Below are 72089 nucleotides of genomic sequence, written 5' to 3' on the forward strand. Positions count from 1 at the left end.
CCGAAGGTCCCCAAACTTCTGCTGGCCGCCACAGCAGTGGAGGCCATTGTGAGTTTGGGCGACATATGTGAAGTAATTTAGCAAATTCAAGTATTGAAATAGTGTTGGAAGCAGAATCCTTAGTGAGGTGCTCCAGGTTGAAGTTTGAACCCACATGATAATTTGTGGCAGCATGCCGCTGACCCATGCGAGCTGAAACAGAGGCAAAGCTCATGGAGGAGATCGGCCAGTAATATCCACGCGAGAGAGAAGCACCAAAATCAGCTGTAAAAAGAGAGGAGAGTCGAGGGGCCTAGTCGTTGTGCTGTAGTTCCTTGGAGCTCAGAGCCTTTAGAGCCAGGGGCCGCCACCATAGATGGAGGCAAGGAAAAGCTTCCCAGAAGCTAGCTAGATTGGTAGCGGTGCGACGAATCATCCCCTGATGAGTCGTCCCCTGGAGCGGCTCAGAAGGCCGAAGCATTTTTATCCAGGTCAATGGATATCAGTGAGGGAATTTCTCATGATTGCTAGACCAGAATTCCATGAGCCTCTCAATCCTAGACAAATTTTTGATGCGATCTCAGCCTCTCAGGACTGGAACTGCCGATGTGCCGGTCCTAAGCTTTCAGGGGATTTCAATCTGTTGCATAGCCGAGGCATATACAGGTGCCAGTCACATGGAGCTTATTTATTTTGCTCAGAGAAAAAAAAGTCGTACATAATGAAATCTTTTAGAGAAAAATTTCTTATTTGGCTCTACTAAACTTACCTCTTCCTTCTTTGGCCTTTTTTTTCCATAACTTCCCTATTTGATATAATAACATCATTTCTTTCCTAAACTGGCCCTTCTATGACCCTCCATTAGGTTCTTCCCTAAACTTGTCACATTGATTATTTAGGGATAGACCAAAATACCCCTGGCTAAAGTATAGGGTTGAAACCTTCATGCTCTGTTCTCCTCTCGCCCCACTCGATTCCTCCCATCCCACAGTGGTGGCAGCGGCGGCATGGATCCGCCAGAGGAACCAGGCGGCAGCGCAGGCCCCCACGTGCGCACACGTCCAGATAGAGGCGCAGTCCCCGACGGAGGATGTCCCGCACGTGGGGGCACCGTGTATGGCCGTAGGAGCGGCGCTCTGGCGTGCGCTGGAGCGGGAGGCCCGACGCGCGGCCTGTGCCAGGGGGCGGTCGCATGGGCCTGCGGCAGGGGGTGGGTGCATCGAGCCCAGCGAGGCTGGCGCGGCCTGTGGCGCCTCTGGCGCAGTGGGATCTGCTCCCCTGCCGCGGTGGCTGCCGGCACACCTCTTGCCTGGCTTGCTGCAGGGGCAGCGGCAAGGCTGGCGTTATAAAAATATAAATAGGGGTAAAATGGTCTTTTTCATGTGGCTGTTAACACCGTTAGTGCTCAAAACTGACGGAAGGGCTAGTTTAGGGAAGAAACTAAATTATGGTGTCAAATAGGAAACTTTGGAGAAAAAAAAAGCCAAGAAAGGAAGAGGTAAGTTTTGTAGGGCCAAATAGGGAATTTTCTCAATCTTTTACTTATCGCATTCATTTGAATCCAATCTGTACTTATGATCAATTTTATAACATATTTTCTAAGCTGTTTCTTCCACATATTTAACCGAATTCAAAGATCCTTTGGTACCCTACCTATAGTACTTTTGACCGAACTAACTTTTTAGATAAATGAGTATTTTAATATTCTGACCTCTACACCGTAGTGTGAAATAGCCAGCCATTATTAAAAAAGAACCATGTATAGTTGAAAAAGTGATGAATTTAGTAAACAGCTTATAAACAAAGCCTATTACTAAACCACCATCCATTTTTGCGAAACTGAAATCCTAGTTTAACTAACTGTTGTTAAAACTAGAAGAATAAATATAATATGTGTTTCTTATTCATGTGGTTGATCTTCACATAGTTTTTTATATTAGGTTACAGAATTATGTTTGGAGAAAAGTATGATTTGTACATGTAGGACAGAATCAGTTGTTACTTGTGAAGCTATGTGTGATTTGTACATGTAGGATATAACACTTGTGAAGCTATGTCTGACTACAAAGTCAACAGAAGGTTCCCAAACTTCTGCTTGCCAGCAGCCAACTCAGACCAAGAATTATTGATTGACATCCCAAATAATTTGGCTTAGGTAGAATAATTTTCCAATCTTACATTGCACCCGTGTTTGTTCCTTGTCTAACCCTTGAAATTAATTTGCTAATCTTACGCATGGCACCCGTGTTTGTCCCTTACAAATCTAATAATGAAAATCTTAAAAGAAATGTAGTTTCCAACAGGGGGTTGTTCTTAGTTTTGGGTACAAGCCAAAGAAAAGAAAACGGAATGATGAGTAAGGCAAGAAGAAGAACAAAAGAATCGGCTCTCCTTGCATTCATGAGCAAGTCTGAAATTGCAGTCAAGTACTTTTGGTTTACTCCCTAACAGTGGGGGCAGAATAAACATGTTAGCCTTATATTGTCGTTCAATCCAAACACTGGAATGAAGTATCTTTAATTATTTCTTTCGTGCTATGCATTCCCCAAGACTTGATGGAATGGTTGTCCCTCGGACACTGCTGTTGTCCATTTTGCACCTTGCGTGTTCTTTCTTGAGAAAATTCCATAAGATAAATATGGTAAAGTTCCACATGCTCCCAGTCCATGGGTACATACCCGAGCTTGACTAGTGTAGGACATTTCAAAACTAAAATATGGATAATCCTTTTTAATTCTCTGAACTAAGGCAGAGGTGGATGTTAGAGTGGCTGTATTTATATGCTCCAAAATGCAAAACCTATGCATTCGGCAATATTGAGAAGTCTGAAGTACACAATAAACTATTTTTTGACGAATAATGAATGCGTGGAGTAAGTTAGCACGTGCAAGTATCGAAACAGTGTTGTAAGCGGAATCAAAGCTGAAGTGCTCCTAGCTAACTCATGGGAAATAATCCAGTTATACACATATCGTGTATATATATCTATATCTATCAACATACATAATAAGCTAGTAGACTGCCAGAAGTTCTAAACATCGCAATGGAAATAAGAACGGAGACAGCAAAGAAGTTCATTTGTATTTCATCTCTCTAGTTCCGAACTGCAGCATCGTCGATGCATACTTCATCTAAGAAGTAAATCATCGAGTTTCCGTGATGGAATTTGTTGTGATCACTGGAGCAGAGTTCCATGCACCTCCCAGTCCTAGACAAATTGTTGATTGGATTTCAGGACTGGAACTGGGTGTGTGCCGGCGCCGGTCCTAAGCTTTCACAGCATTCCTTTTGTCACACGCCTGATTGCCGAGGGATAGGTGTGGAAGTCAGAACAAGCCTGTTTATTCATGCACGGTGAAGAACAAGTTCATTAATAAAGAAATCTTTGGATTACTATGAGGTAAAAATCTGCATTTATTAGACAGTTATGATCACGCAGAGTAATTAAATTTGTGCCAGATTTTACACTATGTATAAACCTACAAATTGCTTCAAGTACTACTCTACTAATGTCGTCCCATACTCACGGAACGTCCTAAATGGATGGCTTGGCAGGGTTTGTTTCATGCTGCAAACCAAACAGATCAATTAGGGTTCAAATTGGGTTTGGATGATCAGTCAGGCTATTGAATTCTCAGTGTTTCACTTTCTCTTAATGCTCAATGTTTATGGCCGTTGGATCTAAAATAGATGATTTGGATCAAATCTTTAGACTGACGACGGTCAGACTGACGGAACCGGCTGCGGCTGGTCCTTTCCAGCTTTAATCCGTTGGGCACTGGCCACTAGTAGTGTTGGATGCTGTCGGTTCGCAGCGTCATGTTGGTCTTGCACTTTGCCTTATGGATGGATGTCCGGAAGCGATCGATTCCCCAGCAGCGAGCACTGCGTCTCACGCGAAGACAAAGCGACACAAGCAACAACCGATTGACACAAGCACTGCCTTATGTTGAAGGTCCATATGAATTGCTGTTCTGTGGAAGGAGCTGAAGTTGGCTTTGGTGTGACTAAATCACACGGAATACTAAGTAATCTTTCATGCACCTCCTAATTCTAATAGAGCAAAAGCTGTGCACCCTGCAGGTCGGGAGTTCTGACTCCACGTTCTCGCGGAGTAAAAAAGGCCCACTCGTTGTGCTATTAATTAGGAAATACATTGCAGCGTGATACGTGTCCACACTCGCGTCCTCGCCGTCAGTGGCACGTCCTGGATAGCCAGGGTTCGTGACCTTTTTCTCGACCCTGCGGAAGAGAAGACTTCTATCTTTCGTGTCAAACCTCGTGGGAGGTCACCCCCAGGGGTCAAATTTTTTTCAATAAATTGGGAAAAATTTGTGGGGAATGGTCTAAGCAGCTTCCACAATCAATGTGTAGGATTCCATGCTCCTTTATTTTCACCTGCATTAAGCAATGCAGCGTGCTTGAGAACCATATAACTTTATGAGCAAACTAGAAACTCTGGCGCGGTAAAGGTAGGCCAATGTTTGGCCATCTTCTCATGGAACATACAAATGAATTGTGCACTGGTTATGATTATTTAGTTCCCATCTTCCAGTGGATATGCAGTTGCCAGTGCATAATGTTTTTGATACAAAGAGGTTTTCTTTTTTCTCTTGCACGTTTTTTAAGTTTGTTTTTCCAGCATCCACAAGAGTATTCAAACACTTGAAACAAATTGCAAGGCGAAACTGAGTGGCCAATTTTGGATGAGAAAATGTGTGGTCGTTGTTTCTTTTGTCAGAAAGCGTGATTTCCATTCTGGTGATCAAGGATAAAAAATACAACCAGCAGCAAAACAGATGAGATGCAAACTAATGAGATGAGCATAGTCACTCGTCTGAGGATGAAAGTTTAAGGAAAATATGCAATCGAGAATCCACATTGCCTCAGATTTTAGGTTGAAGGTGGAAATTGATCCCCTAGGGACTATTCACAGCAAAAGATCCCTTTTTTCACATTGCGGATATTAGTTTCACAAGAGATAGGATTGACAAGATGTAATATATACAGCAAAAAGCATTTAGGCGCGGCAGTACTTCCATTGGTGATTATGGCAGTTCTGATGTTCTCCTCTGACCATTCTTTGTAGGAACTGCTATATACAACAAAAGGTACTTCCTCCGTTATAAAAAGAATGCAACTCTCGCTTCCCAAGAAGTCAAACAATTTCAAATTTATCCAAAAAATACTAACATAGCTTTTTTTATATAAATTTGATCAAATCTGAAATTATTTGACTCTTTTGAAAGTTAGAGTTGCATTCTTTTTGGTACGAAGGGAACAGTTCCTATTTGTTCATATGTAGACGTAGACGTAGCTGGCAGTTTCTGTGCAAAAGCAAACCACTACATTGTAGTTTTTACATGCTGAAGCATCGTATATCCTGAAAAGCATATGATTAGGAAATAAATGAAATAGTCAATCTAATGTTTTGAATTTAGAATAGAAGTATGCAAATTCAGCTTTCAAATAGGATAATATGTTGTCAAACACTTGTGAGGAATCCTGAAGCATAATTGTTTACTAAAATGGTCATATCTCTCATATACTAGTGATAATATCTAGGTTAGCCGGTGCCTGGTGGACTGGCTTCTGATCGGATGAGGACTGTTAGGCCTCGCTTGGGTGATGGAAAGAGAAAGAAGGGTGGGCGACGCTCATATGGCATGGGCTGTGCTGCTGGTTGCGGCTTCATTTGTAGCCCCGTCGGCACGGGAGACGAAGACATTCCCTGTGCAGGAGAAATATCAGCACATGAGACGAAGACACTGGAAGGCGGTCGAGACATATGGAAGACATATTATCTACTAGTTGTAGCAGCGTATCCGATTCATTCGCTGGAGATCCGATGGACCAAAACAAGGGGTGACGTCGCCAAACAAGGGGTGACGTCGCCCAATGTTTGCTCGAAAATTTCACCGGTTTTAGGTCTTTTGAGATTACCTTTCATTTCCTATGTGATGTGTAACTACCAGCGGTCCTGTTCGTGGAGCCTGGAACTTTGAAAAACAATTTTGTGTGTGTCGTTTTGTTGGTCACCTGAACTCCTTAACTGAGCACAATACAGCCATGTATGATGCCTGTTTTTTACAGAAAGAGAATTCACACCGAGGAAGAAGACATTGGTAACTCTTTTGTCTTTTGGGTGATTTTGAAAACCCAAGAATTCCTATTGGACAGAACAAGCAACTGCTGTTCCAGGAAAGGATATGATTTGCCTCTTTATTTCGTTGTTTGATGGTGTCTTCAACAATTGAAGGAAATCATACTCTCGTTGCCCGACACTTCTGGTTCTGCTGGTAGCAAAGTTTTAATTATGACTCTTGTGCTTTATTTGGGTGGAGTTTGAACCTCCTGGTGCTGTATTTATAGTATATGTGTTTCCGTCTTTATGGACTAATAAGTGTTCTGGTACACATCGGCACTACGCACTAGGACTAGATAGTCAGATCAATGCATGCTCTCCAAATAAGGACTCACAAAATCAGCCATCTCACAGTATCAAATACCTCACAAATGTCGCTAGGGAACTTAAATACCTCTCCACATTTGGGAGGTTGGGGTGTTGCAGATACTTTATATACAATCACCTTGCGAAAGAAGGAGCTTGTGAGAACCGCCCAATTTAATATCATTTTAAGCGAAACCGTCGGTCCTTATCATGAAGATGAGAGTTAACTCGCGCTCGCTCCAATAGCGCGCCACGGGTTAACCCACATCTAAATTCCCAAGAACCAACTTAACTTTTCATCGAAAATAATATTAAATCCAGTAGTCCCGGTATGTGCTCCAACATATGCCCAAGATCACGCATATGCACATACCGTCACAAGCTCATACATCGCCATTGATCCACAAAGAGCAAATTTTAATACAAAGTTAAGCCATTAACCATTACAACAATGACATAAGGGAAGGTTCCAAATCTGAATTTTTAAGGTTCAATAAAGGATACAAGCCTCGGGCTCACAATAACATAGAAGACATAAGAACCATAAAGTTTAATGTTTATCATGATAATCCCAAGTACGATACGCAGCGGAAAACATAACGATAGATAATATTAATGGCGTCTTGCTCAAGGACACCATTGACCATATTGGCCTATTCCTCGCCCGCGCCGGGTTCGGCGGGGTAGAAATGGCCAAACACCACTTCCGGCTCACCTGCAACATAGTATAACAAAGCAACATGAGTACAAAGGTACTCGCAAGACTTACGCGAATAAATAGATCAAGGAAAGTGCATATGAAGGCTCACAAAAAGGCTTTAGGGTTAAGTAAATTAAGTAAGCATGAGCTTCCTAACTCCACCATCTAGCCTCATAGCATTTTAGTTAGCTTGCCCAATCCACCTCAAATTTTAGTTAATTAGGTAACCCAAATCCTAAGTATCAACAAGAGGGAACGTAACATGCAACCAACCAATTGACCAAAACTTCTACGAAGATTTCGTAGGATAAAGAGCTTGCTCATAACCGAGAGCGCGGCAATTCGAATTGATTCATTAACCTTGCAAGGGTGTACATCTTTACCCACACGACACAAGGACCATGCGACTCACCCAACCGATCACGTGGGGTGAGGGGGTACTCGCATCAACCTTTCCCGACAAGTTGTAACCGTTCAACATCACGCCTAACTTGCGCGGAGAGTTATCTACGTCCACCGGGGACACCCCTAAGCCTCTCTACAAAGCCCTACGGCCACGCATCTAGGACCGTGCATCAACGATTAGAACTAGAGGGTATTCGGTTTATCCACCCCATGAATGGATATGTGGTAGTACGATAAGTGCTCAATTTCCAAGATCATCCACGGACAGTCCTTAATCGGTTCAAGCGGACTAAACCTCCGAGACTCCTTTCTCTAGACCCTACCTTCCGCTCAAACCTCAAAACCACACTTCCAACTCGACCGATCCAAACCAACAACCCGACACGGGACATCATGATTAAGATAATAAAAAGTGGGTGAAACAAGTGATCCTATTCCAATTTTTCCTACAAGATATCTACCAACTCTAGGCATGGCTAAGCATTTAGTTAATTAGGTTGCAACTAGCTACGTGTGCCAAGGGCATGGATATACAAAATCAAGAGAGGACATTGCATGAAAATAGGACCAACGATGCAATAGATAAATATTTAACATAAACACAGATACCCCAAGTGAAATAACTAAATTTAAGCAAGTTAAGTAGGTCAAGGAATCATGCTTAGCTGCTTGCCTTGGTTCTCTTCTTGCTCAACAACACACTCGGCTCCCGGCTCGGTCTCAACGAACTCGGTGGGCTCAACGGGTGCGTCCTCCGGCGTCTCGGTCACTAAAATGCACGAATGAGGCGTGTGCATTAGGATGATGCTAATGATATGAAAGGAGTTGGTATGATATGAAATGGAAATGAAGTACCACAAGGAGGCACGCAAGCAAAAAAATACACGAAGCTCGATCAATAAATCAAAATCTAAGCCCGAAGGCGAACTTGCTCACACAACATATAGCAAGAATAAATCATGGTTTTATTTCTGCACACAGGGGATCTCAAGAGGAAATCATGAGAGTTGAAATTGCATCAAGAGCATATTTGTGGAATTACTTATGTTATTTATGAATTTCAGCAGCTAAACTCAAGTTAAATCTGAAAAGATACTCAAAGCATCTCTATAAATTCTCAAACAATTACTGGAGACAAAGTACATGATAACAAAAGTAATAGAAGTGGTTTTATCATTTTATCAATTTTCTATCAAAAGTTACACCCTTTACAAGCTTGCAGGCAGCAAAACAATAAGTGCATTAAAACCCTATCAAACAGTACAGGAACAAATACTTAAGCCGGACCATGAGATAGAGCATTTCACAAGGAACACAACAATATTTAGTTTGACATTTTTAGAGCACCACAAAATAAGTTAAGCATTTAACTAGGTCTAGAAAGAATAATTTATAACTAAGTTTACAGAGCTATAACATGAATAAAAAAGAATAATTTATAACTAAGTTTACAGAGCTATAACATGAATAAAATTAATTTCTATAAGCAGATCTATTGTAGAGGAGTCAGATAAAAAAATTTCACAATTTTTGGAGACCTACAACAATTTCTATGCAAATTATAAGAATCAGCATGAAATCAAGGGGGGGAAGGCAGAAAACGCTAGATCCACCCGGATCTAGCGCTCCTGGGCACCGACGGGTGGGCCCAGGCTGCCAGCCCCGGGCCGGGCGGAGTCAAAGCCGGGGCGCGCCCACGGCGCAGCCCGCCCGCGAGCGCACGCGTGCGCGGCGCGGCGTCGCGGCGGCCGACCGGCGGCAACGCGGCGGGGGCACGAACAGACGGGGGCGGTGCGCGCACGAGCGACACGGCGCGACGGCGGTGCTCGCCCGTGGCACGGGCGAGCGGGGCAAGGCGGGGAGCGGCGGCGCGATGGAGCTCGGCGGTGGCGGAGGAATGAGCGCGTCGGGGAGGGGCTGCAAGCGGAGGGAGAGGCGGCGGGCGGCCGGAATCAAACACGGAGGAGGAGAAGGAGGGGTGGGCGCCGGCAATCGGGGCGGGGCTCACCGACGGCGGCGGGCGGCGACGAGCGGCTCGGTCCGGGAGAGGAAAAGGCAGCGGGGGAAGAGGAAGAGGCGGGAGCGTGCGGGTTTGGCCGGGGGAGGGGAGAGGATGCGCTTTGAAGAGGAGAGGGGAAGAGAGAGCGGCGCGCGAGCGGGGGAAACGAAGCGGCGGCGGCGGCCACGCTGGACGAGCCAGCGGCCGCCGGCGTGCCGCGCCGTGCGGGTGCCCAACGGGCGGGCGCAGAGGCACGGGAGGCGCGGAGGGGGAGGCTGACGCGCGGGCCCGGGCGCGCGGGAGAGGGAGAGGAGGCAGACAGGTGGGGCCGGGAGAAGGGAAAAAGAAGGAAGGGCAACGGTTCAACTTGCAAAATCAAAAACATGCATTTTCCAGGCTCCAAAATTCACCAAATTTTAACTGAAGCAAGATTAAACCATCAAGAACAAAATGCAACCACTAGGGCTCAAAAATCTATTATGGATTGTTCACAAAAATTCAAACAACATTGCAGTTTTCAAACTTTCCAAGAATTTTATGGCTCGGCAGAGACATCCAAAAATTGAGGAAAAATATCTACAAATCACCATTTGATATCTAGTATTTGAATAAAATTATTGGGGGCACAGTCACATAGCAGAATTTGAACTTGCTTCACAACTTGCACATAAATCGCACAAGAAAATGGATGCTCATGATGAAATTAAGTGCACATGATGCTCCTTGATGCTTGGATGATGCTCATGATGATGTTTTAAATTTTTATCTTGTGCTTTTACATTTTGGGTCATGACAATTCTCCCCCCCTTAAGAAAATCTCGTCCCGAGATTTAGTAGATAGAAACGATAAGGCTTCGAGTGTAGGGAGGCCATATTCACCTAGACAAGATAACATCGAAGAAAGGATGTACAAGGCATAGGTGGTGTGGAATGGTAGGACATCCCTAATTTCTCTTTGATGGTGATTGTGTACACATATAAGATATCTAGAAGGATGAACTTCTTAAAGAAAGTCGGGTGCGGTGGGAGAAGCTTGGGGACTCACTCATGGAAGAAGAAGTCGGGGTAGTCTTGACGCAAACGATCCTCGCGTTCGCATGTGGCTTCATCTTCGGAATGGTTGCTCCATTGAACTTTCACAAACTTCACCATACTTTGTTTTACTTTCCTTTCAACATGATCTAGGATGGCAATAGGATGCTCTTCGTAGGTAAGACCCGCTTGAAGATTGAGTGATTCAAGGTCGATGGCGTCGGTAGGAACACGAAGGCATTTCTTCAATTGCGAGATATGAAACACATTGTGAACGGTGGAAAGTGATTGGGGAAGATCCAATTGATAAGCCACCATCCCAATTCTTTTAGTGACTTGGAAAGGTCCGACGAAACGAGGTGCCAATTTACCCTTAACCCGGAAGCAACGAGTACCCTTGAAAGGAGAGACCTTAAGATAAACATAATCACCGACCTTGAAATGGAGTTCACGGCGGCAACGATCGGCATATAGCTTTTGACGGGATTGAGCAATGCGAAGATTTTCGCGAATGATCTTAACTTGGTCTTCGGCATCCTTCCCCAAATCCGGGCCAAAGAAAGGCCTTTCCCCGGATTCGGATCAATTGATAGGCGTTCTACAACGCCGTCCATAAAGAGCTTCAAAAGGAGACGTCTTGATACTTGCTTGATAGCTATTATTATAAGAAAATTCCGCAAACGGCAAACAAGTGGCCCACTTCTTCTCATACACTAGAACACAAGCCCGTAACATATCTTCAAGGATTTGATTCACTCTCTCGGTTTGGCCATCGGTTTGAGGGTGGTAAGCGGTACTATAGGTGAGGTCGATTCCCATGGCTTCATGAAGACTTCCCCAAAAGTGGGCAACAAATTGAGGACCATGATCGGAGACAATTGTTTTAGGAACACCATGAAGGCATACTATGCGAGTAAGATACAACTCCGCATATTGCTTGGCTCGATAGGTAGTCTTGACCGGAAGAAAATGAGCCGATTTGGTTAAACGGTCAACAATTACCCAAATGGAATCATACCCATGAATAGTCTTCGGCAACCCGGTGATAAAGTCCATCCCAATATTTTCCCACTTCCATAATGGAATAGGCAAAGGTTGAAGAGTACCGGCCGGTTTGAGATGTACGGCCTTAACCCTTTGGCAAACATCGCACTCGGCGACATATCGAGCGATTTCCCGCTTCATGCGAGTCCACCAAAATCTTTGCTTAAGATCTTGAAATATTTTAGTGCTACCCGGATGAATAGAGAATTGAGAGTTATGGGCTTCATCAAGAATTAGACTCCTCAAGTTGTGATCCTTAGGCACGACAATACGTTTCCCAAAGAATAGGACCCCTTGATCATCACAAGAAAAGCATTGAGCTTTACCCTCCTTCATTAGTGTACGAATTGGGGCCATACCTTTGTTATTCTTTTGAGCTTCCTTAATTTGATCATAGAGATTGGACTTGATTATAAGAGCACCAAGATGACCTTCCATGACCATTCCCATTTCAAGTTTCTGGAATTCATCACAAAGAGTATGAAGGGGAGGTCCCATGGTCAAACAATTGCATTGGACCTTGCGGCTTAGTGCATCGGCAACAACATTCACCTTACCGGGATGATAGTGAACTTCAAGGTCATAATCTTTGATTAATTCAAGCCATCGACATTGCCTCATGTTGAGATCGGATTGGGTGAAGATATATTTAAGGCTCTTATGATCGGTGTAGATATTGCAATGATTACCAAGAAGATAGTGACGTCAAATCTTTAGAGCATGGACCACGGCCGCAAGCTCCAAATCATGGGTGGGATAATTTTCTTCATGTCACTTGAGTTGACGAGAGGCATAGGCCACCACTTGGCCTCCTTGCATAAGAACACAACCAAGACCGACGTGAGAGGCATCACAATAGACATCGAAGTTCTTGTGAATATTTGGTTGAGCTAGAACAGGAGCGGTAGTAAGACGATCTTTAAGAGTTTGAAAGGCTTCTTCACAAGCTTGAGACCATTCGAACTTGACCCCATTTTTCAACAATTCGGTCATAGGCTTGGCGATTTTTGAGAAATTTTCTATGAACCGGCGATAATATCCCGCAAGCCCAAGAAAACTCCGGATATCGGTGATGCTTCGAGGTTGCTTCCAATCAAGAACATCTTGCACCTTGCTAGGATCGACGGCGACGCCATCCTTGGAGAGAATGTGACCAAGAAAGGATACTTTCTCGAGCCAAAACTCGCACTTGCTAAACTTGGCATAAAGACGATGCTTCCGAAGTTTTTGTAACACAATATGGATATGGTGAGCATGATCATCCCGAGTCTTCGAATAGATAAGAATGTCATCAATAAAGATAACCACAAAGGTATCGAGTTCCTCCATGAAGATACTACTCATCAAGTACATGAAGTACGCCGGGGCGTTGGTGAGGCCAAAAGACATGACGGTGTACTCATAGAGACCATATCTAGTAGAGAAAGCCGTTTTTGGAATATCTTCTTGACGAATTTTAATTTGATGATAACCCAACCTTAGATCAATCTTGGAGAAATAGCAAGCTCCCGATAATTGGTCAAACAAGATATCGATTCGAGGAAGGGGGTACTTATTTTTGACGGTGACCTCATTCAACGGACGGTAGTCGACGCACATCCGTAGACTATCATCCTTCTTCTTTACAAAGAGAGCCGGGCATCCCCAAGGAGAGGAGCTCGGACAAATAAAACCCTTATCCAAAAGGACCTTGAGTTGCTCTTTCAATTCTTTTAATTCATTAGGAGGCATACGGTAGGAACGCTTGGAAATGGGAGCCATCCCGGGCATTAATTCAATAATGAACTCCACCTCACGATCGGGAGGCATGCCCGGTAATTCTTCCGGAAAGACATCCGGATACTCTCAAACCACGGGAATATCTTCCAACGCCGTGATTTCGGTACCCGTCAAGGAATAGAGTCAAGCTTTCTTTGTGGCGAGAGAGAGAAGAACCCTATCCCCGGAGGGGTGCAAGAGATCGATGGTGCGTGGCCCACATTTGATAACCCCATCATGCTTTCCCAACCAATTCATCCCAAGAATTACATCTAAGCCTAGCTTATTGAGGATGAGAAGATTTGCTCGAAAGGTGGCTCCCTCAATAAGACTTGGGACTTTATCTACAAAGTGCTTAGAGATGATTTCCCCACCCGGTGATTCTATGTGGTAAGGTTGTGGTAGGGTTTGCATTTGGAGTTTGCTATGCATCATGAACTTCTTGTTAATGAAAGAAAGGGTAGCTCCGGAATCGAAAAGAACAAGGGCGGGATGGGAGTTTATGAGAAGCGTACCCATGAGCACTTCGGCATCATCCGGAACCTCTTTCGCGGTGGTGTAGTTGAGACGGCCACGCTTAGGAGCTTGCGATGGCTTGGCTCCTTGGCGTGGGGCTTGCGGTGGAGGGTTGTTAGGTCTTGGTGCATTGGAGGTGCCGCCTTGCCTTGGAGAAGGACAATATTTGGAGATGTGGCCCGTGCCACCACAATTGTAGCACGGACCCCTTGTAGCGCCGCTTGGGTTGTTCCAAAAGGCATTGGCCGGCCTTGGGGGTTGTCCTTGAGGTGGTTGAGGATGACGTACAACCCACATCGGGCGCGGCGGTTGCGCACCCGGCGCACGAGGTGGGGGAGGTTGAGGCCCCACACGTGGGCGAGATGAGCTACCACCCGCCAAGGTAGGAGCGGGACGCTTATGCTTGGCCTCGAGTCTCTTCATCTTGTGCTCGGCACGGATAGCAATGTTCACCAAGTCATTGAAATCATCAAACTTTGTGGTGGATAGCTTGTCTTGAAGCTCTTCCGAGAGGCCATCATAGAACCTCTCCCGCTTCTTGGCATCGGAGGACACTTCATCGGGTGCATATTGAGATAGAGTATTGAAGGCATTGACATAAGCCATTACATCCCGATGGCCTTGGGTGATATTGAGAAATTCCTTCTTCTTGATGTCGATGATACCCTTGGGAATATGGAAAGAGCGAAACGCCGTCCGGAATTCTTCCCATGTGAAACGGTGATTGGCGGGTTGAGAAGCCTTCCAATTCCGCCACCAAGCCCCCGGGGCATCATGGAGTTGGTGAGCGGCGAATAAGACCTTATCATGCTCATCACATTGGATGAGATTGAGCTTCTCTTCAATGACATGAAGCCAAAAATCCGCGTCAAGAGGATCCTTGGAGCCACGGAAGATAGGTGGGTTGGTGCGGAAGAAATCCCCAAACTTGTTCACTTGCGGCTCCTCCCTAGGAGCTTGAATTCCAATGTTGCCCAAGTTGCCAATATGATTGACCAATTGCCCAAGTAGTTGAGTTTGTTGGGCAAGCACATCCGCGAAAGTGGGGTGGACGGGAGGTTCGGGAAGGTGGTTGTTGTTGTTGTTGTTGTTGTTGTTGTTGTTGTTGTTGTTCCCACCCAAACCGTTCCCGCGGTTCGCGCCGGTTCCCAAACGCAAATTCATCCTAGCAAGAGTTTAAGATAAGTTAGCGACCAAGGAGATAAGTAATAATCTTAAGGAGAACGATGGAATGATAAGGCGTAGATAATGATTTGACTCAAGATCGGAACTCAAACGATAACTTATCAAGAAAAAATATACATGTGATGAGTGCCAAAGATTTGAACGTCACCATTCAAGGTCGCTAGGGCAGATTTAGATAGCAAGATAGACGGAAAACGGTCACCCACATGCTTTATAATCGTTATATGCGTATGCGTGCATGCATGCAACATATGAGTGCAATATGTCGTTACCTCACATCGTTTCCACATGATAATATAGGGCTCATAATTAACTCTTAAGGAAGCACGCATGAAAAGTACACAAATAACTCGCATAAATAATCTACTAATAACACATCGAGGCATAACCATAATCATGAGACCAACTTGACTTTAGTTCACAAGCATCCAATAGAGTTTAACCAACACAAAATGAGCGCGTCTTAACGTCCTAGCGCCTAATTCCGCCTTACAACCGCATTACCCCAAGTGCCACGTCCCTCCTACTAGCACTTGGACTAATGGGCGACTTTCCCTCTCACTAGACGATAAGCAAATCATGGGTCAAAAGGCTCCGGGAACCCCAAAAGATTTACGCGGGTGGCGGGCACCATGTGGAACCGACGTACGGGCAACCCCATTGAAATGGGATTGTATGTTCCCCGCGTCTCGGCCCAAGTACCCACCACATACGGAAAGCGGTGCGACGGAGGCGCTTTCTCATGCGGCGTGTTCCGCGTCCAATCATCCATGATCTTCCTTGGCAACTTCTTCGACCGAAGAGAAGGCTCCACTTGGTATTGGAGGCGGACGAGATGACTCCTTGTCTCCTCCAACTCCCATACCAAACTCTGGTGCGCCATCTCGTAGGCGGAAATGGTGTCCGCCATGCACGTCTCCAAGGTGTACGGCCCCATCGGAGGCGAGACAACATGGGCAATGGGATCCTCAGGTCCCCGCACCGGAAGGTAGGTGAACGGAGTCTCCCAAAGCTCATGGTGCTCGTAGCGAAGACGGGCGATGGCTTCACGTGCCACCTCTTGAATGGCCATCTGCACAGAGGTACCACAGGCGCGGAAGTTGTACTTCACAGCTCCCACCACCCACCTTGGCTCAAGGTGGAGGCTCGCCATGTAGTCCACCAAACCAACACCATAGCCGCGAGCATAAACCTCGTACTCGGGCTGGAAAAAGTAGTGCGAGCTCCTCAACATCTCGTTGAGGATCGCCGGGAACCCAATCGTCTCCCGAGCGCGAGTCGCCATGATCATCGTGGCCATCTATCCAATAAGACATGAGAGATTAAGCATATTTAATTGACAGGTGAAGCATTAGAGAGAATAATAGCTCTAAGACAAAGGGAGGAAGTTAGCAATCAATCCTTAAGTTCAAATTTTACAAGAAATAAATATTAATGCAAATACGCAATTTTATTTCGCTCTCAACCCCCTTTAAGCAAACTTTGAAGTTCACTTCGTGGAACCTTGGCTCTGATACCCGCTGTGAGAACCTCCCAATTTAATATCATTTTAAGCGAAACCATCGGTCCTTATCATGAAGATGAGAGTTAACTCGCGCTCGCTCCAATGGCGCGCCACGGGTTAACCCACATCTAAATTCCCAAGAACCAACTTAACTTTTCGTCGAAAATAATATTAAACCCGGTAGTCCCGGTATGTGCTCCAACATATGCCCAAGATCACGCATATGCACATACCGTCACAAGCTCATACATCGCCATTGATCCACAAAGAGCAAATTTTAATACAAAGTTAAGCCATTAACCATTACAACAATGACATAAGGGAAGGTTCCAAATCTGAACTTTTAAGGTTCAATAAAGGATACAAGCCTCGGGCTCACAATAACATAGAAGAGATAAGAACCATAAAGTTTAATGTTTATCATGATAATCCCAAGTACGATACGCAGCGGAAAACATAACGATAGATAATATTAATGGCGTCTTGCTCAAGGACACCATTGACCATATTGGCCTATTCCTCGCCCGCGCCGGGTTCGGCGGGGTAGAAATGGCCAAACACCACTTCCGGCTCACCTGCAACATAGTATAACAAAGCAACATGAGTACAAAGGTACTCGCAAGACTTACGCGAATAAATAGATCAAGGAAAGTGCATATGAAGGCTCACAAAAAGGCTTTAGGGTTAAGTAAATTAAGTAAGCATGAGCTTCCTAACTCCACCATCTAGCCTCATAGCATTTTAGTTAGCTTGCCCAATCCACCTCAAATTTTAGTTAATTAGGTAACTCAAATCCTAAGCATCAACAAGAGGGAACGTAACATGCAACCAACCAATTGACCAAAACTTCTACGAAGATTTCGTAGGATAAAGAGCTTGCTCATAACCGAGAGCGCGGCAATTCGAATTGATTCATTAACCTTGCAAGGGTGTACATCTTTACCCACACGACACAAGGACCATGCGACTCACCCAACCGATCACGTGGGGTGAGGGGGTACTCGCATCAACCTTTCCCGACAAGTTGTAACCGTTGAACATCATGCCTAACTTGCACGGAGAGTTACCTAGGTCCACCGGGGACACCCCTAAGCCTCTCTACAAAGCCCTATGGCCACGCATCTAGGACCGTGCATCAACGATTAGAACTAGAGGGTATTCGGTTTATCCACCCCATGAATGGATATGTGGTAATACGATAAGTGCTCAATTTCCAAGATCATCCACGGACAGTCCTTAATCGGTTCAAGCGGACTAAACCTCCGAGACTCCTTTCTCTAGGCCCTACCTTCCGCTCAAACCTCAAAACCACACTTCCAACTCGACCGATCCAAACCAACAACCCGACACCGGACATCATGATTAAGATAATAAAAAGTGGGTGAAACAAGTGATCCTATTCCAATTTTTCCTACAAGATATCTACCAACTCTAGGCACGGCTAGGCATTTAGTTAATTAGGTTGCAACTAGCTACGTGTGCCAAGGGCATGGATATAAAAAATCAAGAGAGGACATTGCATGAAAATAGGACCAACGATACAATAGATAAATATTTAACATAAACACAGATACCCCAAGTGAAATAACTAAATTTAAGCAAGTTAAGTAGGTCAAGGAATCATGCTTAGCTGCTTGCCTTGGTTCTCTTCTTGCTCAACAACACACTCGGCTCCCGGCTCGGTCTCAACGAACTCGGTGGGCTCAACGGGTGCGTCCTCCGGCGTCTCGGTCACTAAAATGCATGAATGAGGCGTGTGCATTAGGATGATGCTAATGATATGAAAAGAGTTGGTATGATATGAAATGGAAATGAAGTACCACAAGGAGGCACGCAAGCAAAAAAATACACGAAGCTCGATCAATAAATCAAAATCTAAGCCCGAAGGCGAACTTGCTCACACAACATATAGCAAGAATAAATCATGGTTTTATTTCTGCACACAGGGGATCTCAAGAGGAAATCATGAGAGTTGAAATTGCATCAAGAGCATATTTGTGGAATTACTTATGTTATTTATGAATTTCAGCAGCTAAACTCAAGTTAAATCTGAAAAGATACTCAAAGCATCTCTATAAATTCTCAAACAATTACTGGAGACAAAGTACATGATAACAAAAGTAATAGAAGTGGTTTTATCATTTTATCAATTTTCTATCAAAAGTTACACCCTTTACAAGCTTGCAGGCAGCAAAACAATAAGTGCATTAAAACCCTATCAAACAGTACAGGAACAAATACTTAAGCCGGACCATGAGATAGAGCATTTCACAAGGAACACAACAATATTTAGTTTGACATTTTTAGAGCACCACAAAATAAGTTAAGCATTTAAATAGGTCTAGAAAGAATAATTTATAACTAAGTTTACAGAGCTATAACATGAATAAAATTAATTTCTATAAGCAGATCTATTGCAGAGGAGTCAAACAAAACAAATTTCACAATTTTAGGAGACCTACAACAATTTCTATAAAAATTATAAGAATCAGCATGAAATAAGGGGGGGAGGCAGAAAACGCTAGATCCACCCGGATCTAGCGCTCCTGGGCACCGACGGGTGGGACCAGGCTGCCAGCCCCGGGCCGGGCGGAGTCAAAGCCGGGGCACCCCCACGGCGCAGCCCGCCCGCGAACGCACGCGCGCGCGGCGCGGCGTTGCGGCGGCCGACCGGCGGCAACGCGGCGGGGGTACGAACGGACGGGGGCGGCGCGCGCACGAGCGACACGGCGCGACGGCGGTGCTCGCCCGCGGCACGGGCGAGCGGGGCAAGGCGGGGAGCGGCGGCGCGACGGAGCTCGACGGCGGCGGAGGAATGGGCGCGTCGGGGAGGGGCTGCAAGCGGAGGGAGAGGCGGCGGGCGGCCGGAATCAAACAAGGAGGAGGAGAAGGAGGGGTGGGCGCCGGCAATCGGGGCGGGGCTCACCGACGGCGGCGGGCGGCGACGAGCGGCTCGGTCCGGGAGAGAAAAAGGCAGTGGGGGAAGAAGAAGAGGCGGGAGCGTGCGGGTTTGGCCGAGGGAGGGTAGAGGATGCGCTTTGAAGAGGGGAGGGGAAGAGAGAGCGGCGCGCGAGCGGGGGAAACGAAGCGGCGGCGGCGGCCACGCTGGACGAGCCAGCGGCCGCCGGCGTGCCGCGCCGCGCGGGTGCCCAACGGGCGGGCGCAGAGGCGCGGGAGGCGCGGAGGGGGAGGCTGACGCGCGGGCCCGGGCGCGCGGGAGAGGGAGAGGAGGCAGACAGGTGGGGCCGGGAGAAGGAAAAAGAAGGAAGGGCAACGGTTCAACTTGCAAAATCAAAAACATGCATTTTCCACGCTCCAAAATTCACCAAATTTTAACTGAAGCAAGATGAAACCATCAAGAACACAATGCAACCACTAGGGCTCAAAAATCTATTATGGATTCTTCACAAAAATTCAAACAACATTGCAGTTTTCAAACTTTCCAAGAATTTTATGGCTCGGCAGAGACATCCAAAAATTGAGGAAAAATATCTAAAAATCACCATTTGAAATCTAGTATTTGAATAAAGTCTTTGGGGGCACTGTCACATAGCATAATTTGAACTTGCTTCACAACTTGCACATAAATCACACAAGAAAATGGATGCTCATGATGAAATTAATTGCACATGATGCTCTTTGATGCTTGGATGATGCTCATGATGATGTTTTAAATTTTTATCTTGTGCTTTTACATTTTGGGTCGTGACAGAGCTAACAAAAATTACTCCGTAGCCGAGATATTCAGAACCTTTGAAATAATTCCTGTCTCCTTGGACTGCTGAACTTTTGAAATCAAACTAAGATTTTCTTCTTGAAGCTGGCTGTTGTTGTATCTTTTGAAAGTGTTATTCTTGTGTCACCGTATATCTTTCTGAACTGGTTCAGCTACTGCTATTATTTCTAACAACTACAAATTTGTCCGTATATCTTTTTTCTATCATTGTTCCAGTGGATGCGCACGATTCGTGACTTCAACTAGTTTGTCTCGTTACAAAGAAGTGTGTGACTGAATCTGCGATCTTCAGATTCTCTTGGCACTATGTTTTTTGTAGTATCCTTATGACATCTGCATCGTCTAAGTACGAACACAGCTGCTAGGAGCCGAACGATCTCCTCGCCTATGGCCTTCCATTTATCGTCGTCAAAACGGCGCATGCGCTGCTTGTTGACTGGTCCTGCGTCGGGCAAGATGTCGAGGTGGTGCACGCGCGGGACCGTAGGTGGCGCACGGGAGAGGTCTTCTCGGGGGTACCTTTGATACATACACCCGTCATGCAATGTTATGCTTGGTGGATTTGATCCCTAATAATACCACAATGTATGTGCATGAAGAAGTTTGTCCTAATGTGGAAGGACCTCAAGTTGGGTTTTGGTGTGACAAAGCCTACGGGACACTCTCGTTCTAAATAATCTTTCATGCAGCTCCTCCTAATCTTAAGATAGCAAGAGATGACTTGATGGAAATAGACTAGAACTGCAATTAGTCCTTGATCTTTTGCTGAGGCTGGGGTGCAGGCAAGAATGGATTTTTTTTAATAGAATGTTTTTATCTATGCTTGGAATAGCAAATCCAAACATTAGTGTTGTAATCTCTGTAGTACACTATATGACATCTATGTAATTATTTGTCACATCCATACTTTACTATGGGCCATGATCTTTCTTCGGGTTTTTTGATAATCTATGTTAACTCAGCAGTATGGCAGTATTGGGACAAATCTTCTGTTGTAGAAAGAACATATTTTCAGCAGAAAACATGTTGATATTTTTAGGCGGTTTTGGCATTCACCTTCACTCCTCTAAGAGCACCCCCAGTAGTCCCCCAATAAACATACTTTACAATCGCCTTACGAAAGAAGGAGCTAACAAAAATTTACTCTGTAGCCGACATATTCAGAACCTTTGAAATAATTCCTGTCTCCTAGGACTGCTGAACTTTTGAAATCAAACTAAGATTTGGTTCTTGAAGCTGGCTGTTGTTGTATCTTCTGAAAGTCTTATTCTTGTGTCACCGTATATCTTTCCGAACTGACTCCGCTACTGCTATTATTTCTAACAACTATAAATGTGTCCATACATCTTTTTTCTATCATTGGTCCAGTGTCACTGTCCAGATGATGCGCACGATTCGTGACTTCAACTAGTTTGTCTCGTTACAAAGACGTATGACCAAACCTGCGATCTTTAGATTCTCTTGGCACTATGTTTTTGGTAGCATCCTTATGATATCTGCAACGTTTAAGTTTTACTGGCAAGTACAAAAGGCCGAGCTGATTTTCCTGGTATTTATTCGATGCTCTTAGATAGCTTGCTGATAGAGATGCACGCCGATTTGTTCCGTTGGTACAAGATTTTTTTTTTCCCTTCTGAATGTCTTATCTCATCCTTGGTTTTGATTGGTGGCTGTCATTATACTCGGAGGGAAGAAGAGACGTGTCCAAACTCACCGTGGGGAAAATGGGTCTAGTGTCTAACTTTCTCATTAGGCCATTATTATTGTTGGCTGCTAGCTTTATATATCATCGTTGGCTCTGTTCCACAGAATGCTTTCCATCCTGTATCGTCCAAAACGGTGACTTCCTCCTGGATACTTGGATTGGGTAAAAATCATACATCCATCTCCTTGCGATAGTCTCATTTGTTTTATCTTCAGATGCTAGTTAGACGCATTAGACGCACGAACATCCTACTCATGCTCACATACACGTGTATGGGTGAATTCTTCAGATTAAATTTGAGAGCTAACCATTCTTTCAATGTCCTTATCAGAAAAGAAAAGAAGGCGGCACAAGCAGAAAGAAGTTGATCAAGACGGCACTGCTTGGATGTGTTGGGCTATTTGACCTACCGATCGGCCAATATCTAGCCACAAGTACCCCCACCGTCTGAAAAACACGCCATTCTAGATTTATCCCAAGCTAAATTTATATAAAAAAGTGTTACTAACTCCATCCTAAAATAGAGCAACTTTAGACTTGGTCAAAATCAAATATTTTTATCTTTGACCAATAATATCTCCAAAATAATTACTTTTAAATAAAAAGTTATATGTTATGATAGTTGGTTTTATTATTAATAAACTAATATCATTTTTATGTTATGAATCTTTATGATTTCTTTACTATCTATAGTCAAAGTTTAAAAAGTTTGATTTGAAAAAAAATCTGAAAATCACTATCTTCTAGAATAGAGGGAGTAGTATTTTACACCTTAGGTTAAATAATGGCAGCGCTATTCTACATGTTAGGTGTAGCAGTTATTCTACACCCAGCATTCAAATTACCGACCAAACTAATCAGAAATTACTAAACCAAATTGCCATATTACTAAATCATATTTATAAAAGACTGTTAGTAGTTATTACTGAAAATTCATTTAGTAATTAGTTAAGTGTAGTTGCATATAGGGTGTAGAAAAGCACATGAGTATTCAATAATTATAATTATAATTATAATTATAATTATAATTAGATTCATCCAGAAATATATTTTCATAATATATCTATTTTATATCATAAATGGTGATTTTTGTCGCAATAGAATTGATTAAACCTAATAATTTTCATTTAAGATAAAAAATAAAATGATTTATTTTTGGGAGGAGGAAGTAGACCACAAATAGGAAGCCTCCCATGCCCACCTAGATCGATGGAGAATGGAACACACACACACACTACGCTCTCATGCAAGCTTGTCGGTTTCCAATAGGCAATAGGCTCTCCTGCAAGATGGATTGCTTTTCACTTCACTACGAGGAAGAGTGCAATAAATAGGTCACCTTCCATGGAACGACTAACCACGCAGCAATTCACTTGCAGCCTGCACTAGTAGCAGTAGAACTGGCTAGCTCAGGCGAGCATGGGTTCAGTTACGCCTGAGAAGAGGCAGCCGCACGCCGTATGCCTGCCGTTCCCGGCGCAGGGCCATGTCACGCCGATGCTGCAGCTGGCCAAGCTCCTCCACGCGCAGGGGTTCCACATCACTTTCGTCAACACCGAATTCAACCACCGCCGCCTTCTCCGCTCGCGCGGTCCCGACGCGCTCGACGGCGTGCCCAGCTTCCACTTCGCCACCATCCCCGACGGCCTCCCGCCGTCGGACGCCGACGCCACCCAGGATCCCCCGTCACTCTGCTACTCCACCATGACCACCTGCCTCCCACACCTCCTGGCCCTCCTCGCCGACCTCAACGCCCCGATCTCTGGGACGCCCCCCGTCAGCTGCCTTGTGGTGGACGGCATCATGTCGTTCGGATACGACGCCGCCAGCGAGATCGGCGTGCCGGTCGCCGCGCTCTGGACCGCGAGCGCCTGCGGCTTTATGGGCTACCGCAACTATCGCCAGCTCATCGACCGGGGTCTCGTGCCGTTCATGGACGAGGAGGACCTTGCGGACGTCGCCGGTGGGCACCTCGCCACCGTGGTGGCCGACGCGCGCGGCATGTGCGACGGCGTGCAGCTGCGCGACTTCCCCAGCTTCATCCGCACGACGGACCGCGGCGACATCTTGCTCAACTTCCTCTTGCGCGAGGCCGAGCGGCTGTCGCTACCGGACGCCGTCATGATCAACACCTTTGACGACCTCGAGGCCACGACGCTGGACGCCATGCGCGCCATCCTACCGCCGGTGCATGCCGTCGGCCCCCTCCTCCTCCGCGAGCGCCAGGTCATCCCGGCAGAAAGCTCCCTGGCCGGCCTCGGCTCCAACCTATGGAAGGAGCAGGCGGGCCTTATGGAGTGGCTCGCTGGCCGCGCGCCGCGGTCCGTGGTGTACGTGAACTACGGCAGTGTCACGGTGATGACCAATTCGCAGCTGCTGGAGTTCGCGTGGGGGCTGGCCAGCAGCGGCTACGCGTTCGTGTGGAACATCCGACCGGACCTGGTGAAGGGTGCTTCCGCCGTGCTGCCGCCCGAGTTCGCGGCCGCCGTCGAGGGCCGCGCGATGTTGACGACGTGGTGCCCGCAGGAGGCGGTGTTGCGGCACGAGGCGGTGGGGTTGTTCCTGACGCACTCCGGGTGGAACTCGACGCTGGAGAGCCTCTGCGCGGGGGTGCCCATGCTGAGCTGGCCGTTCTTCGCGGAGCAGCAGACCAACTGCCGGTACAAGCGCACCGAGTGGGGCATCGGGATGGAGATCGGCGGCGAGGTGCGGCGCGATGAGCTGACGGACATCATACGGGAGGCCATGGACGGGGAGAAGGGTCTGGAGATGCGCCGGCACGCGGTGGAGTGGAAGCAGAAGGCCGTGAAGGTGACGCTGCCAGGTGGGTCCGCAGAGGCCAACCTGAACAAGGTTATCAACGAGGTGCTGCTCGCCAAGAAGGGTAAAGCAGTCAGTGCTTGATTCTGATGATCAGATCTTTATCGAGGAGTATGACATGATGATCAGATCTAATATGTGAGCAACTACATCACTACTTTCAAGGAATAATGTCGTCTATACAATCAGCCCTGAGTCAATGTGTAGAATCGACCAAACATGTCACTAGAAGATTTGTTGTGTAGTTGAGATAGCATCTTTTATATTTTTGGTGTGCACCGTGCAGAAAATAACTCAACTCACGAATTCTCCAATTTAGCAGCATTGATTTACATCCTATGAATGTGTGATGCATTTCTGGGGCCTGCGGGCTCAGTGGCGATGCTATGTTAGTTGGTCATGTGCAGTAGAGGCAGAGGACTAGAGGTGGCCCTTTCCTTTTCCCCATAGTGTTGCGACATGGGTGTATTCGCTGGCCGGATACCATCCGTTGGTGGTTGGTGCTTGGGTATACTGGGAATGGCTGATGGTTTATGGTGGTAGGTATAGTTATCTCTGCAACCGGCTTCACAAGTGACGGTTGGATTGTTTGGTACGGTGGCGGTGACCCTTAGGTAAGTCTTTCCTCTCTTACTCAGAGATTCTGGTTGAAAAATCAAGCTGATTCAAGGACATCATATCCTTCCTTTATGAACCGCGTGGAGAATCCATTGTCCTGGCGGATGCTATTGCAGCATGTAGGGTAGCTCGTGGTTGCTGATGTGTGGTGGAAATATTGGCGATTCTTTGTTTCCTGATCCTCGCGCGGTTGGGTGATAAAGTTGTTGTTGTGTGTGTGTTTTTGCTTTCACAATTTTTATTAATACATAAACAGATAATTAATCAACATGCTTTTCCTAAAAAAAGTAGGAATTGGCGGTATTTTAACAACACAGATTTTTTTTGGAGAGAATTAGTACAACAGGATGTATGTAGTTTCATTACCACCGTTGTGGTGTTAGATTTGTACTTTAAAAATCTCACTTGTTTGATGTTATAATATCAAAAAAAATTAAGGGGTGCAGGGTGCCTCATAAAAAACAAGAGAGAGGTTACTAGTTGTGCTAGGCTGCTTGTACTGGGATATTGTGACACTCTAGGTGTCAATCTGTACCACATTAGGTATGAAATGTAATGCATGTGTTGAAATGTATAAGGATGGATGTATTTGTAGAAATAAGACCCTATGTGTAATTTTATAAGAATATGAGTCCTTTTGTGCAAAATGCATGAGTTACAAAAGTAATTTTCAAAAGTTACTAGGGGCCAAATTATAAGAATGCAAGTAATCATGACAGTTCTGAAAACTTGCATTTAGGCCCAAGTTGTGTGTAAAATATGTAACAAGGACAAATCTTTATAAAATTTAAAGTTAGTCCAAAGTTTCAAAATAAAGTTGCATACTTTGAGTTTTTGATTTCAAACCCTAAAACAAAGTTGTAGAACTTGAAAAGTTACACATTTTCTATTTTGGTCATTTCTTCATTTGGACCCTGTATCAGTGGGAAATTTAGCTTTACTTTCAGGCCCTTGAAGATTTTGCAATTTGCAAACAGGTCCTTGGCGCCTTCAACCTTTCTTCCTCCTCTGGCAGGCTCTCTGTTTCTCCCGGTTTAATTACTGCTCACCGCCGCCGCCGCCGTTCCTCGAAATCAGGCCGCGGCAGTGCAGCCCCCCTTGCTCTTTCACCCTCATGCGCCTCCCCTAGCCCTGCCCGCCGCTTTAGCCTGCCTCCGTGGCTCCTTCCTGCTCTGCCACGCGCGCGCCGCCGGCCGCTTGAACACTGTCAGTACTGCCCCTCCACGCCGCCGTGGACCTCGGCCTAGCGCCCTTCCCGTGCTCTCTCCTCCCTATATAGCTACCCCGAGACCTCCTGAAGCTAATCCCCCTTTCCCTCGCGCCGTTCCCCTCGCCGGAGTATTGCTCCCAGTGCTGTTCCGCCGCCGCCCTACTGTCTCCCGCCGGCGACCATCTTCCCGGCCTCCCCAAGCCCGGCCAAGCCCTCAATCGGGTGCGTCGTAGTTCCCTCTCGCTCCCCACCCCCTTCCCTCTTGCCATCCGAGCTTCTTCCTCCCCGGATTTGAGCTCAATCGAGCTTGTACCGGCCGGCCATGGCAGGAGGACTTGTCTGCGAGAATTCATTTCCTTCCGAGGGTCTAAATGAAAGATCTTGGTTTCTTTCCCTTTCCAATGTGCTGAACTTTGAAAATTCCTAGAAAATCGTATAAAATTCAAAAAAATGTGAAACCAGTTGGACTTGAATCTTTATTTCAAATTCTATCACTTTTGTTTTATGACCATGTTATGAAAATAGATGGTTTGTGCTGTGTTTAGAATAGAAGTAAATGGATGTTTATTATTTCATGTGAGTGGTATTTATGGCTTGTAAATTCAATAGAAAATTATAGAAAATTCCAAAAATTGCAAAACCAGTTTTGTTTGAAATTAGATTTCGAACTCTACAACTTCTATTAAGTAAGTTTGATATGAAACAAAATATTTTTGAATCTATGTTAAATCTAAGACATGGAAGTATAATATCCTATCCATAGTTCCAATTTTGTTTCAACATGTTAACTTTGTGACCATGATTTTTAATATACAATAACAATCTCCATAAATTAAGTATGAAGTAATGTGGACTTTTCAAACCTAATCTTAATTTATAATTTAATTCATATAAGTTGATCAATTCAATTCGTTTTATATGAAAATTAGCTAAGTCTATTTAGTACAACCTATCTAATTAGATCTTTTAGTCAAAATCTTTTAAGTATGCAATAAAACTGTGTTTAAGTTTTCAAAACTTTATAACCCTAATTATCTAGGGTTTACATTCAATTTTAAATTTAAATTTAAATATTTTAATTCTTGTTTCCAATTAAATTAATGTAGTAGTCATGAGTTGAATATGTATGATTCAAAGTTAAGTTTCTTTTGCACCATGAGTTCTTGGGTGTTAATCTTTTGGATTGCAACTTATTGTGAAATAAAATAAAAAGACTATGCATTCCTTAATTCTACATTCTTGCATATCATATAGACCGACTATTCTCGCTGGAGGAGATTACAAGCTGATCGTGGACCAAGCCGTGGAAGTTCTTACAGATCCCGAAATCAGAATGAGATTGTTCTAAAGACCCTAAGAACTTCATCAGGGGATTCTCTGAAGGCCCGAACCAAAGTTCGGACGTTATTAACTTGACTAACCCAGCCTCACCAGTAAAGGCAAGCCCCGGACATAACCCACTATTTTATTTACACTACACTTTATATCTATTTACGTATTCTATGCATTAAGTTCTCAGGAATTGCTTGAAACCCTAGTTGCATTCTCCTAGGAACCAATGTGATGGATACTAGTACTTGAGTCTGACTAGCTGCTATGCTAATAGGGCCGGTAGAAGTCGGGTGATTTCCTGTCACTCGCGCGATATAGGAGTTGTAATGTTTACATTCTTTTTATCACTATAAGGATGCCGGACGGGAGTTTTGTGCGGTATCATGGTTGAGGTGATACCCCGTCTGTGTTGTTGAATTTGATAAGGTCGCGGTGTGTGCCGATCGGGGTTAAGCATTTGAAAGTACTAACCACATGCCGCGAAATATGGTAAGCGGTAAGCCTAGTAACCAATCGGCCCGAGGAGTGGACATACCTCCCACCACTCGATTTGCTTCTTCTGGTTACTTATGTTCGACTGAGGAAATACGTGTTGCAAGGGCAACCAGGAATACGGGTTTTGTAGTCGCGCTACAGACGTATGTCCTGCACGAGTGATGTGCGTATGTTCCTGCAGTCGCTTGTGGTGGATCTGATCCACGAGTCGGAATGAAAGGTAAACGGTTGCTTCGGAACTATCGTTGGATGTTCCAAGCGTGTGAGTTAGGTTTACCTTGCAAGGTTAAATTCGATTCAGAATCGTCCGCCTCTCACGATGATTGAGACTACTTAATCCCTTTATCACACAGAGTAACAAGAGCAACTATATGATGAGTAATACTGATGGTTGAGATAAAGATCTTACCATGCTTGAGTAGTTATAGGTGCTCACCTAGAATGGATAATCAATTAGAACCTGAAGGGTAAAAGTTGAAATTAAGGATCTACTCTTTGTTGCTTTTCAGCTGAAACTAAACCCAGAACCATTATAAGCTTTCATAAGTCTAGTTATGGGCTAAGTATACCCAATCCCGGGTAAGCCTTGCTGAGTATTAGTATACTCAGCCTTGCTAGTTATATGTTTTGCAGGTAATGTCTTGAAGACCCTACTCTTCCCTTGCCCTGGCCCTGTGCTCTTTCAGAAGGTTGGTCCGTGGAATGGGATCCGTCCCCGGCCAGCACTGGTGATACCGAGTGATGTCGTGCCCGGGCTTAGCATGACATCCGTCTTAACGACGTGTTGTAATCATCGCATATGTTTTCCGCTGCTAAAAACTATAGTTTTAACAGTTTGTAATCTTTTCTCTGAATTTGAAACTTTGTACCTCTTTTAGAAATCCTTGTAATGTAATTCTCTGTAATGTAAAATGTGATGGTAAATGTATCTCTGGACTCACCTTCGTGTGAGGTAACCTTATTTGATCCTGTGTATCGGTGGTTTATCGGGACGTTACCCGACAGGCCAAGGGATTATACCGTTTGAAGCACGTTGGAGCCCTCTGGTGTGGACTCGCGTACTTGAGCCGGTATAATTCAGGTTGGTTCTGCCACAGATATCTGCCTAGGGATGTAAATGATACAGATACTTCCCGACCGACCGTCCGACCGAGAGGGACGGATATCAATTCGGATAGTTTTTCTGATATCCCAGGTACTGTTCCGGATATCGGATCGGATATCGGATATCGGATTTGGATATAATATGACCAATATCCGGCGGATATCGGATATCCGGTCGGATAATCCTGGTAGTCAATTCGGATACTAGATTCAGATAGTTGTATTATTCCATATATACATTAATAAAAATCTGATTTAATCTCTAAAAATTTATGACTAATTCATTTCTAATTAGAAAAATATAAAATTAGCATTAAAATTTTCTAAAAATATAATTTATCTATTGGTACTATATTGGAGTTGAATCTTGTTTATTCCTAGTTCGAGATTTAAACTCAAACTCTGGTAATAATTCTACAATAAAATATACACTTATTCCATCTTTTTTAAAAAAACTCAACATTGTATAATAGTTCGAACTTGTCGGGGCGAATATCACGGATCCCCCAAAGTATTTTCTCTAGGAAGCTAACTACAGATTAGCTCTCCCGAAATATGCGGCTCGGCCTGACCAGGCTGTCATGTGGCCACGGACGGCCCACTAGGAGGAGGGGCACCGACGGCCTAATACCAAGCCCAGACGAAGGGCACGAGCCGCCTAGGCCGACCACCAGAGATCAGGCTCCACCTTGCCCGACCACCTGAGGTTAGGCTCCGCCTCGCCCGACCCCTAGGATGCGAGCACGGTCTTGCCCGACCCCTTTGAGAGAAGCTCCGCCTCGCCCAACCCCGAGGGCACGGGCTTGGCCTCACTGGACCCTGTAGGGGAGCTCCGCTTCGCCCGACCCTAAGGGTGCGGATTCGGCCGTACCTGCCCTAGAGATGTGGGGCTCTCAGGGTCTCACGGAATGACAGGTCGTGCTGTGGGTCAAGCCTCTAGCGCGAGGGCAGCTAAGGGCATGCCTCGATGTAATCTTCGGAGAGGACAAGCCATTACAGCAAGCCCCAATCGTCCGCCGCGCCGGGGGTCAAGCCGTAGAATGCGCCGGGGGCTTACGCCACCCATCTTGTCAGGGCACACGTCACCCACCAAACACGCCGACGGCTCGCGCCGCCATTCTATTGAGATGCATGTCGCATGTCGCACGTCGCGCTAGGGATCGGCGAATGGACACCCCTGTCGTCATCTACAGGGCCAGTGGGGCCCACAAGCAGGGAGGAGGAGGAGCAGGATCCCAGCGACCTACTCTCTTTCTCTCGTGTATCCGACCCCTGCCCCTTGGCATATAAAAGGGAAGGGGAGGACCCCCGTAAAGGGGGAGACCGAATTCTCAGACACTCGCACGCTCATGCGACACTTCGCCACCAGAGACTTGGGACCCCTCTCCCTCTCTCACCCGTTTGTAACCTCTACTGCGAACCAGTGCAAGAATTCTAGCAGTTCGGACTGGACGTAGGGACATTCCGCCCGAACCAGTATAGCCCTCTGTGTCTTCCTTGCACACCATCCGGGCTAGACGCGCAAACACAAATTCACTAGTCGGCGGTTTGAAACACCGATAGTTGGCGCACCAGGTAGGGGCCTTTGCGCGTCTCGATGACTTCACCAAGCTATGGATGGCCAACCAGCCGGAGAATGGGCCCCGGGCGCGGTCATGCATTTTGGGAGCCTGGACTTCATCGTCACCACAGGTGAGGGGCTCGAGTAGATTCACGTTCAGGTCCGCCCCACCCGCACCGCCAACCTTGACCCTATTGCCGAGGCTTTTGAGGGGCTGCGGCTGCACACCCCGGGGATCGCGCCTCCGGGGGTGACTGGCTCCTCGATTTCGATTGCGAGAGGTTGAGGCGCCAGCTCTGTGCCTTCCTGGGTCCCCAACCGACCCAGGAGGATTTGCGCCAGGTTCTCTTTTCGCTTGCCAACGTCACGGCACAGCTCTCTGGAGGAGGATTGCTCTCCCCAAAAATCATGGCCGGGAACGCTCCGACGGTGTTTTCGTATGGCTTACAAACGCAGCGGAGGATGTGCATCGCCTCATGGCGTTACGCCTTGGTTCATCCCCACGGACTATGTTTCGGAGTCCTTCCACGACCACCTCGCGGGGGAGTCAGAGACGATCTTTGACTCTCATTCCAGCAGGGGAAGCCATCACCCCTCCTGGAATGCTTCATGGTGGACTCTCCTGAGGGGCGCGTCGAAAGCGCCCACGAGGGGAACACTCCCCCGGATGTCTCCGATGACGGAGCCAAGGAGAGGAACCAAGCCCCACTGCGCGTGTGGCTGGAGCAGCTGTGGAAGCGGCAAAATGAGGAACACGTCACAAGCTAGAGCAGGAACACGCCAAACTCGAGTGCGAGATCGGATGTCATAGAGGCGGTGGGCGTGCACGTGCCAACGCCCACGATGTAAACCGGAGGATCCTCAAAGACGATGAGGGACTCTTTGTCCGGGAGAGTTAGAATGTCGCGGCCGCAGCGGCTCTGCTCAAGGGACTCCCGGAACCCGTGGCACCCGAGGCGCGTCGCGCCCACCACAAGCTGCGCACGCTCCTTGAGCGTGCGGCACGACAACAGCAGAGAGCTCGATGTCTCGGCGACGCGGGCCCAACGCTAGCCAACACCCCCCTGCGAAGCAGGGTGTCAAGGATGTGTCCGTCCACCAAGCCCCACGCGAGGGAGAAGGTCCCGCGAATGCCCCCGTTTGAGGACGCCTCGGTGCCGACCGTTACGCGCCTTACCCTCAACGCCCACAAGCGCGGGCACGAGGATGACAAGCAGCAGTGAGCCGAGGGTATCACCCTCATTGCGGCGGACGCCACGATAGCTCTAAGGACCGAAGCCCAAGCTTGGGGAAGAAGAAGAACAAGAGGAACAACAGGGGTTCCCTCGTAGTCGCCGCCGATAGAAAGGGAGGTAAAGCAGCCGCCGGGGAGACCCCCGATCATTTCGAGAGGATGCTGGAGAAGTCGTGCCCGGACCACGCCTTCCACGTCAAGCACATGTATAAGGACTACGCCCTAATGAAGAAGTACCTATCGAGAGGTTCCAAGAAGGGGGAGCAAAAGAAGAAGCCCGAGCCGACGGAGGGCAACGCTGAGGGGAAGGATGACGGCTTCCCTGACAGCAACGGCTGCCTCATGATATTTGGCAGGCCGAAGGCTTTCGAGTCCAAGCGCTGTCAGAAGCTTACACGCCAGGAGGTCTACTTGGCTGAACCGGCTATGCCTTCTTTTCTCTGGTGGTCATTGCCTCTGAAGAACTCGTGGTCATCCGGCAGGAAACCGTGGAGGAGGCACCCGACTCCAAGTGGAACTCCGGATCCTTTGAGCCCGCGGAGGGCGTCAAAGAGATCCTCGATGATCCGGACAACTCAGGGGACAAGAGGGTGCGGATCGGCACAGCGCTCTCCCCAAAATAGGAAAGTGCGCTCATCCACTACCTCCGTGCCAATAAAGATGTCTTTGCGTGGAAGCCCTCGGATATGCCGGGCATACCGAGAGAAGTCACCGAGCACGCCTTGAAGATCAGGCTAGGTTCCAAGCCGGTCAAGCAGCGTCTGCGCCGCTTCGACAAGCAAAAGCGCATGGCCATTGGTGAGGTGATTGCAAGGCTTTTGGCGGCCGAATTCATCCGCGAATTGTATCACCAAGTTTCTAGCCAATCCCGTTCTTGTACAAAAGAAAAACGGGAAATGGAGGATGTGTGTTGACTACACGAGCCTCAACAAAGCATGCCCAAAGGATTCGTTTCCTTTGCGCATAGACTAGGTAGTTGACTCAACTTCAGGGTGCGAGACCTTCTGCTTCCTTGATGCATACTCCGGGTACCATCAACTCACGATGGAGTCCGACCAGCTCGCGACTTCCTTCATCAGCCCCTTCGGATCGTACGTTTATGTCACCATGCCGTTCAGTCTGAAGAACGTGGGGGTAACGTATCAGCGTGGTATGCTCAGGTGTTTCGGCAACCTCATCGAGTGAACCGTCGAGGTGTACGTAGATGATATCATGGTCAAGTCCCAGCGGGTCGACCAGCTGGTGGCAGACCTAGAGCAAACCTTCGCCAAACTCCGAGCAAATAGCGTAAGACTCAACCCTGAGAAATGAGTTTTCAGGGTTCCTAGGGGAATGCTGCTCGGTTTCATCGTTTCCGAGCGTGGCATCGAGGCCAACCCAGAAAAGATTGCATCCATCACAAAGATGGGCCCGATTCAAAACCTCAAAGAAGTTCAGCGGGTCACAAGGTGCCTCGCGGCACTCAATCATTTCATCTCACGTCTTGGTGAATGAGGCCTCCCCCTTTACCAGCTTCTGAGGAAGACTAACTATTTTCCATGGACCGCCAAGGCTCAGGAGGCACTCGACAAGCTTAAAGCCCTCATGACGAAGGCCCCGATCTTGGTCCCGCTAACCGACGAAGTGCCACTCCTACTCTATATTGCAGCGACAACGCAGGTGGTCAGCGCCGCTTTGGTTGTGGAGCGGGAGGAGGGGCACGCCCTCAAGGTGCAACGCCCCGTATACTTTGTAAGCATAATCTTGGCCGATGCCAAGACTCACTACCCCTAAGTCCAGAAACTCCTGTACACCGTCCTGATCGCCAAAAGGAAGATGTGCCACTACTTCGAGTGACACCCGGTGATGGTGGTCACGTCCTTCCCTCTTGGAGAGGTTGTTCGCAACCCGGACGCCACCAGAAGGATCGTGAAATGGGCCCTCGAGTGGATGGGTCAGGGGATCTCATACGTCCCCCGAACAGCCATTAAGTCCCAAGTGCTCGCCGATTTTGTCGCAGAGTGGATCAAGACTCAAATGCCCCCGGCAGCTGTCAACGAGGAATACTGGATAATGTACTTTGACGGATTGTTGGTGAAGGAAGGAGCCGACTTTAGTTTCATTGTCGTCTCTCCCCTCGGCATGCGCATGAGGTATGTGGTCGATGTCCATTTTCCAGCTTCAAATAATGTCACTAAGTACGAAGCACTCATCAACGGCCTATGTATCACCATCGAGCTGGGCATCCGACGACTTGAGGTTCGGGGCGACTTGTGACTTGTCATTTATCATGTCATGAAAGAGTCGAGCTGCCTCAGCCCCAAGATAGCTACGTATTGCCAAGAGGTCTGTCAGCTGGAAGACTGTTTAACGGTCTCGAACTTAACCACATCCCAAGATGGCTCAATGAAGCAGCCGACACATTGGCAAAAATGGCGTCGAGCCGCTAGCCCGTCCCGTCCGGAATCTTTGCTAGCGATCAGTACAAGCCCTCGATCCGCTACGAGGAGCCGGAACAGGCCGGGGCCGGATCGCTTGCCTCGGACTCGGGGAATCACCAACCCCTGGCCCTGTCCTACCATGAAGTCATGGAGCTCGACTTGGGACCAGCGACGGGGCCCGACCCTCTAGCCGACTGGAGGGCGCCTTATCTTGACTACCTCCTCCACGAGGTGCTCCCGACTGACAAGATGGATGAAAGATGGCTCGCATGCCATATTAAGTCCTTCATCATCATCGAGGGGGAGCCCTACAAGTGGAGTCACACCAAGAACCTACAGCGTTGTATCCTTATCGAACAAGGGAAGTAGTTGCTGAAGGATATCCATGGTGGGAACTGCGGGCACCACGCTGCGCCCAGGACCTTAGTCGGAAATGCATTCCGACAAGGTTTCTACGGGCCGACGGCGGTGGCGGACGCCGAGCGGATCGTGCGCACCTGCGAAGGGTGTCAATATTATGCTTGGCAAACCCACCTACCAGCGCAAGCACTCCAAATGATGCCCATCACGTGGCTGTTTGCAGTTTGGGGGCTCGATCTAATGGGGCCCCTCAAGAAAGCACCCAGGGGCTATACGCATCTGCTTGTCACTATTGACAAGTTCACGAAGTGGATTGAGGCTCGACCGATCGCAACGATCAGATCCGAGCAGGCCATGGAATTTTTCCTCGACATCGTCCACTACTTCGGAGTTCCGAACTCCATCATCACCGATAATGATACATAGTTCATGGGTAAGAAATTCCATAAATACTGCGACGATTACCACATCCACGTGGACTGGGCCGCCGTGGCACACCCCCGCATGAACAGGCAGGTTGAACACGCGAATGGCATGATCTTGCAGGGACTCAAGCCCAGGATCTTCAATGGATTGAAGAAGTTCACCGGGCGGTGGGTTGCGAGCTCCCTGCGGTTCTCTGGACCCTTAGGATGACTCCAAGCCGAGCGACTAGCTACACCCCTTTCTTCATGGTCTACGGTTCCGAGGCGGTCCCCCCGACCGACCTAGACTACGGAGCGCCGAGAGTTAGAGTGTACGACGAGCAAGGGGCAGAAGCATCCCTCGAAGATGCGATGGACCAACTCGATGAAGCACGCGATGTCGCCCTCCTCCGATCAGCCAAATACCAGCAAGCACTGCGACGGTACCACGACCGTCGAGTTCGGGGTCGGGCATTTAACGTCAGCGACTTGGTGCTATGGCTCGTACAAAGCAACAAGGATTGTCACAAGCTCCCCCCGCCCTGGGAGGGGCCCTTCATCATCGCTGAGGTGCTCCTGCTAGGCTCCTACAAGTTGCAGACCCCCGATGGGGAAGTATTCGCTAGCGCTTGGAACATCGAACAACTACATCGCTTTTACCCTTAGTATTTCCAAGCTATGTGAATTTTCATGTTGAGTGGTGGAACTGTGCTGTGAAAAGTTTTTCTTTTTAGTCTGCCGCTATTTAGTGATGCCCAACCCCAGCCACAGCAGGGGGTCGGGCCTCACTCGGGGGCTACCAAGGCCATACCCACTCAAAACTCTTTACGCCGAACCCGTTCCTATGAATGGGGCAAAAAGATACAAGTTACGAACGAACGCGCTTTGAGTAAAGTTGGTCGGACTGCAGGAAACCCACACCCCAATGGCTACGGTACCTCCGCTCACCAGCGTGATCAAAGTCCTCTCATTCGGATCTCTTTTCCCATCGCCTCAATATTAGGAACAGCCAGGCATCTTTAATTTTCCTCGCCAAAGGCCCTCCTAGCCAAAATCCAAAAGTTTAAAAGCTTGTTTACACAACCTCGGGCGTCAAGGTCCAGTTCACCGCCAAAATTAAACTAACTACTTAGGGACGACGTCCTCCTCCATGTTTGCAGCCAACACTTGAGCAAGGGGGGCCACCTTCTCCTCGATCTGGTCCAGCTCGGCGTCATCATAGCCTGGCGCGAAGCCTTGGCTCATCGCCTGTAGGTCGATGTTCTCGTAATGGGAACATGTGATCATGAACGACCGCCTGCACGCTGAGATGCAGCGCCTGCTTCGCCATCCCACGCGCCTGGTCTGTGATGTTGACAACCTAGACCACGAGCGAGCTAGTCCCCGCCTCCGAAATCATCTCAAAATCGTTTAAAACCAGCCCAATGGCGATCTGCAGGGTGTCGTGCTCGTCAGATTCCTTGAGGAGCGTGGCTTTCGTCTCGCCCTCCTTCTCCAGGTGTCGGCACACCACCACCTCCTCTCCAAGTTTCTCATCGAGCACTGTCTAGACACACATTAACGATGTCAAAAAGCCTACCGCGAATCTTTGAAGGGACGGCCAAGACAAGCGAGTTCTTACCATTCACTTGGTCATGAAGCTTGCCCGTCTCGGTATTCATGCGAGCAATCTCTGCTCGTCCAGTAGCAACCTCCACGGCGAGTTCAGCAACCATCGCCTCAGCTTGGAGATTTCGCTTCTCTTCGACGGCGCACTCTTGCTGAAGGAGTGCCACTTGCTGCTGGGTGTCTACTAGGAAGGAAAATCGAACATGCCACACCTAAGAAACCGACAATCAGAGGGGAACAAGAGAAGGATGTTACCAGCAAGATTCCTCTGAGCGGCCCGCGCGTGCTCATCCCACTCCTCGGATAGGCGCACGGCGGCGTCACTCTCTCGGTCGATCGCCTCGAGTTTACTGCAAAGCTCGTCCACGGTACCAACAACCTGGGCGTGAGGGTTGAGGGTGCCGATGTGGCGTACTTGGTAGCTCGGGATGACAACATCGCGCAACGCGCCCAGCGCGGGGGACAAGGCTTCTAAGATGCCTTGCCACTCCGCATCCTCCATCTCGTCACCAAGAGCAAAGATCACCGCAGCGGGGTCCCGCGAGTCCTAGGAGCCTCCTCGAGCGGGCAGATCGCCGCCCGTTTGAGCCAAGGACCGCGAGGCCCTCCCGCCATGGCTGAGGTCGGTCGCTCCCGTCAACGCCAAGGAAGCGGGCACCTCCTACAACACCAGCCCCGCTGGAACGGCCCCGGCCGCCTCGCCACCAACAGCCCAGGCCTCCTCCTGGGCGACCACCATGATCTCGCGCGGCAGCGGCTCCTCCCGCACCATCTCCTCATTTGTCCGCCACACGGAGGACGCATCAACTTGATGGGGCGGCGGTGCCGCCTGCTCCTCAACCTCGGGGAGCGAATGGGGCGCCCCTGTCCCTGATCCCTCCTCGACGAGTGTCGCTGACAGCAGCACTTCTTCCACGGGTGCATCTTCCTGTGACGGTTCCTCGGCCACCATCTGCAGCCCCGGGTTCGCAGGTGCCACGTCTTCCTCAGCACCATCCATGCTCGCCCCCGACGAAATGCCGACTGCACCCGGAGGCATCCGCCGGATCGCGAGGCCCTTCCGCAGTGCCACCACCATGGTACCCGCCCGGCCTCCGGCACTACAGCAAACGCCCGAGGATAGTTAGCGCGCCATTGGAAGAGAATTGCCAAGCACGAAGGGACAAAGTGACCGTCGACTCACCGAAATGCCACCATACAAGGGCGCTTCGGGATCGGGCCTCCCGACCCCAGCTCCGCCTCTTCAGCACGCTGCGGTTTGGGACCCCCACCTAAGCGGGAGCCTCCGACGGGGTGCCGCGATCCACCTCCATCGCCTCCACGCATGCAACCTCCCCCTGCTGCATCGGGGCAGGCGTAGGCTGGAGGGCACCTTTGTTAACGCTGACGGCTGAGGGGATGGCCCAACATCATCGTCACACGCCAGCTCATCCTAGGGAATGTCGTCCCACTCCTCCTTGTCGACATCATCATCATCGTCGCCATCACCCTCCATTGCTTCCTCATCTGATCCCTGCCTTCGCTTCCTGCGCTGCAGCTTTGTGTGCTCCCATGCTTCCTTCTTCACCTTCTCCGCGTCCTTCTTCTTCTTACGCGCCTCGTCAGCAGCATGGTTTGCCGCTCATGCGGTTTTTTCTTCTAGTATTGGCACGAGGGAATCATGGAAGGGGCTGAACTATCTCCACAAACACCGACCCACAAAGTCAAAAATAAGAATCAAGAAAAGAGCAAAACACAACGAGGAGTTTGGGAAGTACTCACTAGGTCGATGAAGCCGGTGTCAGGCCGTATCACCGGATGACCCTCGATTGGGAAGATCGCGTCGGGCTCGTCCAGCGCCTCCCGGATGCGTTGCTGGATCTCTGAATCTCGAAGCAATCCTTGGGCAAGTGCCATGCCCTCCAGTCGTACGCCCGACGCCATCCCGTACAGCGAAAGCGCGCGCACCATCAGCGACATCACCCGCCTCGAGTGGTAAGCTCCGATGATGCAAGCACCACAGAAGCCGTGGCCCTTCAGGTACGCTATGGCGCCCAGGAACGGGGTGAGCCTTTTCTTCTCCTTGTCCACAGGCCCCCATGACCACACCGGCAGAGCCGTCACAATCGTGCGGGTGGTGAAGAGCGGAAAGAGGGTGATGTCATAGTTCTTGATGTAGAACCACTGCAAATGCCACCCTTTATTGGACTTCATGGTGGAGATAGCCATGTACTTGTGGGCTCGAGGTCCACGGAGATGGATTCCGGTGAGCCTATCGGGGCCATCAACCATCAACCGTGTCCCCCTTCTTGACAAAGGAGATGGCAAAGAAGTACCTCCAGAGCTCGAAGTGAGGTTCGATCCACAAGAACCCCTCGCACAGCATGATGAAGGCCGCAATTTGTTGGATCCCATTCGGGTTGAGGTGTTGTAGCTCAGTCTGATAGTGATGGAGGAGCCCTTGGAAGAAGGGATGAGGGGGGCACCCCAAACCCACACTTGTGGAAGTGCATGAAGGAGACGATGTCGTGTGGCGCTAGCACCTCCTCATGACCAGGTAAGAGCCACACCCCTGCAGCGGATCACGGGCAGAGAAGCCTGCGCTTGACGAGACCCCCCAAATGCACCTAGCCCACGTCCGAGCGGTACCATGACACCATTGCTGGGCGGCAAAAAGGGATCAGGAGCTCTCACGGGGGCAGGGGCGCAGGTGGGGAACGGCTCGGGCTCTGGTGGTGGTGAAGTGTAGAAGGCGGAAAGACGAGATTGGCGCAGCGATGGCGGAGGGGCCAAGAGCCCCAGTTATAGGCAGGGGTCGGAAGGCGAAACGCCACCTCAACTCCCATGACTGCCATAATAACCGCGTCTGCCACGTCACTTCGCCCCATCACATTGGGGAGGAGTGCACATGCCACGCCCGGGCCTGACTCCTCGAAGAAAGCGCCCAGTGGAAAGGGGGGCCAAAAGTTCCCACAGGTAAGAAGGGATACAGGCTGAAAACACCCCGATGGCACATTAAGGTCTGAGGGTTTGATGGTTGGCCCGCCGACAGGTTCACAACCGCCCTAGGGCACCACTACAATGAGGGGCGAGACGGATGGGCCCACTAGCATCCAAGGGCATCCCAACCCACATTCAAGTCTTGACTGGAGCATTATTCGTGGTTTTCCTTCGAAGAAAGGCAACAAGCCGTCGAGACCGGTCGAACGGACCTAATAACTATACGGATCAGCTGTTGAGAATCTGGAGTCAGTCACCAGCTGACCCATGCTGGGTCCCCACACGGGAACTAGGGCCCCACTCAGATCAACCCATTATCAGCTCACCGAGTGCCATGTTTCGACCAACGAGGAAAAACGTGGCACAGCTTAGCGCTTCCGACTCATCGAAAAAGACGCTTGAAGGGAAGCGACTGTAAGACGAAACAGTCTCACGCTCGGATTCCCACTAATGCGTGGGAGCTTGGGAGTCGGACTCGCAAGGACACCACATACGTGGTTGCATACGAAGCGGAGGCCAGAGCGTAAAGAGGGAGAGTCCTCCCCGCCTTTCGGGTTCCTCTCGTATAGAGGGACCCCCAGGACAGCGCATGACCCTTCTATGGGCTTGGGGGCTGCTTTGGGGCATCAAAATCAAGCATAGAAGAAACCCTCCTTTTATTCCAAAGTTACCAGGGGATACGATTATACAGTGAACTCTGGGCGCATAACAAAAGATATAACCTAGATTTGCCAAAATGACCTACACTTTGGGCGGAAGGAGTGGCTGGCCATGGTCTGTGTACAAGTACAAACAACTTAAGCGTTGCCACCCAGGGCAGCGCTGAAAGCTACCCGAGGTCCACTTCAGCAGGGGCTAGGGATGGAACGAACGACCGCGTCGCAGTCCATCCCCTAACAGCGAGGCTATCTCGGAAGCAGGAGCAGTACGCAGCTGTCGACGTGTACATCTCGTGCTGCCTCGACATACGCCTCAGCCACCGCGAGGTGACTCTGGCAACGGTACGGTGACTCCATACGGCACCAAACGGAGCCGGCAATCCCGCGCGAAATCAGGGCAGGTGCGAGAAGGTTCGCCCCGCTCCCTACAGGAAGGAAGTAGGGAGTTGCGGGTGAGTCGCCACCTACCGAACGATTTCACGAAGGGCGACGAATCCACGTCCGCCCTCGCGAGGAACCAGCACCTGAACCAACTGCCTCAGGAAGGTGAAGCCGAGGATCTGGACGCTCGAGTTCTCCTTTTTCATGCTCCTTTGCTTGCAGTCAATCCACTAACAGCAAACAATGAGCGATCGGGATCCGGCTCAAACTAGCCGAACCCTGGCTATAGGAGGTCTAGTTATACCAAGCATTGCTGGGAGTTTTGCCATTTAGCCTTGGTGTAACAACGTGAAGCCTCGCGCCGCTATTTAAGCCGCGCTGGGGCAGGGCATCGCCACGAGGATGAATGGGCCAAAGCCAAGCAGCTAGCATTAAAACGCCCCACCTGCCCCGGTTCCCGTCGACGACTGCGGGCCCGACGGGACAACACGAGACAAGACGGGCAGGCAGACGCTGGCTGTGTCGGAAGTGAGCAGCAGGCAACATACAAGCCCCAAGGCGAGCGAGGATGGGCGCAGCTGGAAAGCCTGCACCGGATGACTCGATGACCGCTAGGGCTGCCATGGGCCACTATCAACAGGCGACAGAGACAAGACCCGACTAGAGGGCGCTTGAACTAAGGCGTCGCTGCAGACTACCCTCCAGACATGATAACTGATCCTCCGCGTGAATCTCTGATTCGCCCGGAGGCTCAGGGGCTACACCCACTGGGTGCGCTCGCGTGCACCCACGAGAGACAAGACCCGACGAGAGGGCACCTGAACCAAGGCGTCACCGCAGAGTACCCTCCGGATACGATAACTGATCCTACGCGCGAATCTCTGATTCGCCCAGAGGCTCGGGGGCTACACCCCCTGGGTGCGCTCGCGTGCACCCACGAGAGACAGGAAGAGAGAGAGCTCTCGTCGGTCACATCGATCAGGGCACGAAGGTGAACACGCCAGCAGAACCCTATTCGTGAATATCTGATTCGCCCAAAGGCTCAGGGGGTACACCCAGTGGGTGTGCACGCGCGCACCCACATGAGCCTAGTAGGGACAAGTCACTCCTGAGTCACATCAACCCAGATGCAAGACTAGGAACGCGTTCTGCCCAGCACAGGAATCGATGCTCGGGTAAACTGAAGCCCCAGCATGGTTCTCCGAGCCGCGCAGGGGCTCGGGGGCTACTGTTGGTGGCGAATATCATGGATCTACAAAGCATGTTCTCTAGGAAGCTAACTACAGATTAGCTCTTCCGAAATATGCGGCTTACCATGACCAGGCTATCATGTGTCCACGGATGGCCCACAAGAAGGAGGGGCATCGACGGCCCAATACTAAGCCTAGACGAAGGGCATGAGCTGCCTCGCTCAACCACCAGAGGTCAAGCTTCACCTTGCCCGACCCCTAGGATGCGGGCACGGTCTCGCCGACCCCTATGAGAAAAGCTCCACCTCGCCCGACCCTGAGGGCACGGGCTCGGCCTCACTTGACCCCGTAGTGAGAGCTCCGCTTCGCCCGACCCTAAGGGTGCGGATTCAGCCGTACCTACCCTAGAGACGTGGGGCCCTCAGGGTCTCACAGAATGACAGGTCATGCTAGGGGTCAAACCTCTGGCGCGATGGCTGGTAAGGGCGTACCTTGACGTGACCTCCGGAGAGGACAAGCCATTACAGCGAGCCCCGATCGTCCGCCGCACAGGGGGTCAAGCCGTAGAATGCGTCGGGGGCTCACGCCACCCATCTTGTCAAGGCACATGTCGCCCAGCAAACACGCCGGGGGCCTGCGCTGCCTGCTTTGTTGAGACGCATGTCGCACGTCGCGCTAGGGAGAGGCGCAGGGACACCCCATGTTATCATCTACAGGGCTAGTGGGGCCCATGCGCAGGGAGGAGGAGCAGCGGGATCCCGGCAACCTACTCTCTCTCTTGTGTATCCGACCCCTACCCCTTGGCATATAAAAGTGAAGGGGAGGACCCCTGTAAAGGGGGAGACCGAATTCTCAGACACTCGCACGCTCATGCGACACTTCGCCACCAGACTTGGGAGCCCGCTCCCTCTCTCGCTCGTTTGTAACCCCTACTGCAAACTAGTGCAAGAACATGAGTAGATCGGACTGGACGTAGGGACATTCCACCCGAACCAGTATAACCCTCTGTGTCTTCCTTGCACACCATCCAAACCAGATGCGCAAACACAAATCACTGGTTGGCGATCCGAAACACCAACAGAACTCTAGAAATAATTTAGTTGCTTCTACATATTTATGCATGTATGTCAGTATCGTGTAATTGAGTGCCCAAAATGGTATGTCATCTTTTGTTAATTTGGTTAATCAAGCATGATTTTAGTTTGAATCTGGCCTCCTTGAACAGATGAATCGATTTGAGTGCTTGTGAAGTTCCATCAATGTAATAAGTTATAATGCTATTAATTGAGTGTCTCCAATCTATGCTATATTGCAAGTTAGAATGTCATGTAATCGAATATCTCTCATCTACGTAGTAAGTTAGAAATATCATGCAATTATTTGTTAATTTGTTTGTTAAGCATAATATAGTTAAAATTTGGACTCATAGGATGTTTGAATGCTACAACACGTGTGATATAAATAAATGTTGCCTTTACTCGATATTCGAAGAGATATCCGAATCTCATAGTAACCGCATCCGATTCGCTCCGTATTCGATATACATCTATTCGTATTCGTAACCGAAGCAATCCGCATTCGTATATGTATTCAAGTCTATCATTGTTCGAATCCAAATTCAATTGAAAATAAATATAATATCAGTGATATCCGTCCGTATCCGATCCGTTTACATCTGTATATTTGCCCTAACTTGACTTATACTTAATGCCCTTATTAAGCTCTCTTGCACTATAGCTACATGATTCAAGGAAACCAACGTATATACGAGAGTGTGCCTAAGCTTATTTATGCTTGGAGAAGGAAAAGTGGAAAACTAATCCCTCAGTACTGAAATGTCTGCACTCTGAACTGAAAATATCTTTGCATTATTAGATTTTTATACAATCACATGGAAGGGAAAATATGGGCAAACATGTAAAATGTGTTATGTACACGATGTACAAACCTCCTAATCACTTGATGCGAAAAAACCCCCTCCAAATTGCTTGCTCTACTGGTGTCGGCGAAGAACTTTAAGCTGACCAACCAGAGAAAATGAAATCCGACTTCTTTACTCAATACTAATTGTTCATTTTTCTTCCAAATTTAAATGGAAGTCAAATTCATCCTAAACACACACCATCCAATTGACCGAAATACCCCCAGCTCAAATCCTCAATCCGAGGGTTCCGAGTTCCGACGGCGCGACAAATTGAGCAATAAACCTCAACGCAAAAACCCCATCCAGCCGCCGCCGCCGACGCGGCGCTCGTGAACTCTCGCCGCCGGCTGTTGCCCCTGCCTGCGTCCCCTCCACACACAGCAATGATGGTCCCCCTCGCCCCCGCGGACAAGCCCACCTCGCCACGCCGCATCGCGGAGGGCGACACCGTCGTGGTGTACGAGCGCCACGACGCGATGCGCGCCGTCGCGGTCCGCGCCGGCGGCGTGCTCCAGAACCGGTTCGGCGTCTTCCGCCACGACGACTGGATCGGCCTCCCCTTCGGATCCAAGGTCTTCAGCACCGCCGGCGGCGGCGGCGCAGGCAGGGGCGGAGGGGGCAAGGGGGGCGGGAGCGGCAAGGCCGGCGGTGGATTCGTCCACCTCCTGGTGCCGACCCCGGAGCTCTGGACGCTCGTGCTCAGCCACCGGACCCAGATCCTCTACATCGCCGACATCAGCCTCGTCGTCGCCTACCTCGAGCTCGTCCCGGGGTGCGTCGTGCTTGAGTCCGGCACGGGCAGCGGCTCTCTCACCACCTCGCTGGCGCGCGCCGTCGCGCCGCACGGCCGCGTCCACACCTTCGATTTCCACGAGCAGAGGGCTGCCTCCGCGAGGTAACATATAAGCACTCTGTTTTTTCTTTTGTATTGGAGGATTGTTTCTTGCTAACCTGTGTGGTCAAGGCTTTCTATGAAACATCTTGCCTGTAATTAGGATATATGAAATGAGATCTTTTCAAGTCTTGTCGCATCAGCAGAAGTATAATTGCCGGATTCAACTGATCCACCTCCATAAAACGAGTTAATTTTCCTTAGTGGCATTTGAGGGATAATACAGTTTTAGTGAATTATATATCATATGAGAACTAAAATGTACTCCAAGCAGTAGTGTAATTCAACGAGCAATTGATTCTGGTGTTTTGCTCCCTAACTACACAAGTTCAGAATGAAGGACCTTGTCTTATGGTGGTGACTAAATAACAACCATGAATATTCCATCGTTGGAGCTGATCAGTTGAAATTTGCAATGGTGCTAGAAAATATTGTGGGATATGCAAAGTAGACTTCCATATGCCTCCCAGTCCTACAAGAGCAAGAGATAAGTTTTCAAAATCAATAAATAACACAGAATTTAGTAACTGGAAGTCTGGAACTAAGGATCCTCATCAAGCTTTGAGGATTCCATCTGTTGCTTGCTGAGACTGGGATGGAAGTGAATGAGTGTTTTTATGCTTGAAATACCAAAATCTATACATTAATATTGGAATATCTCCAGTACACTGTATGGAATTTGTGTAGTTATTTATTGTGTCCAAGATGTATACCATTGTCCATTACATGCCTCAAAATTGCTTGCATATGTACAACTTGGAAGATTGTATGTGAAGTGTCAGCCTCTAGTTAGGTTGAATAAGACTTTCTGAACCCTGTCTTTGCAGCATGTATAGGATTATAGTAATATAACTCTTCACAGATGTGTTTGGAGTGAAATACAAGATATAAGGAAGCCATAGAAGCATTTTAGGGGAGTCCACTGCGAAGTGCGGATTTTGTGAGGACCAAAATCTATCCTAAGAATGTAACACCAGTTTTAGTCCGGAATTAACACCAATTTTAGTCCGCAATTAACACTAGTTTTAGTCTAACATATTTCTTTGAGGTGATAGATATAAGATACCGTTAATTTCAATATGGTACTACGGGGAGAAATATTCTGTTGTTGAAGGAATAGTTTTTACCAGGGAATATCATGGATGAATTTGCAGTTGTGTTTGTGCTATTATAATTTTTGTACCTTCTATAAATAGGGAAGACTTCGAGAGGAATGGCCTTAGTAACCTGATCACAGTCAATGTGAGGGATATACAGGGGGAAGGATTCCCAGAGGAGCATCGAGCTGCTTCTGATGCTGTCTTCCTGGACTTGCCCCAGCCTTGGCTTGCAATACCATCTGTTAGTTTAATGCTGAAGCAAGATGGCGTTCTGTGTTCCTTTTCACCTTGCATCGAGCAAGTGCAGCGTGCTTGCGAAGCTATGAGATCATGTTTCACAGGTTCAGTACTTTCTCTTAAATACTTTTGAAAATAACCATTTTTTAAATTTGACATGATTCGGAGTTAAGTTCAATAATTTTCACATTTTGATCTGAAAACATAGGCAGTTTCACATAACGGGCATGTCAACTGTTAAGTTGCTTGTGTAGAAAGTGAAACAAACATTACATTGGTAGTTATCATTGAGTGTATGTTACACCCATGGCCGCACGTTGATTGTCTCCAATTAATACTCAGGAATGATAATACCAATATATAGGATATAGATAGAATTTGAATTGAGTCCCAAAAATTCTGAAACAGATTAAAACTTTTTTTTTTAAAAAAACTGTACAGCGGGGGAAGCCCCGCTGTGGAAAGAGATTAAAACTGACATGACCTAACACTAGCCATTGCTTTCTCGCCATAAACTGTGCTCCATTCCTTTGCGGGAAAATGTATTCTTTCTTGTATTTTCCTGTGGAATAGCATCTCCGACAATTGAAGGTTCACTCCCTGTCCAATCAAGGGGCAAGACAACAGGCAAGAGGAGGCATTTGCCCTCCTTCAAGATCCTTTAGATCTGCTGATAAACGAATTGTCCCTTGCTTTATCAGGTGGGGATTGAACCAACTAACTCCGTTCCTTGAGCTCTACCTTCCACTGTCCCCTGCCCCATAGTTGCAGCCTTCAGGGTGTCATTTAATTATATGAAAACCAGAGGGTTCCTGGTACCCCTTGCCAGTTTCGGTTAAGGAAAAGGCACATGTGACTGTTAATGTCCGCATAAACTCAGCCATTTTCATTGCTCAACTGAGTAACAATTCTCCTCATAACTTCTTTAGGCATCACTGATAGTACTTCCTCTGCATTTGGGTACTCGTCCTTCTCAGGCCTGTAGGGATTCCACAGATGCACATACCCAGGCCCCTGATATGCTCACAAAATTGGCCATACCATCTAAGTAATAATTCCTATGAATTTTAAAAGTTATGCATGTGATATAGCCAATTTCTACCCAACATTGGAATTTCAGTTCTGTCGGTGCCCAATCTCATACTGTATTCTTCTCTGTTGGTCACCTCACCCTTAGTTAGCATATGGAAACTACCTTGTGGGTAGCACCGCTGCAACATGCTAGTATTCTACTTCCCTGGCAGTTTTAGGAATGCTAGTTTCATACTCATGTGCTGATTGCATTGGATAATATTTGTTCATGAATAATACTTTGTACAGTGTTAGGTTGCGAGTATGAAACTGAAATAGCTAGTAGGACTTTTCTCACATACCTTGCAAAGTTGCAGCTGACCGAATTATATTTTGTTCTGCAGATATTAGAACCTTTGAAATTCTTCTTCGCACGTATGAAATAAGAGACGGTGCTCTTAAGAGTGGTACTGCTGATGAGGAGGCTACTGTAGGGCCTCTTCCGCAGAAAAGAAGAAAGTTCACAGCATCAGGAGAAAAAATGGGCTATGCACAGAGTAACTCCTCGATTTTGGTTAGGCCTTGTAGCACCGCTAAAGGGCACACTGGCTACTTGACGTTCGCAAGGCTTCGCGTGTCCGATAGCCAAACTGAATCGTGAGGTGATGACAACTTGATAGGAAATTATCCATCTCTTACAGCATAGGCGTTAAATGCATGCATTGATGAGGAGCTGTTGGGATCAATGCATTGATCTGTAAGGACCTAAAGGTCAAATGCTGTTGTTTCATCTGCCAGAGGGTGTTGCTCACTGCAACTTACTACTATATTAACCATCACTAACAGCATAGGCGTTAAATGCTTGCATTGATGAGGAGCTGTTGGGATGAATGCATTGACCTGTAAGGACCTAAAGGTCAAATGTTGTTGTTTCATCTGCCAGAAGGTGTTGCTCACTGCAACTTACTACTATACCTCTGCCGAGAACCCCTCATAGTGCATTTTTCCAAATAGCAGAATAGCTCGTTTCTTTTTCTGTTGGATCTGAGCTGGAAAACTATTCTATTCATATTTCTATGATCGTTGTATTGTGGTCGTTATTGGGATGATAATTCATGGTTGCTGACGTTTAGAAGTGTGTCCGAAAGCTCAAGTTTCTTGGTATTCCTAGATTGTTTTGAGCTGGTGTAGCAATAGGACATAAGTAGCAGCATGTGCTGTTGCCCCGTAAAATGGTTGTGTAGCTTGCAAAAGAAAAAGTTAAAGAAAGTAGCATGTCAATGTCTCGTGCTAAGGAAAAACAGATTAGTTGCTAGGTGTGATAAAAAAAGAGGATCAATTGGGAGCGGCAAGTGAACGATTGTTCTATAGCTGAATAGCTCCAACCAAGCGCATGCAAGGGGGCGGGATCTCGTGCCGCGCGGCGCGCGTGTTCATATCTCCGTGGAAAAGCAGAAGTAATTAATCGGTAGGAAAGGGACAAAGGCATCGTCGGCCCGGCTTTAATTTGTAGAAAAGTTAACCGGTACAACAAAGTCACCACTTGGGTACCATTGGCGACGCTAAGAAGCAAAAGGCTCTTGTAAATAGCACACCCCTAAGACCAATCTTAATGCATAGTGTATAGTTTTACCGAGAGTAAAAATTTGGTAAGCGAGCCAGACGATGTTACGGGGATAAAACTACTCTTTCATTCAATAAAACTCTCCCTTTTCTTTTCTCATAATAATCCTACCACATCAGCAAAATTTAATGATATAAAACTCTTACGAAACTTCAATGAGACTGATCTTAACCCCACCATCATCAGCAATAAACCCTACAAAATGCTCTTGTCAACATGAGTAGTACTAAAATATTTTGGTGATGTGTTAAAATAACCGAAGGAGATAGACAAATTTACTCACCTAGCTTGGAGAGAGATGATTTGAGCCTTATTTTTTAGATACAACACACCAACGTGTAGATGGCAGATGGATCAATAACCGAGAGATAGATGGAAATGGTACAGGCCTCTACGTTGCCAGCATCTTTCTCTAGGTACATTTTGTCCATACTTCAGTTGTACATATATCCATCCATGCGTAAAATGGACTGAGTCTTCTCTGCAATAATTGTAACAGTCCGTTTGGATGTAGATATTAAAGTCCAGATTTCGGAATTAGCATTGGAAGCATTGAATATCAGCTGCTTGGATGTGATATTGGAAATTTGCTCCCAATACCAAACGGTATTCAACGTCGAGCCGCAACGTCTCTGACAATGCCGGCCGCTCCCCCTCCGTATTGATAGGAATCGCCCTCCTCCCCTCACTGCATCTTTCTTCCTCCTCGCACCCCTCTCCTTGCTCCCCACTCCCTCTTCCTGCTCCCCACCCACGGTGGCCACCTGCAGATACTGCACCCGCCGCTCCTGCAAATCCCCGCTCCTCCCCTTCTCCGCCGGTCCGGGAGGGCGCCGGCAGTAACACCTACCGGCCCTCCACCGGGTCCAGCCACCCCCGACACCGCTGCTACCTCTCCCTCTCCCTCTCTCTCGCGCGCCGAAGCCACCGCATCGGTCCCTTCGCCGCCGCATCGATCCCTCCGCTCCTTCCGCCGCTGTGTCCTGCTCCACTCTGCTCCGCCGCCGCCGGCCCGCCATGGCGCTCCTCCATACCCCTCCTGGCCTCCTCCACCGAGCCCCTACCATGCGGTGGGTTCCACCACAATCACTGACAGTGGCATATAAGGATTTAGACTGGTGCCAATGGGGGGCGATACTGCCCCCCTATCGCTCCAGCCCAGGCGAGAGTGAGGCGAGAGGGAGAGAGAAGGCGGTAGTGCTACCACCGGGCGAGAGCGGGCGCTATGGCTCCGCTCTCGCCCACGTTGGCAGGCGCGGCGGGGCGGTAGGCAGGCGGTAGTGAGGCGGTGCGTTGGCGCGGCGGGCCCCGGGCGAGAGGACGTGACATGGCGCGTTTTGATTGGTCCATGCGGACTATCCGTTGAACTAGCCGTTATTTGACCGTTTGAACTCCAAAAAATTCGAAAAAAATTGCAAAAAATTTCAAATTTCATCTCCAACCCCCTATAAATACCCCACCCGGTTTTCACTCCTTCCACACCCCATTTGAGCTCATTTCTTTCCTCTACAATCCAAAATCTCTTCCACCATGACCGGTTGGTCTCCAGATTTTCATACCTTCACCGATCTCTTGCAGTCCGACGGGTCACAATCATTTCCTTTTTAATTATGATGTAGTCGGTAATTTTTTTAGTTGAATAAAATTAGTTTATTGAATTATTTTCCGTACGCGAACAAAAGAGAGTGAAATAATTAAATCTGAAAAAGAAAAACTGACGTGGAGGAGAGAGAAGTGAGAGTTGACACTATAGCCTCTGCATTGGAGGGGTGGGGTGAGAGTGGAGTGAGAGTGGGGGCGAGAGCTGACGTGGCGGGGCGAGAGTGAGGTGATGCACTGGACTCAGCCTTAGAGTTTAACTAATGGTACATGAGAAATTTTTTCATTTTCAAATTGGAACCAGTACGTCTAGCTGGCTAGCGAAGTCAGCCTGCAAGTACAAAGCAACAAGGTCTAATAAAAATGCATTTGTAGAGATCCTAGCAGTGCATTTCCTGGTTGACAGCACTCTGACTATTTGGTTCGAAAGATGCTCTGGGCTGTTCCAGCTCTCTTGAAGAGAACCCCGCTGCTTTCTCGCTTTTAGCCGATAGCGTATTTTGCATCTGAAGCCTAGATTAGTAACGCGTTTTTAGATTGGTGGAGGCATACAACATATTTTGCACTAAATCATTACCTAATTGGAGAACCGGACGCTTATTTGGTAACCTGAACTTTTCAACGTGCAAGCTCATCATCTTCAGTTTCCTTCAAGCGGCTGGGTATATATAGTGCTATTATATTATCTCATTCATATCTGTCACTCTTTTGTTGCTATATCGTTAGGATGAAGTAGTGTCTGCATTGGTGCTAAATACAGCTCCAAAACTGGCCTTAAGGCCGCGCATCTATTTCAAATAACTAAAAACAATTGTTATCAACAATTGAGCTTCAATTCCTAGAGGATTTGGCCCGTAACTGCCATATTGTTAATAATAAGTTAATAGCCTCCAAATTAAGTTCAATGTAACCTGACAATATACTAAATTAATCCTGCACTACTAGCACGCACGGTACTAGCTGATACTCCTAGACGTTCCTGATGAGCTGGCTTTGCTTATGGCATCGTGATATAAATAGTCAGCTTTGGTTTTTGTATTTTCCGACATGTGACTATAGAGACATGATGCAGTTTTGAGTGTCTGATCTGTGATCACCAACACTCTTTAGTTTAAATATTTGTACTACTATTTTAAAATAAGATCCTATTTTGAACTAAAAAGGATTGGCGGTGCCCCTAAGGGTCACCAATTTACACCCCTATACGTCAGCTCGCAACAATGAAAAGGCCGAGGATGACAAAAGGTGCACGCCGTTGAGTTTCCAATGTAGGATGAATGGATGATTGTTGCTGAAAAAATCGGACGGTGAATCTTGCGAAGCACGATATGCTAAGGTCTGAGAGTCTTGCAAATTTAGATTCGGGGCGTGCCAGTCAATTTGACCTGTAATTGACAAAAAGAAATTTAATCAGTAAATAATAAGAAACACATCGGCTAGGATTCCGAAGAGTTCCGAGGAGCATATCGGCTGGGTGTGCTCGATATGTATATCCATACATCGGCTGCAAAGCCGATTCGAGACGAAGCAGGATTAAGAATAAAAACTTTATAATTGAATATGTACGCCTAGTTAAACCAAACTTATCGTCACTATTAGTCGGATCATACTTAACCGAGACAACGTTAGCAGGGCGATAACTCAAATATAATTGACCGATGCATCTAACTATATAAGAATTTATGCTTATCATTAATTCCGAGATCATTAATTCCGAGATCGGCCAAGGAGGCAGATCGATGCTTTTGAGCTATCACAATCATACTATCATTATTTGATAAACCAACCTAGCTGATAAGACTTGACTTATCATTATTGTTCAAGCATCGGACCTAACTGAGACGGTTTGAGATAATAATAATGAGGCAAACAAATTAGCCGATCAGATTATCCACAACGAAGTTCAAGATCACGGATAACTTGATAGTTTTAGTGAGAATCAAAGAAGAAATCGGCTATGGAATTGCTGCGTGGAAAGATTAGATAAAACTGATAATCCGATGATTGCCACTAGATAAATTGTGAAATCTATTAAGAACTAGAGATCGAACGATGCAGCTTTACAAGAATTTGATAGATATCGATAACTTGGTAGATTAAACTAGACGCTGGGAGCTAAGGCTTAGAGAATCTGATAAACACGAATTTACCAACAAGCCGGAGATCAATCCGATGCAGCCCTACTTGCTGATGAATTCGCCGAGAAAAAAATACTCTACTCTTACTCCTAGGTTTTTGGCAAAGTGCCGAGAAAAGTTATATTAATTGATAATTAACCTTTTTATAAACCTTGACTGCTCCATTTTATACTCTGAAAATAAAGATAAAAACCCTGACTGCTCCTTTTTGTACTATGAAAATAAAGATACTAGTTGATTACGACACGCTAAACTTAACTTGAACGAGATAAAACTACTGTATTTACAAAATTTCCAAAGGAAAAACGGACTCTAGTAAAATTTTTTGATAACGTCATCTCCCAGTCCGATTTGAATTGCACTCAGCCATCTTGACCGAGTCCATATTGCTTTTAAACAACGCGACATCATCTTTAACTGGATTCTCCTGACAGCTTTGATCAAGAATTCAAATGGCTCTTTATAGGACCCCCATCAGCTTCATTTTCCTTCTATAAATTATCCTGCAAAATTTTAGCGTCAACGATGATACGATAGTTGAGTTGGTGGCTGTCAACATGCATTGTTGTGTTTGGCGCCGTTAAAGTCGTCGGTGATTAGTCCCTGGCCGTAGGATCTGGCTGCTACGTGAGTGAGGCACGCAGGATCCGGCTGCACGCCGCCAATCCTGCCATGCCTCGCCATATGTGATCACATGATTTCCCCAGCTTGCCGTCCGACGAGCGCCGCGTGAGGAATTGTTTAGAGGACTGCTGAGCGCGAGCGAGCTCTGCATGTGCAGCAGACGGGACGCTGATTGGTGTGTCGGCGAGCTAGAATTGTATAGTATACATGCCATGTGGCCTCGCCATTAACAGTTCCCCACGGACTCCGCGGAGGGCGGAGCTGCGAGAGCTGCCGCTGCCGGCAGCTTGTCCGTTCCCGTTGCTCCTCCAAGACGCAGATAAAGTCTGGGCGGCTATAAAGCGGAGTCACCTCACTTCCCGAGCAACCGAGCAGACTCACTTGCCAATCTCTGCAGCAGAGAGGGATCGAGCGCCTAGCCCAGCGACCTCATCAGCTGATCGACCATGGGTTCGGAAACAGCGGCGGGGGAGACGCGGCAGCAGCCGCACGCGGTGTGCATGCCGTACCCGGCGCAGGGCCACGTCACGCCGATGCTCAAGCTCGCCAAGCTCCTCCACGCGCGGGGCTTCCACGTCACCTTCGTCAACACCGAGTTCAACCACCGCCGCCTCCTCCGCTCGCGCGGCGCCGCCTCGCTCGCCAGCGTCCCCGGGTTCCGCTTCGACGCCATCCCCGACGGGCTCCCGCCGTCCGACTCCGACGCCACGCAGGACATCCCCGCGCTCTGCTACTCCACCATGACCACCTGCCTCCCCCACCTCCGGTCCCTCCTCGCCAGGCTCAACAACGGCAGCGGGTCTCCTGCGCCGCCGGTCACCTGCCTCGTCATCGACGCAGTCATGTCCTTCGGCTTCGACGCCGCCCGGGAGATCGGCGTGCCGGTCGCCGCGCTCTGGACCGCGAGCGCCTGCGGCTTTATGGGCTACCGCAACTACCGCGGCCTCATCGATCGCAGCCTAGTGCCGTTCAGGGACGAGGCCGACCTCGTGGACGTCGCCGGCGGGCACCTCGCCACCGTCGTCACCGGCGCCCGCGGCATGTGCGACGGTGTGCAGCTGCGTGACTTCCCCAGCTTCATCCGCACGACGGACCGTGCGGACATCATGCTTAACTTCCTCCTCCGCGAGGCCGAGCGGCTGTCGCTGCCCGACGCCGTCATCGTCAACACCTTCGAGGACCTCGAGGGCGCCACGCTCGACGCCATGCGCGCCATCCTCCCGCCCGTGTACTCCGTCGGCCCGCTCATCCTCCGCGAGCGCCTGGAGATCCCCGTCGGCACTCCGCTCGCCGGGCTCGGATCCAACCTCTGGAAGGAGGAGGACGGCATCCTCGACTGGCTCGCCGGCCGCATGCCGCGCTCCGTCGTATATGTGAACTACGGCAGCATCACCGTCATGACCAACTCGCAGCTTCTGGAGTTCGCGTGGGGGCTGGCCAGCAGCGGCTACCCGTTCGTGTGGAACATCCGGCCGGACCTCGTGAAGGGCGACTCCGCCGTGCTTCCGCCGGAGTTCGCGGCCGCCGTCGAGGGCCGCGCACTGCTGCCGACGTGGTGCCCGCAGGAGGCGGTGATCCAGCACGAGGCGGTGGGGGTGTTCCTCACGCACTCCGGCTGGAACTCCACGCTGGAGAGCCTCTGCGCCGGGGTGCCCATGGTCAGCTGGCCCTTCTTCGCCGAGCAGCAGACCAACTGCCGGTACAAGCGCACCGAGTGGGGCGTCGGGATGGAGATCGGCGGCGAGGTGCGGCGGGACGAGGTGGCGGCGATCATAAAGGAGGCCATGGACGGGGAGAAGGGGCGGGAGATGCGCCGGCGCGCGGAGGAGTGGAAGGAGAAGGCCGTGAAGGTGACGCTGCCGGGTGGGCCGGCGGAGACCAACCTCGACAAGGTCATCGACGAGGTGCTGCTGTCCAAGAAGAAGGGACAAGCTGTCGACGCGTGATTGTTGGCAGATATTGGTTGGGCCATCGACAGGAGCATGGCTTCGATTGTGCGTTTCGTCTCCAATTTGCTATCTCCACTTTTGACTCTCAAATCCCGATAATCGCCGCCTCATCATATTATAAATTGTCCTTCATGATGATCCGAAGTGAAGGACCTTGACATGTCTAACTAGTTCATTTTGTGCACTTGCTTATATCTGAGTATGAACCATTTGTTCGACATCTTTATCATAATTGAGGTTCATGGATGCCACGGGGGATCAAGATAAATTTAATAAAAGGCATTGTCATTGAGGAGGACCGAGGACGGCACCGGACATGGATCAAAAGCATCTGATGGTGAATTAAAAAATGACAGAGATAAGAAGTACTGTTTCTTAAACATTTCGTTTTCCTTAGCTTTTTCACATTTGAGTATGACAGAAACCAATATAAAACAATAGAACGTTTGAATCTGAGGACCGAGCTAGGGCTCGGTTGGCTTGCCCAGCTGGGGCTCGGGCAGCCTACCCACGTTCGAGCGCCAGCCGGCGCGGGTGCCTCATCTTCTTCTTACATAATGGGCCAGTGCTCCTGGCTTCTTTCAAAACAGAAGAACATTGGAATCTCACCAGAAGCACTGTGATCCCTACGTATCATCGTAAGATCAACGTCTTTGCAAATTTATATATCAACTATTGTTTTTTGATCAGTAATTAGTAAGGCAACATATTGTACTAAAATATTATTGGTACTTGTGTAGCACTACTAGACTACTGTTCTAACTTTCCAGTCACTACGATTTTGTTGACATGGTAGTATATATGTTGTAAGTAAGCAAACAACTGAACTTTCATCTTAATGATCGTAACTACTCTGACCATGTTTGCATCAAAAACTGAACGTGAAATTTTTAATTGCTCATAGATTTGACCTGATGAATTGCCCTAAACCCAATGTCCTCGTTTAAGCTAGTTCTGCTGCAACACGTGCATCCTTTGAGGCAAGTAATGTGTGAACGTAAGTGTTCACGTGGTGGCTGGCTGCAGCTCCCGATCTGATCTCTCTCTCATTTTGGTTTTTAGTGTAATGTCAGTTGGCTGCATATATATGATGACTGATTCGGAAGATCATGGTCTGCAGGGCTAAAATAATGCAGTGTGTCAACAGCCATCAGAGTTACGAGTTCGCTTGCCATGGTTACTTTGAACCATTATTAGTGTAACTCTGGGTGAAGTTTTTTCCTTAGGTGATTCCTCAGTAGGAAAGGAAGGCATTGGGAACTGAAACTTCAGTTGCAGCAGTTCTCACAGCAGCGGCTGAGGCATCTCAAAACAAGGATGAAAGAGCAGTTCAACATTAATCCCGCCCTTCCTATATATTATCTTCATGGGTTAATCGAGAGAAGGTGGTGCATCCGCGATCCAGTGGGCCTGACTAATTTACGGTAGCCTGGAAGTTATGCTGATTACTGTCGATCTCCGACAATCATTTTCTTTCCTTTTGCATTATCGTTGGGTGCACCATCACTACTGAATTCAGGACCTTTGCCAAGTGTCGTCTCGGCAAAGCTCTGAAAACACTCGGTAAAGGCTTTGCCGCGTGTAACACCCGGCAAAGGGCACTCGGCAGTGAATATTCCGGCAAAGACGTCTTTGCCGAGTGCCTTTTGTCGGGCACTCGGCAAAGGCTTTGCCGAGTGTCAGGTTAGGCACTCGGCAAAGAAAAGTAGCCGTGACGGCGTTTGGGACTGTGACGGCTCTTTGCTGAGCGCCCTCGTTTTGGCGCTCGGCAAAGTGCCTAGTCTTTGCCAAGCGCCCTGGCCTAGTCTTTGCCGAGTGCCCTCAGTTTGGCGCTCGGCAAAGGCTGGCTCTTTGCCGAGTGCTTGTGACGTGGTCTCCCATAGTCATCCAACATGTCCGCTACACTGGCATTAGCATCATAATCCTCGACACGTGGTCTCACCACATCCTCTCTCATACGATTGGCTTCACCGTGGTAGATCCACCGGGTATAGTCTGCCGTAAATCCATTCTTGCAAAGATGTTCCCCCATATTCTTCTTATTTTATCTTTTCCTGTTTGCACACTTGCTGCATGGGCAGAGAATCATATTCTCTCCTTTAGCAGCTTCGCCAAACGCCATTTCCAAGAAAGCATCGGTCTTCCTGATCTATTTACTAGTCATCCCAACCTGACTTGGGCGGCCAGTGTACATCCAGGCACGGTCTTCCATCCTCTAACATATACAGCGGAGACAGAGTAATATCAATTGCCCTACGTATATGCACGGGAGCGAGGAATATGGCATGTTATATCAACACAGCAGAATGATCTATAACAACTCCTAAAGATACATGGTGTATTTTTTTAAAGAAACGTGCATCAGCTGGTGGAACATGATCGGATGCAGTACCTGCGGCGGCCGGGGCGCGGCAGGGGCACGGCCGAGGGCGCGGGCCGGGAGCAGTACCTGCAATGGAAGCCTCAATTTTGCTTTAATATTCCTAGGTGACTTAATAATATATGTTACATATGTTACATCAAAGGAGGCACACTCACACACACACAAACCAAAACAGAGATCACAAATTACTAAAGATTAGGGCGCTGCAAGATTAATTCCTGACACCTTCTAGTCCTACTGAAGAAATGATATTAATGCAAAGTAAAATATACGTGTCTAAAAGAGGCTTGGAACACAGACATAATCCATGTGGTGGGCACTGTGATTAGGAAGGCACATCAATGACTAGGAGTTATGTATGTTGAATTCTATATGATATGGCCTCTGAGTATTGATTTTGATTAGCCATAATAGATAACACATGCTACATTGTTGACTCGGTTCTTCAGCTTAAAAATGTAAGTTTTCATCCAAATATTTTACTCGAAAAAAATGAATCACAGAGCCTGTTTGATGACACATTGTCTTCTAAGCTCTGCAAAACTATAATATAGGATTTTGCTTCATAGTTCTACCCTAGGCTGCTCAAGCAATGACATTTATTGGAATTAGCAATAAACAGCTGGATCATGGAATCCTTATCAATCTATAAGTGTCATGAAATGACCTGGTCGATCTAAGCCATTTGACCTAGGCATTGGCCAAAATTATTGCTCTCTATTAAGTTCTTTTGGTTGCTCTGTATTGAAACTGAATACTCACTCTACTCGGGCCGGGGGCGCGGCGGCGGGGCTGGGGCGCGGCGGCGGCGGGGGCGCAGGCCGGGGACGCGGCCGGGGCCGCGGGGCGGGGGAGCGGCGGCGGCGCGGCGGGGCCGGGGGCGGGGGCGGGGGCGAAATTGAAGATAGCGTGTGTGGGTAACGGACGCGCGGGGGGCCGGCTGGTATATATTCCCTCCTTGCCGAGTGCCCCGGATATGGGACACTCGGCAAAGCCTGGGAGGATTTGCCGAGTGCCACAGATAGGAGGCACTCGGCAAAGAGGCGGCTTTGCCGAGAGCCCCAAACAGGCACTCGGCAAATAATTTTAATTTTTTGCACCTATTTGCCACCAAACTTTTTTGCTGTGATACTTACATTACATGCAACATTATGTGCAATTTGTGCCCATTAATCGAAGTGTTTGCTATATTTCGTCAATTTATTTCATGTTATTGAATTTCTTGTAATTATTAAAATTTGAACTACAAGTCACACGAATAATGGAAAATAATGAATCAAAAAATGACATTCACGTTATTGAAGCATGCGTTGAGACATTATCGAGAAAAAAATTAGAAATTTCAAATTTGTTGTCCACGAAACATGACGACGAACTTATTGTTCAGTTGTTTTTAAAATGTATAAAATGCAAATATGGTCCGAAAATTATGAAACTTGTCGAGATGTAATAATATCACATGGGGAACCTATGGTAAAAATCTGATGAGGTTTCGTTAAAGTAAAAACATACTATGCTTATAAATTAAAAGTTTTCCAAAGAGGTGTATGATTTTATATACAGACCGATTAGGTGTTAAGCATTGTAGATTGCAAACTTTCATGAAATGTTATAAAAATTTTATTACAATATCCTCACATGATAACATGACATCTCGACAAGTTTCATAATTTTCCGACCAAATTTGCCTTTTATACAATTTAAATACGACTCGAACACAATTTAGTCGCCATATTTCGTGAATAGTAGTTCAAAAATTTCTGGTCCTTTTTTTGATAAGGCATCAAAGCATGCTCATTAACATAAATAACAATTTTTCATTCATTTTTTCCACTATTCGAATGACCACGCAGTTCAAATTTGAATTATTCAAGAAATTCAATAAAATAAAATAAATTGACGAAATATAGCAGACACTTTGAGAAATGAACCTAAATTACATATGTTGTTGAGGAGATTGTAGGATGACAATATAAAAAATTAGGATAAAATGGAGAAAAAAAATGTACATTTTGCCGAGTGTCTTGGCCAGGCACTCGGTAAAACGTCTCTTTGCCGAGTGCCTGTGACGTGGCACTCGGCAAAGAACGACGCCGTTAATTGCGTGGCGCTTGTTTGCCGAGTGTCGTCCTTTGCCGAGCGCCCGACACTCGGCATAGTATTCTTTGCCGAGTGTTTTTCTTTGCCGAGTGCCACTCGGCAAAGGATGCGTTCACCGTGTGTTTTTCTTTGCCGAGTGTAGCATTCGGCAAAGAGTCTCTTTGCCGAGTGCCCGATATTTAGCACTCGGCAAAGCCTCGGACACTCGGCAAAGACCGCGTTTCCGGTAGTGCATGCATTCTCTTTTAGGCGTCGCACCAACTGATGATGGCCACACGGTCACCACGGGTAATGATTGTGTGGTCGTTATGCACCAACGGCCTCTGCTGGAATCCTCTAGGTTTCCTAGAGCCTAAATTCTTAGGAAAAGGCAAGAAAATAGTAGGGAAACTATTTCCCTAGAAACACCTCGTAGGGAACGATTTCTACGGTCAAGTTTGATGAGAAAGGAGGATGTGCCCTAGGATTCCACTATGAAACCGTAGGGATTATCTTTCCCTAGGATTTTGATTCGTAGAGAAATGTACTGACATGGCAGGTAGCATCCTAGACATGGCAGCCATCATCCTACGAGGAAAGGTGATTTCCCTAGGAACTTGATTCTAGGGAAGATCTCTCACATTGCTAGATGTAACCCTCTATATATCCAGGCATCCAATTAAATACTATTTTAGTTTAATTCGAATTTAAATTTAAATTCCAACCCCATGATTGGCCTGATAGCTACTGAGCATTAGAACTTAGTTCCAAATTGTAAGTTATTTTAGCAAATTTAGATGCATAATTTTAGCTATGGATCTAGACACAATGTATATCTAGATACATTGCAAAATCTATGCATCTAGATTTGCCAAAAGGACCTATATTTTGGAACGGAGGGAGTATTAATGTTGTGAGTTGTCATACGTAGCTACCCAAGCAAAGTAGAGGAGTAGGATATGATCTTGATGGTTGTTCACAAATATCATGCGCCATTCAAGCAGAACACGGGTCTACTAGGAACGGAAGGCATTGGGAACACAACTGAAACTTCACCTTTACCATCCTTGCTGTATTTTCTGATCCATCTCAAAGGAAGGATGGAAAAGCAGCTTAACATTAAACCTACCTTCATGGTTTCACTTGATGTTGTGACGAAGCTAGAGAATAATAGACTGAATGGTACAACCTCCAGTGTCTTTGATATAGGAGCTCCTGCTGGAACTACAAGCGAGGTAGTAGCTTCTGTTTTTAGTGTTCCACGCATGTGTAGCAACAAAGAGGGCACTGAGTTAGCAGCTAGCACTACCAGAAACCAGATTTACCTTGACGGTCTAAGGATGCTTTTGGTTGAGCCGTGGATTCTTGGAAATCAGCTGTGGGGAATCAGCTGTGGGAAATCAGCTGTTAGCTGCCAGCTATAGGAAAGCTGAAAGCTGTTTGGCTGAAACAGCTGCCAGCTGTGGATTCCTGATACAATTGTTTCTTATACCCCTGAAGCCTTGAACTAGTGTTTATATACGTGTTGATCAGATTTTGACATGTAAAAAATTAATTTCAAAGAAGTTTTTCATTTCTTTGATCATTGTACATAAGATAACCTAATATTCATGTAGTTCATATGATAATTACAATATGCAACTAGCTAACCAAAGCATTTGCTATGTTATCATGAATGGTATTCATAGAAACCTCATTCTCCTTCTCATGAACAACGTCTTCATCACCTTATACTTGAACTGCTGGTTGGTCATCATTGTCATCCTAATCTATAGGCATGTAGTCCTCATTTTCATCACAAAACTCGAAGGCAACATCTCTTAACGCACTATCACGAATGAAATTGTGCAATGCCATGCAAGCGATAATGATTTCCGCTTGTCTTTTAGTTGAGAAACTTGGCATTTTCTTCAATATGCGCCACTTTATTTGAGGACCCCAAATGCAGGTTCAATGACATTGCGAAGTGATGAATGCAAATAGTTGAACACCTCATACTTCCCTTGTGGTGCACGATGTCTACGAAGATGAAACTCAGGAAGATGATATGTGCTACCTTTGTAAGGAGCTAGGTAACCAGTGCCGTTAGGATAACTGGAGTCCACTAGATAGTACTTTCCTGAAAATTTATTAAAATTACAAATTACTACATATTGATATTTGTTAAAATACAGATAAAATTAGCTGAAATACCTGCAGGTGGTTTTGGAAATCTATCACCAAAGTTTGTTAATGCATGATTGAGGATCCTAGTATCATGAGTAGAGCCTGGCCAACCAGCAACCACAAAGATAAACCTCATGTCGAAGTCACATATTGCCATAACATTTTGAGATGTGTGCCCATGTCAGCATGTGTGATTAACAACTTTATCATTGGGCACGATAACTTCAATGTGCGACCCATCTATAGCACCAATAGCTCCTTTGAAGTGAGGCCAGAGCCGATCTTCTCTCACTTTTGGATGCTCACTACTGAAAGTAGGATCCCTTGGTTTGGTATTATCTTTGGATAATTTTCCTAAACATGGCAATACTTCTTTGAATTTCATATGAACCGTCCATAAAGACCTCACAAACCGATTTTCAGCTTGGAAGAATGAATTAGGACCTCCAAAAATCCACAAAAATATGGCTAGTGATTCGATAGATGAAACATTGCTTGTCGACTTCAATCCATATGTAGAAACAAGCAAATCATAAAGTGACAAAAAACCTCAGGAGTCATTCTGAACTGCTTGTAAAATTGATTGGGATAAGCTAAACATTCTTGAAACCATTTCATTCCAGTTTGTTGGGGATCTCTGTACTCACTTTTGTTTAAATACCTTGTAGAATATTTGTCAGCTAGATAACCAAGGGTGGCAGCTTGTTTTGACAATTCAGCTAAAAGTTGCAGTCCCTTCTACCCCTTCTTTATCAACTCTTCAAGTTCGGGATCCATCTACACAAAAAGTTAAAAATAATTCACTTACATTTAACAATCGAAAATGATATGCATACAAAGATAATAGATGAGACATATACAAAGATAATAGATGACAGACATACAAAGATAATAGATGACATTCATATCCTTGTTTATTACAACAACATTGTTACAAACACACATGACTCATAGTTCAAAAAAAGCAAATAATGGGCCAAACATACATGAATAATGGTTTACAAACAAGCAAATATTGTCTCAAGCAACAATTATTAAGCAAAAAAATCATGGCTTCTACTTCATATCATGTTCCCTTTTTAACCAATCCAATCTCCCTTCAAGTGTTTCAAATGATGAGAGAAGCTCTCTAAATTCTGATTTTATTATAAGCAAACTAGATGTATGCATAAGAGCGGTTCCCTCTTGCACCCCACATTCTTTCAGCATCTTCATCGCTTCTGCAATGGTAGAAACATGGCTAGTCATAGGTTTTGATGAAGCTTCAATACTTGTACTTATTTTGTCCACTTCTTCTTCTATCTCGCTGCAAGTTTGCTTGAACATCCATTGGAATGGGCTGCTCTTATCTTCCTTGTCTTCCACATTAGCTAAGGAAGATGCCTTGCGCTTCTTGTCATTTTGGTTTCGCATGTTCAGATTTGCATGCACTGGACTTTTCTCTATCTGTTGTACATCATCATCAGTTGAATTATCACAAAAGTCTCCAGGTATAGTGGTTGATGCTCTAGTAACATGGGCACTCCTAAACATGATGTGCAGTGACTCCAAATTAGCCGGGCCACATTTCCCAAACTGCACATACTTGTATTTCCTTCCATTAGTTGGATCATGACATTTCTGCAGTCAAATACAAAAGAAGTTAGCTGTTGTCCAAGAATCACAGATACTAGTACAAAATAGTCAATTGTTGTGATGCTTACCGCAAGATGTTCTTCCCACCATTTATCATCACAATCCACTGTTTGTCTTATCTCATTCCATCCAAGTAGAGTAGCAGTATTTTTTAACTCCACAAAAATAGTATAACTTCTTTTCAGATTGTCCTATTTATTCTTCAATTGCAAATGTTCAAGTTTCTGACCCGATTTTTCAAAGAATTTAGCTTCAACATTCTTCCAACTAACCTTATTAAGATGACCTAATGGCCTATTTCCAGCAAAAACTTCTGCTGCGCATAGTTCACAAAAAAGCCTCATATGTGCTACATTCCATTCTGCCTTTTCACCCATTCTAGAGTCAAAAAAGTACATGTTATTTACTACTATGTACACACAGAGAACAAGCACACGATGGCAACGTAGGAGGAAGAATGTTACCTTCACAGAGGTTCGGCGTGCGCTCGGAGCAGAAGGCCGCTTGGAGCAGAGGGCCGGCGGCGTGGGCTCGGAGCAGAAGGACGTCGGCAGCGGCTCCTTCACAGGGTCGGCGTGCGCTGGCAGAAGAGATCCGGTGGGTGCTCCTTCATAGAGAGCCGGCGGGCGCTCGGACAGATGGGGGCCGACGGCTCCTCCAAAGGGCCGGCGGGCGTTGGGAGCAGAGGGCCGGCAGCGTCCTCTCGGCGCAGATGTGGGGCGACGCCTCCTCCTAGAGGGCCAGCGGGCATTGGGAGCAGAGGGCCGGCAGCGTCCCCTCGGCGTAGATGGGGGGCGGCGGCTCAGCGCAGATGGGGGGCGGCGCCTCCTCCCAGAGGGCCGGTGGAAGCTCGAAGCAGAGTGCCGACGGGAGGAGCAGGGCATCCACGACGAGGAATACACCACCAATGGAGCTTCCGCAGGCACCAAAGTGAAGCTCCGGTCGCCAGGAATCTGTTTGGGCCGGTGCTGGCGGTGGATCTGGCCACCGGAACGGTGGTCTGCAAGGGGTGGTGGCTGGTGCTCCCAAACCCTAGGTGGCCATGTCTGTTTTTCATGGATAGGAGAGAAGGGGTGAGGGAGGAAAGGAGCGAACCAGTACGCACTTTGGCGGTGGCATGGTGGGTAATTTCGATGGTAACGCAGTGAAATCTGGGGTCCAAGGTGATTCTCCAAGTGAACTAGCCAAAACTGGTGCGTTACGAAAATCGATTCCATGGTTTGAGCCCTTTGGTTGGGATTCCCGATTCTTGGTAGCGAATCTGTTGGGAGAAGCTGAACCAAAGGCACCCTAAACCCACCAAGGAATATAGGTAAACCATCAAGGTATATGTCCTTGGCGGCCAACCGCCAAGCAAAGCCTGCCAAGTATAGAGAGTTAAGGAAAGTCGATGGCAGCTGACTACTAAGGATTATCTTCTTCGCGGTTTGGCCGCTAAGCTAACTGGAGCAACGTTAAAATTTCCAATACGCCAAGAAAATATTCTAACCACCAAGTAAATTTTTTTTCAGGCAGCCAAACCCCACCAATTAAATTATTTTTCTTGGCAGTCGCTCCCCGCCAACTTAAATTATTTTTTTAGCAGTCACTTCCCGCCAACTTAAACTATTTCATTGGCAGTCGCTCCCCGCCAACTTAAACAATTTTCTTAGCAGCTCCTCCCCGCCAATTTAAAATATTTTCTTGGCGGTCGCTGGCTGCCAACATAAACTATTTTCTCTTACGCGCGGGGCTTGGTGATTTTAGCCCCCCAGTGCGCGGGAGTGCGACGCGGTTGGGCGCGGCCCATGGGCGCGTTGCTTTTTTTTTTTTCTGGGCGCTGGAATTTTTGGAGCGCTAGCTGGAGGAGTTGTACGACGCGGCAGCACTTTTGGTCTGCCGCTGGCTAGGAGCAGGTGCGGCACAGGAGAAGCACGCACACAAACAAAATGTACACGGCATTTGCATAGTTTTGTTGGCACATGTGGCCCAATAAGATTCATTCTTATTCATTTCACGTATAATTAATTATTTGCTCACTAGTGTCTTGCTCATTTTGTTTATTTAATTGTACGCTCCAAATCCAGCAACCCTTTAGTGGTCATGATATTTTACATTGTTAATACAAGCTATCTAGGCTATAGACTATCGTGGGCTATCGAAGCTATAGATTATCATGTGCGAGCATGGCAATATCATACCACAAATATCACCCTCGTTCCCATCATGTACGCTGCATGCCCCTCGAGGTGGACACCGACAACTTCCAAGTGCTTGTGAACACTAAGTACCAAAAGTAGGTTAGTCGGAAAGATCCTTCGCCCCTCGAGGTGAACACCTAAGTTGATGATTGGATGCGCAGAGATGCGGCGGCAGTGGCGGCCGTGCGACCAGACGGTGGAGGCGGTGACACGCATGGGGACGGAGGGTGGAGGAGAGGAGATGCATATGAATTTGAGGTTGGCCAGGAAGGAGAGAGGATAGCACGTGTAAGTGTTGCATCATATAGGAGAGTAAACGTTATCTAGATTGCCGAACAACTATAAAAGACTTTTGGTATGTCACTACTGGAATTCCTTCAATCTATGACGGACAAATTCTGTCATGAATTAGTAAAAAAACATCACAAAGCCATAATTGTGACGGATTTCTATAACGTCATGTATTGGGGGTCACAGGTTGTAATTCGTGATGTTTTAGCATAATCGTCACGGATTATGATAATCAATGACGTTTTATATCCGTCACAGAATGGCCCAGAGCCCACTCAACCTAGTCCAAGCCCGCAGTCAGTGACGAAAAAAACCGTCACAAATTGTCGTCACATAGGATAAAATTCGTCATGAAAACAGGCCCATTTATTTTATAGAGGCGTATATTTCAGCCCAGTTTAAAATTTAGTCCACTTGTCACCCATTTGATATCTAGCCCATTTACTATTACAGCCCAATATAATTTTCAATACTTTTATTTCTGCACAATGAAAGCACATACAATACATAACAAATATATGACAAAATGTCAATATTTAAATTCAAATATTCAACCAACACATCACATACACTCTCAAGCTGTCACGTTGACATTCCAACACATAAATAGCAAAATATTACAATCTGACTAGCACATCACATACACTCAAGTTAACACATTAATACTCGAACACAAAAGCAAAAGATTACAATCTATAATCCATAAAAGAGAGTTGTTGCAACAAAAGTGTCAACCTGACACGTACTATCCCGATCAACTTGTATGAATAAGACTTAGCAACAAAAGAGAGGTCAACACAAATATCATTTCATTCTCCTAACTTGGATGAATCTGACTCAGCAGAAGTTGAAGCTTTGCTTCCATCTCAGCTTGCCTCTTCTTCACCTCCTCTTGCTCCCTGATCCTAGATTCTTCGGTTTCTTGCATTTGCTTCAACAACACATCCAATTGTTCACGCTAAGCAGTAACAACAGATCTAAGATCACTATTTGCCCTCTTCTCCACTTCTAGTTGTGCTTCAATATTTCTTAAACTGGACCTACAACCAACATTTTTTATCCCCACATTTTGAAGGAACACATTCTTCTTTGTATTTTCAGCAAGCACATTAGCTACAACTTCTGTAACAGACATAGATTCTTCACCTTCTGTTTGTGTAGAGCACTTGTTTTCCATCTGAGTCTAGCATGTAAGAAACAACAATGGTTACTGATAATAAGAGACCTGGAAATAAATATTAAAAAGATCATTTTTTTTAAATGAAGATGTCTTACTATAGCTTGCTGCACGTTAGGTGTGTAGCATTTCTTCTTTCTGCTGTAGTGACACTCTTTAAACAAATCTAATGCATCAAACTTTTGACTGTTGTCCTTATCTTCCTAGAAACAACAGTTAGCAATATTATTACTTAAATGATCACCACTTGATAGTATAAAAAGATGCAGCAATAAGAAAGAAATAACTTCTGTTGACATAAGACACGATTGGAAGAGATTGCTGTGGCTGTTGCTGCCGCTGTGGCTGCAGCCCTACCAAGTCACTTGAGCTGTGCACAGCCGCAGCTGCAGCAACAATAAGTGCAACTGATCGGTACCATATATGTGCAGCAAGAAATAGTTGATAACAAGTGAAGGAAATGAAAAATCATGTGTTTCTCATGAGTAGGCAATTATTCTTCCAAACTGTCCAACCTTTGTGTAGACAATAGGCATCAGCTAGTTGACTTTATTATAATATTCTAGTACTACTCTCTTTGATCAATCATAAGGGTGCAAGTTGATAAGTGTAGCTTTCCAAATTTTCTACATGAACCATATAGCTACGAGATCCAGTTGTTTGATGAAATTTAACTTTGGAGCGATTATCTTTGTTCTTTTGAGATATCTCCTACATCAATTAGAAAATACATGTAAGGTAAGTGTCAAACTATGTATGAGGCAAGAGTTCAGATATTAGGAAGAAACATACCATCTTTTTTGGGCTCTTCCAATATTCCACAAGGTCATTCCACTGTTTATCTATCATCGATCTGATTGGCGACGTTTTTGTCACCAAATGAAGTGGAAAAGGATCAAAGTATTTTTTCTTAAGTTTGTATCGTTGTTGCCGAACTGCAATTTTCATCATTTGGGAACAAGCCTTTTTGACTGGTTCATCATTTGTGTTGATATCAAACTTTGCCTACATAAAAGCAGGGGTAAACATGTAGGTAAAATTCAGAATCATGATACATTATTAAAACAGGGGTAAACATGTACGTAAAGTTCAGAATCATGCTACATTAAAACAAGGATAAACATGTAGGTAAAATTCAAAATCATGCTACATAAACGCAGAGGTAAAGAATAAATGCAAGCAAACAATGAAAGCTAGTAAGCATAGTGTTGGAAAGTCCGAGTTTACGGGAAGGGAAGATCAGGATAATGCACTTACACTAAGTTTATCTGTAAATAGGTTAAAGAGGCTAGCCTGGTCCTTGTAATCCTTCCAATGCTTGTACACCGGCACATGGTTCCTGACTGCAATGTTGCATTCGGTTGCAAACTTAGCAGTAGCAAGAGGTGCCACAGGCCTTATCCTCCCTTCAGGAATGACAACTGGTAGTTTTCCACGCATAGTTCGGTTCATCCTATGGAGACCATGTCCCATATTTACTCCCCTTTCCCATCGATCATTTTCACCTAGTTGTACATCTACACTAGGCTCAGTAATAGCTTCACCTCGATTGGCCATGCTGTCATCAACTTGGATGCTCTCAATATCTAAAAAACGACAGACATAAGAATGCATGCATCATTCAATGAAGGGTAATAGAACGATAGTTAGAAATCATCACCTTGGTTTCCCATCAGGTTGTGCCCATCAGGCTGGGCAGTGGCATGACCTCTATTAGCAATGTCGGTGTTCTCAACAAACTGAGCAGGACCATCAGCTGAAAAAAAATGCAGTTCGTAAGAGTGCAGTCATCATGCAATTAACAACAATAGGAAGATAGAAAGAAGGATAACAGCTGAACTAGCTGTCAACTATAGCTTGGGTGTGACCATCAATGTTGCCAAACACTTCTGAGGCTTGGTTGACACGAGATAGAGTTGGAGATGGCACATGGATATCAGTTGGTGAAAGAGTTGCATCAGGTTGGGAAGTGGTTTTCTTTGACCTTGTAATTCTAATAGATTCTTGCTCTGCAAAAACTCTCTTAGAGCGCTGCATGATTCCAGCAATACGCATGTTTGTAGTCCTCATGTTACTACCCTTCGAGCCCTGATAGAAATGAAAGCATGGGTGAATTAATAAAGTGGCAGATACATTTAACAAGCAAACATCATGTTAATAGATGGAGGAATCTGCACCTTAACACTGTCATCATCAACCAAATCTTCTTCACTAGGGAGATACTCAGATTCTGAGTCTTCACTATTTCTTAAAGTTGGCTTCTTCTTGTTATTAAGAATGGAATTTGCGTTCACAAGTTCATTGTATGTATCAAGAATTCCAAGTTCTTTCAGCCTCGCACGGTTGCTCATAACTTGTTTAAGGCGCTGCAATTCATACGGATGTAATGTTTTTCCTAGCATGAGAGAAAACATGAATAACATATCAATACTTACACAGCAGTACTTTACTACTTATGCGAAATATTCACAAGAACATGAAATATGTTGGAGTAGATAAGTTGAGGACTGCACCTGCTTGGTAAGGTCCTTCTGTTGTTTTTGTTCCAACATTCAAACGCCCAGGAGGCATCTTGTAGTAGTGTGGCTAGCCCCAAGTTACCGCTGGACTTTCTTACTAGAAAAATGAAGGATGCACAGATCATGATAATAATAAGAATAGCAAGTAGGATTATCTTTTCTCTGTTAAATGACTAATTTTGATGAACACAGAAGGTCCCACAGTGATATCAGTAAGACATCTAGCGAGCTTGCATATTGGGAGATAATCACACTGCAAGGTAAGAGAACATTCTACTGGGATTTTGATTTTCTATCTTATCCAAAAAAAACATGTGGACGATTAGATGTCTGAAGATGCTACTTGTTCTCAAACAGAAAAGATGTTGCTGTCAAACAGATAAGATGCAGACGGATGGTGGAGGGGTGCCTGACCTAGGTGCGCGCCGATTCCCCGTGTGCGTTGCCGAGGCCGTGCGCGTCGCCGAGCCCGTGCTCGCCGCCGACCTCGTCTATGGTTCGGCCGCCGAGTGGTGCTGGCGTAGATGGAGGCCCATCGGTGAGAGGAGGGAGGCGTCGGATCGATGGGTAAGAGGAGGGAGGGGGGAGGAGGCCGGTGGGTGAGAGGAGGGAGGCGTCGGATCGATGGGTAAGAGGAGGGAGGAGGGAGGAGGCTGGTGGGTGATAGGAGGGAGGAGGCGTCGAGCCCAGGGTGAGAGGAGGGAGGAGGGAGGAGGCCGGTGGGTGAGAGGAGGGCGGCGTAGATCTGGACGAGAGGGAGGAGCCAACGCGGTCTGCGTGGAGAGACGCAGGAGGTAGCCTGGTCCGTTTTTTTGGCAGAAGGGAAAACGATTTGGGATGAAAGGGCGCGAGTTTTGGCGGCCATACGGCCGGAGGAAATTTTGGTCCGATCTTAGCACGCCCACATGCCCGAAAACTGGAAAAGAAGCGCGAACGCTCCCGCGTGTGCCTCTTTTGGAACATTCCAGATGGAAAGAATACTTAACCAAACTATAAATAATTATTGGTATGTAAAAATATTCAAATTATTATATGCAATGTACCTAATATCTAAGTGCACGATAAAATCAACGAAAGCCGGAGGAAAGATTTTCTCACATTTTAGATATCATTTACACTAAAATAATATTATATAGCTAAAATGTCATTTAAATTCCAATCCAAATATGCAAGTGATACACTATACGCTAATTTAATTTTGTTGTTGTAACATATTTAGGGATGTTACCATGATGCATTTTGACCCCCTCCCAAAATCCAAAACTTAAAAAGACGTTTTGGATATTATTAATCATAAAACAAAATCAAGTACCTTGAAAATCATTTAAATTCCTATAAACTATGGAATTGCCTAACAAATTACAAATACTTTTTTTGGCGAACAATCTCATGGGAGAAAGGTAATGATTAAGTTGAACGCCAAAAAAGTAATGTTAACAAATAACTTATTTGAAGCGAGGAAGAGAGAATAGTGATGCATGCAATTGGTGATGTGGTACTAGTTGGGCACTAATAAGCGTGTCAAGTGATACACTATTTACTAATTTGATTTTGTTATTGTAACATTTTTAGGGGTGTTACCATGATGCATTTTGATCCCTTCCAATATCCAAAATTTTCTAAGACATTTTGGATATATTAGTCATAAAATAATATGAAGTACCTTGAAAAATAATTTAAATTCCTACAAACTATGGAATTGCCTAACAAATTACAAATACTTTCTTTTGCATTTGGTGATGTGGTACTAATTGGGCACTAAGCGTGTGAAGTGATACACTATTTTGGATATATTAATCATAAAACAATATCAAGTACCTTGAAAAATCATTTAAATTTCTACAAACTATGGAATTGCCTAATAAACTACAAATACTTTCTTTTGCGAACAATCTCATGGGAGAAAGGCAATTATTTTTAGGAGCGTGGCCAAAAAAGTAACGTTAACAAATAACTTATTTGAAATGAGGAAGGAAGAAGGATGATACGTTCATTTAGTGATGAAGCCAGTTGAGTTAAACAAAAGTATAGTTGCCAAGTGGACAGATTACAAATAGAAAATGGGCCTGTTTGTTTGCCCAACCACATAAAAGCAGCCACGCCACACAAAACCAATTTGAAGTAGAGGGCACAAAACTGAATAAAACAAGATACAACAGGTTCTCCTAGTTC

The 72089-nt window shown here is 46.9% G+C and overlaps 3 protein-coding genes and 1 pseudogene across 4 annotated transcripts; 3 read left to right on the forward strand and 1 right to left on the reverse strand.

Annotated features, from left to right (window-relative positions):
* Positions 1-23241: 23241 nt before the first annotated feature.
* LOC112901172 (7-deoxyloganetin glucosyltransferase-like) lies at positions 23242-25173 on the forward strand. Its single transcript, XM_025970020.1, has one exon. The coding sequence runs from the start codon at positions 23434-23436 to the stop codon at positions 24916-24918; it is 1485 nt and encodes a 494-aa protein (XP_025825805.1). The 5' UTR covers positions 23242-23433; the 3' UTR covers positions 24919-25173.
* Positions 25174-44517: 19344 nt separating this feature from the next.
* LOC112901747 (tRNA (adenine(58)-N(1))-methyltransferase catalytic subunit TRMT61A) lies at positions 44518-48630 on the forward strand. 2 transcript variants are annotated; one of them, XM_025970719.1, is made up of 4 exons: positions 44518-45208; positions 46402-46646; positions 47116-47243; positions 47958-48090. In XM_025970719.1, the coding sequence occupies exons 1-3, from the start codon at positions 44697-44699 to the stop codon at positions 47205-47207; spliced, it is 849 nt and encodes a 282-aa protein (XP_025826504.1). In that variant the 5' UTR covers positions 44518-44696; the 3' UTR covers positions 47208-47243; positions 47958-48090. The 2 variants fall into 2 exon arrangements, with proteins under 2 accessions (XP_025826504.1, XP_025826502.1); XM_025970717.1 differs by lacking the exon at positions 47116-47243 and having other exon boundaries at positions 44525-45208; positions 47958-48630.
* A 5126-nt stretch (positions 48631-53756) lies between these two features.
* On the forward strand, positions 53757-55631 carry LOC112899033 (7-deoxyloganetin glucosyltransferase-like). The gene has a single exon (XM_025967362.1). The coding sequence runs from the start codon at positions 53985-53987 to the stop codon at positions 55482-55484; it is 1500 nt and encodes a 499-aa protein (XP_025823147.1). The 5' UTR covers positions 53757-53984; the 3' UTR covers positions 55485-55631.
* An 11407-nt stretch (positions 55632-67038) lies between these two features.
* Positions 67039-69969, reverse strand: LOC112898829 (annotated as a pseudogene).
* Positions 69970-72089: the final 2120 nt, after the last annotated feature.

Source organism: Panicum hallii, chromosome 7 (assembly GCF_002211085.1).
Source record: "Panicum hallii strain FIL2 chromosome 7, PHallii_v3.1, whole genome shotgun sequence".
Lineage (NCBI taxonomy): Eukaryota > Viridiplantae > Streptophyta > Magnoliopsida > Poales > Poaceae > Panicum > Panicum hallii.

Bases quoted from the DNA above. Each gene is read 5' to 3' on its own strand.
- LOC112899033 (XM_025967362.1), top strand. From the start codon at position 53,985: ATGGGTTCGGAAACAGCGGCGGGGGAGACGCGGCAGCAGCCGCACGCG.
- LOC112901747 (XM_025970717.1), top strand. From the start codon at position 44,697: ATGATGGTCCCCCTCGCCCCCGCGGACAAGCCCACCTCGCCACGCCGC. The intron at 45,209-46,401 runs GTAACATATAAG...TTCTATAAATAG, and splicing joins CAGAGGGCTGCCTCCGCGAG to GGAAGACTTCGAGAGGAATG. The intron at 46,647-47,957 runs GTTCAGTACTTT...TTTGTTCTGCAG, and splicing joins TATGAGATCATGTTTCACAG to ATATTAGAACCTTTGAAATT.
- LOC112901172 (XM_025970020.1), top strand. From the start codon at position 23,434: ATGGGTTCAGTTACGCCTGAGAAGAGGCAGCCGCACGCCGTATGCCTG.